The 72,089-nt window shown below is 42.3% G+C and overlaps 2 protein-coding genes and 3 long non-coding RNA genes across 7 annotated transcripts; 3 read left to right on the top strand and 2 right to left on the bottom strand.

Annotated features, from left to right (window-relative positions):
- Positions 1-8,579: 8,579 nt before the first annotated feature.
- On the bottom strand, positions 8,580-10,387 carry LOC145878562 (uncharacterized). Its single transcript, XR_014392002.1, has 2 exons — positions 10,258-10,387; positions 8,580-9,191 (listed from the first exon to the last, which is right to left on the bottom strand). It is a non-coding gene; the product is annotated as an uncharacterized LOC145878562 (long non-coding RNA).
- An 8,213-nt stretch (positions 10,388-18,600) lies between these two features.
- On the top strand, positions 18,601-21,340 carry LOC106598044 (uncharacterized). Its single transcript, XR_006767744.1, has 2 exons — positions 18,601-18,695; positions 20,726-21,340. It is a non-coding gene; the product is annotated as an uncharacterized LOC106598044 (long non-coding RNA).
- Positions 21,341-39,421: 18,081 nt separating this feature from the next.
- Positions 39,422-51,430, bottom strand: LOC106591845 (uncharacterized). 3 transcript variants are annotated; one of them, XM_082974798.1, is made up of 3 exons: positions 51,291-51,430; positions 47,436-47,540; positions 39,422-43,662 (listed from the first exon to the last, which is right to left on the bottom strand). In XM_082974798.1, the coding sequence occupies exons 2-3, from the start codon at positions 47,527-47,529 to the stop codon at positions 39,941-39,943; spliced, it is 3,816 nt and encodes a 1,271-aa protein (XP_082830924.1). In that variant the 5' UTR covers positions 47,530-47,540; positions 51,291-51,430; the 3' UTR covers positions 39,422-39,940. The 3 variants fall into 3 exon arrangements, 2 of the variants coding, with proteins under 2 accessions (XP_082830924.1, XP_082830923.1); XM_082974797.1 differs by lacking the exon at positions 51,291-51,430 and adding an exon at positions 47,714-47,793; XR_014392229.1 differs by lacking the exons at positions 39,422-43,662; positions 47,436-47,540 and adding an exon at positions 49,628-50,238.
- An 8,099-nt stretch (positions 51,431-59,529) lies between these two features.
- On the top strand, positions 59,530-61,334 carry LOC145878561 (uncharacterized). Its single transcript, XR_014392001.1, has 2 exons — positions 59,530-59,671; positions 60,724-61,334. It is a non-coding gene; the product is annotated as an uncharacterized LOC145878561 (long non-coding RNA).
- A 6,980-nt stretch (positions 61,335-68,314) lies between these two features.
- LOC145878679 (uncharacterized) lies at positions 68,315-71,553 on the top strand. Its single transcript, XM_082974796.1, has one exon. It carries the CDS (start codon positions 68,344-68,346, stop codon positions 70,879-70,881), a length of 2,538 nt encoding a protein of 845 aa, XP_082830922.1. The 5' UTR covers positions 68,315-68,343; the 3' UTR covers positions 70,882-71,553.
- Positions 71,554-72,089: the final 536 nt, after the last annotated feature.

The raw sequence follows: 72,089 nt of genomic DNA, 5'->3' as shown, positions 1-72,089 counted from the left end.
TTTGCAATCTTATCCAGAATCAAAGACTCTTTCTTCATTTTCTTCAACTCTACGATCCGATCCTCGAAGCCTGGCTTCCGTTCGTCCTCCTCTGTGCGAATGAGTATGTCAGTGTACTCCATAGTGGAGAGAGAGCTTGGCTTCAGTGCATCATCATTAAGTCTCTTGAGACAGTCAGAAGACTTCTTGATCAAATTCATCAGCGCATCCTTGATCCTATGAAACTCATCCTCAAGCTTATCCAGCATCTCCTTGGTTTCCATAGACTTGCCCCACGCCTTCATGAAGTTGTCCTTCATTCCTTGAATAGTCTTTTTCTCAGTCTTTGTTTCATATGTCAACAAGACTTTTTCCCTGTCGTGGTCAGTGAAAGAGCATTTTCCTGGACATATGGTACAGTTGCCATCATCATCCATCACGGCACAACTTTTGATTTCATCCTCGTTTGGGAGGAAGCAGCAGGTGTGACATGTGAAATTGCATATCTTGCAGTTTGTCGCAAAGTCTTGGGATAATTTGCTTCTCTTCACCTGCAGCACATTTATCTCAGTCTCAAAATCTTGGTTCTGTATCATGTTCTCTTCCTCGTTCTCCAGACACTGTTTGAAGTGTTTGATCTCACTTAGCTTTGACAGACCTGCTGTGATCTGAGGGGTCAGGCGTGTCATGGTCTTCTCCAGAAGCTCACGTTCTTCCAGAACTTTCTTTGTCAGGGTCAGATCTTTACTCTCAATGCTTTCCAGTGCTTGGAAAAATTTCTTCATCTCCTTGAAAGTTGACCTCCATTGCTCTGGACACTGGGCCTTATGATCATCATCAGTATCATCATCTTCAGAGCTGCTCTCCGTCTCTTTTGAGAACAGAAATGAACTGTTGAATTTGAAATGGGTTGGTAGCCCCTTCTTGTCTTTCTTACAGGGCAGATTTGCAGCTTTTATGGCTTCTAGCACCGGTATTTGCTTCCCATCAACAAATGTCACAAGCATCAGGATGTTTTCAGCAACATCCTTTCCAAAGATGGACAGAATGGAATCAAAGATGTATCTCTGGGGAGGACTGAGACGAACAAGTGATGCCTGCACTACAATGCAGACTGCATCAATGTGATCAATCCCTAAAGGATGACACAAGAAATCCTTCAACATCTGGGTGAGCAATTTATCTTGAGCCATTCCTCTGGTGTCTCCGAACCCTGGTGTGTCAATGATAGTCAGAGAATAAGGAATCTGAAAGCCTGGCTGGTTGTAGAGCTCGTATGATGTCACAACCACAGTCTGGCTCTCAGCCTGTGACCTGTTGGTCACCTCATGGATGAGCTTAAAGCGGTAACGTTCTTCCCATTTTACCCCGAGAATGTAGTTTATCATGACATTGACCAGAGTTGTTTTTCCTGCACCTGTGGCCCCCAGAAGCAATATCACCTTGTTATTACCATGCTCAACTTTCTTCCCAAATCTGTACTGGTCAAAACTGTCACTTACACACAACTCCGGTTCCAGATTCAGCCAGTGGATTGAGGGGTTGCCCTTTTCCACCTTCTGGGATTTTGTGAGGAACTCCTCACTTTTTGCTCTGGTTGATTTGCTTGTCTTCGGTTGGGGATCAGAGACCCTAAGGGTAGTCAGCACAGTCTCAGAACTGGGTAGACTATTCCCTGCTTCGCCACAGTTAGCAAAGACTCTGATGCTGTATGCAGTGTCAGCCTCAAGTCCTTCCAGTGTACTCTCTCTAGTGGTGGTTTTGATGGTGTGCCACATCTGATTGTCTATAGCCTTTACATTCTTTCTGTATTCAACCACATAACCAATGACTTCAACATCATCTCCCGCTATGGTAGGAATGTCCCAGTTCATTCTGATACTTCCCGATTCTATCCTCTTCTCTGTGGGTGGTCCAGGAGGGCTACATGGGCGGGTTCTGAAATATTTTGTCCAGTCACTGGGGAGGCTCACACCAGGTCTGCACACTGCCTTGCAGCTAAAGCGATACTTTTTGTAAGGGTCCAAATGACTGATGGTGACCTGGTTAGTTGTAGCATCCGATTTCACCTCGGTCCACTCAGAGTCAGCCTGCTCAGCCTGGTACAAAACCTGGTACGACTCCACAGAGGTAACACCAAGGTTGGGAGGGTTGACTTGCAAGTGGACACAGTCATGCTCCAGACTCTTGATGGTGGGAACACCTGGCTTTGATGGCAGCTCAAACTGTGGACTCAAAAGTGTACCTCTTTCATAGACATGGATGGAGGAAGCAGTGAGGTGTTTGTTTGGAATTGATGCAATGCAGAATGCAAGATATTCTCTGCCTTTGTTTGAATCTTTGAAGTCTAGGAACATATTTATGGTTTGCCTAGTTAGGGTCGTTACCTCCCCCGAGCGAAACCACTTTTCTGCTGTAGTCTTCCCAGCTGCGTTGGGGTTGTAAGGTATCAGTGAAAAATCACTTTTTGATTCTTCCAGCAAGTAGTTCTCCAAGTCTACCACATACTCTTCTTTCTCCTTCAAATAGGAAAATGCAAAACACACTACATAATCATTAGCTTTATCAAGCACTATTCCATCCAATTCACTGCTGGAATACACAACTTGTACCTCTTTCATTATGTCAAGGTAAGAGCGGACAACATTCATCTCTCTCTCTTTGTCGTCCAGGTACGTGATCATGAGGTCATTCTGGAATGGAGAACGTTCTTTGCTGTTGAGCATTTTTATCAGCTCTTCCTCCTCCATTCCTCCTCCTCTTATGTTGGGAAGAACCTTACAGAGACCTTTCTGGAACACCAGCTTGTACTCTGAGCACAAGTCCCTGAACTTGTTGAGCTTGGCTTTGAGTTCAGGGAACTTGATAGCCATGTCATCCTTCATCATGTCCTGGCATTGTATATCAGTATTGTCCAGTCCGTCCATGATTCGCTGTGCGCGACGCACCAGGCTAACACTGATCTGCCTGACTAGCTGGGTAGCTGCAGAGTCCAGCTTCTTGAGAGGATAAAGCCAGGCAGTCATGGGCACAGCATGTTCTCCGTTCTCCCCTAGCAGACATGGCAGGCCAACATACACCTTGATGGCATCTTCAAATGTGACAGGGTTGTTTTCTAGTGCCAAATCACCATGGAAAGTGCAGTTGAATTTATTGGTCTCTCTCTGCTCTTCCTCACTCATCTTCAAATTTGCCTGCCCTTCTATTGACATTTGAGGGATCTTTTTTATTGTGGCCTGCAGGTTTCCCTGGATGTCCTGGTGGTTCTCTCCTGAGGAAACCTCTTGGTCAAAAACGAAAAAGGCCTGCGCTCCAAACAGCAGGGCAGTCACCACATGGGTTGCAGAGCCCTCTTGTAAGACATTAGAGTATTTCAAATTTCCTGCCCCCAGGTGGTCCATGGTCAACTGCTCGAAGCATGTGGTGGTACGGTACTGCAGAGAAACCCTAGACTGATGCTTTGAGGTCTTTTTGTCATGTAGGAATTCAGCAGAACCCTTCACACTGACTAAGCCACCAAGGAAACTGGCCTCAAGAGATGCAGACACATTCAAAGCTTCTGACTTGGCTTCACTTGAGTCTGAAGCAATGATTTTGAAGTCAGTGTTCGGTTGTGGACGGACATTGATGCGTTTCTGCAGCATCTCAGAATCCCAGAGAGTGATACCTGCAGTTTAAAGAGAATGACCAAAGAACGTTTATTGTGAAAATTATACTCCAACGTGTACATGTGTAAATATTTCTATATGTAAACATAGTTTAATTCAAATAACTAATTGAAGGTAAATATTTAATTCAAAGTAAACATTCTAGGTGTCAACCCATAGTTAGAAAACCTACACCTCCTACACTCAGAAGTAAAGAATGCTCTGTAGCACCATTTGAACCAGTCTGGAAATGGGTTCTATCTGAAGCTTCTTTCAGGTCAAATAGAATCTGGGTACCAAATAAAGGTTGCTATTTGGAACCAGAAAGGTTCGAGATAGAACTCTATCTAGAATGTTCCCCTACAGGGACAAATAGTGCCACATTACACTCTCAGAAGGAAAAAAAAGGGTAATCTTTGTCATTGACAGCATTACTACAATATGAACACTTCAAAAACAACCTGCATGACATCACTCTTTTGTCCCAAGTGTGTCCTCTAGCTTTTCTTACTCTGTGGTAACCATAGAGATGCACCAGAAAGCTAATCTCTCTCTGCAATGGCCGATTCTGTGACAGCATCATAGAGGACTTTATTGCCCAAAAGCCTGTTTTAGCATGGGCAGCTCCATTCAGGACTTTCACCATTTGAAGTAGTCAACTGGGAGATACTTCCTTTGGGTTAAGGAAGGATTAGATAATTCAATCTGGGTCCTCTGGAGGGATCAGACAGAATATAATCGCTGCCAACTGGTGAGGATAGCATAGCGCTAACTTATGCCATGTTATCCTGTTAGGGCTAGGGGGCAGTATTGACACGGCTGGATAAAAAACATACCTGATTTAATCTGGTTACCACTCCTACCCAGTAACTAGAATATGCATATACTTATTACATATGGATAGAAAACACCCTAAAGTTTCTAAAACTGTTTGAATGGTGTCTGTGAGTATAACAGAACTCAAATGGCAGGTCAAAACCTGAGAGATTCCTTTACAGGAAGTGGCCTGTCTGACCATTTCTTGAACTTCTTTTCCATCTCTATCTTTTACTAAGGATCTCTGCTCTAACGTGACACTTCCCACGTCTTCCATAGGCGCTCAGAGCCCGGGAAAAAACAGAATGTCGTCATCCCAGCCCCAGGCTGAAACACATTATCGCCTTTCTCAAGTGGCCGATCAAGGGACTCTGGGCTTATGCGCATGACCTGACCGCCCCCGCCTTTGTGATTTTTTCCTCTGTTTGCCGAAAAGGAGATTCCCTGTCGGAATATTATCGCTTTTCTACGAGAAAAATTTTGTAAAAATTGATTTTAAACAGCGGTTGACATGCTTCGAAGTACGGTAATGGAATATTTAGAATTTTTTTGTCACGAATTGCGCCATGCGCACGACCCTTCTTTACCATTTCGGATAGTGTCTGGAACGCACGAACAAAACGCCGCTATTCGGATATAACGATGGATTATTTTGGACCAAACCAACATTTGTTATTGAAGTAGCAGTCCTGGGAGTGCATTCTGACGAAGACAAAAGGTAATCAAACTTTTATAATAGTAAATATGATTATGGTGAGTGCTAAACTTGCCGGGTGTCTAAATAGCTAGCCCGTGATGCCTGGGCTATGTACTTAGAATATTGCAAAATGTGCTTTCACCAAAAAGCTATTTTAAAATCGGACATATCGAGTGCATAGAGGAGGTCTGTATCTATAATTCTTAAAATAATTGTTATGCTTTTTGTGAACGTTTATCGTGAGTAATTTAGTAAAATGTTAGCGAATTCCCCGGAAGTTTGCGGGGGGTATGCTAGTTCTGAACGTCACATGCTAATGTAAAAAGCTGGTTTTTGATATAAATATGAACTTGATTGAACAAAACATGCATGTATTGTATAACATAATGTCCTAGGGTTGTCATCTGATGAAGATCAAAGGTGAGTGCTGCATTTAGCTGTCTTCTGGGTTTTGGTGACATTATATGCTGGCTTGAAAAATGGGTGTCTGATTATTTCTGGCTTGGTACTCTGCTGACATAATCTAATGTTTTGCTTTCGTTGTAAAGCCTTTTTGAAATCGGACAGTGTGGTTAGATTAACGAGAGTCTTGTCTTTAAATAGCTGTAAAATAGTCATATGTTTGAGAAATTGAAGTAATAGGATTTTTAAGGTTTTGAAAATCGCGCCACAGGCTTAAAGTGGCTGTTACGTAGGTGGGACGAATTCGTCCCGCCTAGCCCAGAGAGGATATTATCTGATGGGACCAGCTACAATTTAGCATTCTGTCACGCGCAAGTAAATCAACAATTTTAATTAGCTGAGACTCATTTTGAGCTGGAGAAACTGTTAAAATTTAAATGGTTGCTTATGTTCACAATTATGTCCCCAATGTCTTCAACTTCTATGAGTGTATTAGCAGTTTGTAAATAAACTGAAAAGGTGCATATCACCACCTACTGTGTGAAGTGTGTACAGTATAGTCTGAACAGGTATAAAGCCAAGATTGGTGATTTACTGACATCTGCAGTTATGGAATGTCTGTTCAGGAGTGCAATTCATTGGCTGACCCCTCCTGCTGATTCTTCCTAAATCCGTAGAAACTACTTTAAAATGGTGAAAGCCCTCAATGGTGTTCTCTGTGCTACAACAGTGTGCCCTCTATCCAACTCAGTGGTGGAAACACTGTCAATGAATTCAAGATGATGCACACTGATTACCTCCAAACCAAAGAGGAATAGTTTCCTGTACCTGGAATGAGGACATCTCTACGACAGTCATACAGCATCCCCAGCTGGAAGGGTCGGCCCAGAGCGGCTAGCTCGATGGTCTCCGAGTCAGACATGACTCAGTGTTCTGAAAACATATCAGAACTGGGGTTACTTCAGCAGCCCCGGTATTAGAAAATTGCAACAGATAATATGGCTGTCAACATAAAAATCATAGTTATTTTGCTCATTAACCAGACAATGCAGCGTGTGTAAATTATCACTGATACAGTATGTTATGCAAACATTTGAGTCACTCACATCTTTGTTCTCCAGTCTTGTTGTTCTTTCTGAACAGGAAGAGGACTCTGGAGCCCTAACGATTGGTGCTCTTATTTCTTTGGGGGAAAAAAACAAAGACACTGAACATGTTGATGGTTTTCTGGTGGACATAATACAGTCTTAATTAAAACAATCCACCTTAAGTTGACTTAAGTAATGTACCAAACTGAAAAAAATAGAGGACATATATTACAAATGTGAGTAGAAAATACAGAAGTTTCTCTACACTCTGGATTTGTTCTTCAGCAAAACAGCAGCCACACCTCTTGTTTTGGCATACAGCTTAGCTTTTTGATGAGGCTGGTAACCCTCAAATTCTAGAAGGACTGTCAGTCAGCGCTCTAGATGATATTCACAGGAGTTTTGAAAATGTATTTGGAAGCTATATATGGTTTACATGTTAACAGAATAACCTACAATATTTTTTCAGCTTTACTCACAGGACAATGGCATTCAACCCAGCGTAGGCATAGCCTATAGGCCTAGTGTTTTCATTTTTAGTTGAAATATTTTTTGTATTCATTCAGGTTCACAGTGCGGACCAAACCAAGGTCCCCGTGCCGAACGGTTTGGTAGGTATAGCTGTACCGTTACAGCCCTATCCTAGTATACAGACACAACCAGGTCAACTCAACTGTAAAGAAACATTTTAAATGTTCACATAACAACGCAACACAACTCCAAACACGACAGATAAGAAGCTACATAGCCCCCTAGGCTATATGAATATAAAAGAGACTTGAGCCAAAGAAAAATGGACTTGTGGATGGAATGAGTTATCAGACCTCGTCAATTCTACCATTACGTAACATTTGAGGACACAATTTAAAAGGCCTATGTATTTCATGTTTTGTTCACTGTACAATATAACCACAAGGCTGACCATCTTTCCCACCTCTTTCTGGCTGCCCTCCCCCTTCTTGCAAGTTCACCTCTCAAAAATGCAACAATAGAAAAAGTAGCTAAATGAATAAAGAGTAAAAATAAAAGCACAATTACATTATTTCACCAATTTAATAATGGGCAGTTCTTCACAAATAGTCACATAGACTATATGGAAATAACACGAGCCAAGCATGTTTACATGTAGAATGATATAGGTTATAAGACCTATGATTCATTTCATTAGTTCTACTACCTCAGCATTGCTCATTTTATAAAGGTTTAAATATGTTGTAGTGAAGTTCAGCTTCAGTCCACATGGGGGCGCTGTGTCACTGTCAGAAGATATGTGCTTCAGTCAGAAAAACATTTGCTCAGCTCTTCGTTCTCAGCTAGCTACAGAAGCTAGCTAGCTACAGAAACGAAACCCATCAAATACACTTGCTGGAAATAACTACTTTTCCTAATATCATGACTTCTATCAACATTCTTAGCTTGCCCATTCACTAAATATACTGCTAAATAACTCAGACTGACATCCAATACCTTTAGGATACTGAAACCTAACGCTCACTTATTAGCATTAGCCTACCCTTATGCTGAAGGGGACTAGTTAGCTACCGCCAAACCTGCAGCTAACTGCTGCTGCACTGCCTTTCTGGCTGTTCTACCCTCTCCACCTCATTCACTACTAACTCAACCTGATCACTTTTTTTTGCCTGTTTCAGAAGAAATTCTGAGTATCCATATTTGCTGTGTTATGCTGAGGTGTTTTACTGAGTGATGACATTGACATCTAACCGGTGGTCTAGGGGTGGGGGTTAAGGGACAGGAGTGGTCCACTGTGTTATAGCTCTACCAATCACAGTAGACTCTGAGTCACACCAGGGGCTTCTTGCAGTGTCTGCTACTGCCTAGCAAAGTATATTGGATAGTTTATTTTAGTCATTAAAATGTGCATAGCGCAAGTGATAAATCCTGAATAAAATGTGTGGATTTTTCTGTGTCAGAAGAGATCCGGCAACATGGCATCAATAGAATCTATTTATTGCAAAGCTACAGATTCTCAGATATTGACAGGCATTGGTTTTGAAAAGCATTTGATGGCAGCAGCCAGGTAAACAAAACCAAAGACTGCTAACAGGGCTATTAAATCATTGTCATTTGTGTGAACTATCCCTTTAAGCACATCATTTGAGGAAAATAAAACAGGCAGTGCAATTGTAGATATTAAAAGTATACAATGATTGTGTACTTTCTCCAATAATTCATTGTGGATAAATTAACTGTTTATGCCCTTGTCTCTTAATATTTGAATACATTTATACAGTTCTGTGATCTCCTTTTGCATTTACTTTTTCCTGCTTTATCCTGGTCCTTTCATCCTTCTCTCGCTGTCTATTGTGTTCTATTAATTTTAGTCTTTGGATCTCGATCTCCTGTCTTCGTTTTTCTTCCATCTTTTTTTCTGTTTCCATGCTCACTTTCTCAGCAAGGAGTTGCTTGTTTTCCTCTTCAGTCCTCCTCTTTTCCTCCTCCACTTTCTGTTTTTCAGTTTTGGCTTGATCGAGGTCTCTCTCTGCCTTATCCGCCCGATCTTTTGACCAGTCTCCACCCATTCGCTTGTTGGTCTCTGACTTTCTTAGAGATGATATGAAAATAACAACAAAAATAGACAGTGAATGCTTTCGCTCGCAAAGCAGTAATTTTGTACTGTCTGATTTGTGAGTTGACCTTCGTGCCTGCTCCCATACCCTACTATTGTGTATTTCTTTTGACTCATTTGAATACAGTCAGACCAGAAAAGCCACATCCCAGAAGGGCAGATAAGCGGAAACCCTGATTAGAAGCACCTGCTGCTCATCTGTTTCTTTACAGATGTTGTCACTACACACTGAAGGCTGTAAAGCCGACACATCTGTGTGCAGTGAAAATTACTAAAAACATAGAATAATGAAGAAAGCTTTATGCGACAACTTGAGTGCGAACCCATTACACCAGCGGGTTTTACGCACCAGCCAAGCCTCTGAGAGAGCGCGATGGTTCTCTTTTGTTCAATAAAGCATACACATTATTACAGCTATTGTCCGGGATTGGTACATACATATTTAACAAAAAATATATAATTACATTTAAATTAATGACACAGTATAACCAGCAATTTGAAGAATATAACTTATAAATACGTCATGAGCTTACGATTGTTTATTTTGGGTTCTAATGGGGAAAAATACACTTATTTTACTCCATTGTTTATAAATATAAAAAAGCTATGTATAGATTCAAAAGATGGTTAAAACTATAATGCAGATGTCATGGACTGTCAGTCCTGGCATCTGGAGCACTGTCTAGAATTTGAGAGGGGTTACATTTCCCTAGCCCCATCCCTCAGCTGCGGACCACAATAAGTGGTGGGACGGACAATGTTATTTCTCAACTATCAATTCAAGTTACAATTAAAGCTACAATTATAACTACATTTGGTGAAACAGCGCCTTTGATATTGTTTTAGTGATGAAACGCAGGAGACAGTTGTGTCAGATGGAAGAAAGGTGTTCTTCCTTTGAAGTAACTTCGTTGTTGTAATATCCCAAACGGACGTGCCAGTTTCACCAAATGCGGATTGTAGCTTTAATGATTGGACAGTAAAGGTTTTGCTTAGCAACCATTTAGGCTTATCGAAATGAAATAAGGGTTAGTAGCCTACCTTAAATCAACGAAGCTTTCCGATGGATGTCAACCAGACAGAAATCACAAGTAGATGTACAAAATAGAAGCCAAGTAGAGCCCATAGGTCGGGATGTATCTCTACCAAGATGTAGACCGGGAGTGACACCCTGTTTTAGAGACCAAATCACAGAGTTTCTAAACCCAGAGGTGCAACATCGCGAGACTTCCAGGAACGCTTGTGAAACAGACTGAACAGAACAGGCAGGGATTTGGTGCTTGAGAAGTCAATGAGAGAAGTGAAAATATCTTCCTTAGTTGTTCATTTTCACAAAATCAAAAGAAAAACCTAGATTCGAGACAATTTCTTAAGTAGTTGAACATGTTATTTCACCAATCCCGTGAAAGTAATAAACTGACACGTTTTAATTTTAGTCAAAAACAAGTTTATATCGAAGGACTACCTTTGATTTTCCTGCTTGCACATGCGCAATTCGGCGCAAGATGACCATTAGACCCGATGACTTGCTTCTACGCCTGAGCTTTGACAGCCAACGTCGCCATGACATCACCTACATGTGTAGTCGCGGATTTGAATAGGATAATCATTTTTAACTTATCTTCATACTGTATTGTCTTTGACCAAATCTCTCTTTCTTGTAATACATGTGACCACCCCACCCCAACACTCTTCTTGTAAATCACATGACTAAAGGTAAGCCTCTGACTGCAGTCCGAATTCAAAGGGTGCATTCCAAACATGTAAAAAACACCCTCTCCCCTCAAATTAAGTGGACACTTCAAATCAAATCAATTGTATTTGTCACATACACGTGTTTAGCATGTGTTATTGCTGGTGTAGCGAAATGGGTTGTTTTTACAGGGTCAGCCATAGTAGTACGGTGCCCCTGGAGCAAATAAAGGTTAAGTGCCTTGCTCAAGGGCACATCGACCGATTTTTCACCTGGTCGGCTTGATTATTCAAACCATCAACCGCTCGGTTACTGGCCCAACGGTCTAACCGCTAGGCTACCTGCCGCCCTGATGACATATCATGATGTATGATGAGTTGACACTTGCAGGGCAAGGGGCGAGGGAAGAATTAATACATTTTAAATGGACCCCGCCCTTGCCCAGAAATGTGTCACTAGTTCGTCCCACGGTTGTGTTTTCTGTCATCATGGAACCACCGGTAGCTGTTGTGTGTGCCTTATATGCGACACAGTGAATGATGACTGCATTTCATGTTTTGGCTAGAAGACAACACATCCGCAGACATCGAATGCTAGCCATCGGAGGATATCAGGTAAATCGAAAACTACAATGTATAACTGTGATGCCAGGACAAGTTGTATGCTCTAGCTAACGTTTCCAAAAGCTAACCAAACAAAAACATCATTACTTTTCCGATATGTGCTTGTGCTGTCGTGAATTAGTAGCACAATTTCTAACTTATTTACATTCATTTTTACTTATACTTGTATGTTGACCTCTCCATTTTGATGTTGGTTTCACGTTTTGGCTGCCTTTTCTTAGCGGATGATTAATCATCGCAAATTTAATAGTGGCTACTCCATCACTCGAGGTGCTAAGTGGTTTTTGAGGGCGTATACCTCTCCACGTGCATATTGTCACTTCTCCGCACGTTCCTGCTGTGTCAGAGGTGAACTGGACTGCTGTACCTAATTATTCTATATCGACATTATCGAAAATGAATCTAAACGTTTTTATATCGTTATTGAGGGATATTGATTTATCGCCCAGCCCTAGCCTACATCATATCAAATTCAAAAATCAAGAAAAATTACAGAAACAGAGCATCACTTAAAAGGGGAATGGAAACACTTCAGGAAGTACAGTTGAAGTTGTAAGTTTACATCCACTTATGTTGGAGTCATTAAAACTAGTTTAACCTCTTATGGACAGACGTTCTGCTAGTTGAACCCCGTTCCGCCTGCGGAACCCCTAGCCAACTGCATCGCACCGCGCGAAATACAAAACCAACTAAAATACCACTAAAATACCACAATTCAGTTTTCTCAAACATATGACTATTTTACACCATTTGAAAGATAAGATTCTCGTTAATCCAATCACATTGTCCGATTTCAAAAAGGCTTTACAGAGAAAGCAAAACATTAGATTATGTCAGGAGAGTACCCAGCCAGAAATAATCACACAGCCATTTTCAAAGCAAGCATATATGTCACAAAAAAACAAAACCACAGCTAAATGCAGCACTAACCTTTGATGATGTTCATCAGATGACACTCCTAGGACATTATGTCATACAATACATGCATGTTTTGTTCAATCAAGTTCATATTTATATCAAAAACCAGCTTTTTACATTAGCATGTGATGTTCAGAACTAGCATACACACCGAAAACTTCCGGTGAATTTACTAAATTACTCAGCATAAACCTGCACGAAATACATAACAATTATTTTAAGAATTATAGATACAGAACTCCTTTATGCAATCGCGGTGTAAGATTTTAAAATAGCTTTACGGCAAAAGCACATTTTGCAATATTCTGACTTCATAGCTCGGCCATCACGGCTAGCTATTTAGACACTCGCCAAGTCGAGGCTCACTAAACTCAGAATTACTATTAGAAAAATTGGATTACCGTTGGTGTTCTTCGTCAGAATGCACTCCCAGTACTTCTACTTCAACAACAAATGTTGTTTTGGTCCCAAATAATCCATAGTTATATTCAAATAGCTCCGTTTTGTTCGTGCGTTCAGGTAACTATCCGAACGGTGACACGCAGGCGCATTTCGTGAGAATTTTTTTCGAAAACGTTCCTTTACCGTACTTAGAAGCATGTCAAACACTGTTTAAAATCAATTTTTATACGATTTTCCTCGTAAAATAGCGATAATATTCCAACCGGACGATGTTGTATTCATTCAAACAGGTGAAGAAAAACATGGAGTACTCTCGTGACCACGCATCTCCAGTCTCTGAGCCACTAGGCTGACCACTCACAAACAGAGCTGCTGGTCCCTGCCCAGAGACAGCAGAGATCCCATTCCACTTTCTGGCGCCTTCAGAGAGCCTATGCAAGCCTTAGAAATTGTCACGTTACAGCAGAGATACTGTATTTTCGATAAAGAGGCAAAAGAAGCACCAGAAATTGTCAGACAGACCACTTCCTCTATGGAATCTTCTCAGGTTTTGGCCTGCCATACGAGTTCTGTTATACTCACAGACACCATTCAAACAGTTTTAGAAACTTTAGAGTGTTTTCTATCCAAATATACTAATTCTATGAATATTCTAGTTTCTGGGCAAGAGTAGTAACCAGATTAAATCGGGTACGTTATTTTCACCCGGTCGTGAAAATAGTGCCCCCTAGCCATAACAGGTTAACCACTCCACACATTTCTTGTTAACAAACTATAGTTTTGGCAAGTCGGTTAGGACATCTACTTTGTGCATGACACAAGTCATTTTTCAAACAATTGTTAACAGACAGATTATTTCACATATAATTCACTGTATCACAATTCCAGTGGGTCAGAATTTACATACACTAAGTTGACAGTGCCTTTAGTCGGCTTGGAAAATTCCAGAAAATGATGTCATGGCTTTAGAAGCTTCTGATAGGCTAATTGACATCATCTGAGCCAACTGGAGGTGTACCTGTGGATGTATTTCAAGGCCTACCTTCAAACTCAGTGCCTCTTTGCTTGACATCATGGGAAAAATCTAAAGAAATCAGCCAAGACCTCAGACAAATATTGTAGACCTCCACAAGTCTGGTTCATCCTTTGGAGCAATTTCCAAACACCTGAAGGTACCACGTCCATCTGTACAAACAATAGTACGCAAGTATAAACACCATGGGACCATGCAGCCGTCATACCGCTCAGGAAGGAGACGCGTTCTGTCTCCTAGAGATGAATGTACTTTGGCGCGAAAAGTGCGAATCAATCCCAGAACAACAGCAAAGGACCTTGTGAAGATGCTGGAGGAAACAGGTACAAAAGTATCTCTATCAACAGTTAAACGAGTCCTATATCGACATAACCTGAAAGGCCGCTCAGCAAGGAAGAAGCCACTGCTCCAAAACCGCCATAAAAAAGCCAGACTATGGTTTGCGACTGCACATGGGGACAAAGATCATACTTTTTGGAGAAATGTCCCCTGGTCTGACGAAACAAAAATAGAACTGTTTGGCCATAATGACCATCGTTATGTTTGGAGGAAAAAGGGGGAGGCTTGCAAGCCGAAGAACACCATCCCAACCGTGAAGCATGGGGGTGGTAGCATCATGTTGTGGGGGTGCTTTGCTGCGGGAGGGACTGGTGCACTTCACAAAATAGATGGCATCATGAGGGTGGAAAATTATGTGGATATATTGAAGCAACATCTCAAGACATCAGTCAGGAAGTTAAAGCTTGGTCACAAATGGGTCTTCCAAATGGACAATAACCCCAAGCATACTTCCAAAGTTATGGTAAAATTGCTTAAGGACAACAAAGTCAAGGTATTGGAGTGGCCATCACAAAGCCCTGACCTCAATCCTATAGAAAATTTGTGGGCAGAACTGAAAAAGTGTGTGCGAGCAAGGAGGCCTACAAACCTGACTCAGATACACCAGCTCTGTCAGGAGGAATTCACCCAACTTATTGTGGGAAGCTTGTGGAAGGCTACACAAAACGTTTGACCCAAGTTAAACATTTAAAGGCAATGCTACCAAATATTAATTGAGTGTATGTTGTCATTGTCACCGACCGATGCCCCCAATTCACATCACGAGTATGGAGGACCTTTGTGGAGAATTTCGGGGTCACGGTCAGCCTCACTTCCGGGTACCGGCCTCAGTCAAACAGGCAGGTGGAGAGTTTGAACCAGGAGCTCGTGAGTTTCCTGAGGAGTCACTGTCAGGACCGGCAGGATGAGTGGGCACGATTTCTTCCATGGGCAGAGTACGCCCAGAACTCACTACGTCACTTCTCCACTGGGTTGACCCCCTTCCAGTGGGTTTTAGGATTTCAGCCGGCTCTGGCTCCGTGGATCCCGGGCCAGACCGAAGCTCCTGCAAAAGATGAGTGGTTTCGGCGCGCAGAAGAAGTGTGGAGCGATGCTCACGTAAGACTCCATCATCCCGCTCCAGAGTACAGGCCTCGGTGTAACGCTCATTCCTTTGACGATAAATGATGCAGAAAAATGTATCCACGCTTTTGTCACTTCTAGATTAGTCGACTGCAATGCTCTACTTTCCGGCTACCCAGATGAAGCACTAAATAAACTTCAGTTAGTGCTAAACACGGCTGCTAGAATCTTGACTAGAACAAAAAAAAAAGTATCATATTACTCCAGTGCTAGCCTCTACACTGGCTTCCTGATTAGGCTAGGGATGATTTCAAGGTTTTACTGCTAACCTACAAAGCATGACATGGTCTTGCTCCTATCTATCTTTCTGATTTGGTCCTGCCGTACATACATAAACGTATGCTACGGTCACAAGATGCAGGCCTCCTTATTGTCCCTAGAATTTCTAAGCAAACAGCAGGAGGCAGGTTTTTCTCCTATAAGCTCTATTTTTATGGAATGGTCTGACTATCCATGTGAGAGATGCAGACTCGGTCTTGACCGTAAGTCTTTATTGAAGACTCATCTCTTCAGTAGGTCCTATGATTGAGTGTAATCTGGCCCAGGGGTGTGAGGTGAACGGAAAGGCACTGGAGCGACGAACCACCCTTGCTGTCTCTGCCTGACCCGTTCCCCTCTCTCTGCCTCTAACCCTATTACGGGGGCTGAGTCACTGGCTTACTGGTGCTCTTCCATGTCGTCCCTAGGAGGGGTGCATCACTTGAGTGGGTTGAGTCACTGACGTGATCTTCCTGTCCGGGTTGGCACCCACCTCGGGTTCGTGCCGTGGGGGAGATCTTCATGGGCTATACTTGGCCTTGTCTCAGGGTAGTAAGTTGGTGGTTTGAAGATATCCCTCTAGTGGTGTGGGGGCTGTGCATTGGCAAAGTGGGTGGGGTTATATCCTGCCTGGTTGGCCCAGTCTGGGGGTATAGTCGGATGGGGCCACAGTGTCTCCGGACCCCTCCTGTCTCAGCCTGCAGTAATTATGCTGCAATAGTTTGTGTCGGGGGCTAGGGTCAGTCTGTTATATCTGGAGTTTTTCTCCTGTTTTATCCGGTGTTCTGTGTGAATTTAAGGATGCTCCCTCTAATTCTCTCTCTCTCTTTCTATTTCTCTTCTCTCAGAGGACCTGAGCCCTAGGACCATTCCTCATGACTACCTGGCCTGATGACTCCTTGCTGTCCACAGTCCATCTGGTCGTGCTGCTGCTCCAGTTTCAACTGTTCTGTCTTCGGCTATGGAACCCTGACCTGTTCACCAGACGTGCTACCATGTCCTGGAACTGCTGTTTCAGCTCTGTCTCTCTACCGCACCTGCTGTCTCTAACTCTGAATGATCGGCTATGAAAAGCCAACTGACATTTACTCCTGAGGTGCCGACCTGTTACACCCTCTACAACCACTGTGATTATTATTATTTGACCCTGCTGGTCATCTATGAACGTTTGAACATCTGGGCCATGTACTGTTATAAACTCCACCCGTCACAGCCAGAAGAGGACTGGCCACCCCTCATAGCCTGGTTCCTCTCCAGGTTTCTTCCTAGGTTCCTGCCTTTCTAGGGAATTTGTCCAAGTCACCGTGCTTCTACATCTGCATTGCTTGCTGTTTGGTGTTTTAGGCTGGGTTTCTGTATAGCACTTTGTGACATCGGCTGATGTAAAAAGCGCTTCATAAATACATTGGATTGATTGGAAAACAAAAGACTTACCCTCGAGGGAATCCCTGCAGCCATCTTTGCCGTCGGTCCAAACAATTAGCCAAGCAAGGCAAGTTGGCAACGTAAGCCCTTCAGCCCTTGTTTGTGATCGAGTTTGCGAGTGTACAATTCTATTCACTCCGGGGCCTGAAACGCCCCATAATTCAATTTGTGATGATTATACATCCGCTAAGAAAAGTCTGCCAAAACATGAAACTAACATCAATATGGAGAGGTCAACATACAAGTATAAGTAAAAATGAATGTAAATAAGTTAGAAATTGTGCTACTAATTCACGACAGCACAAGCACATATCGGAAAAGTAATGATGTTTTTGTTTGGTTAGCTTTTGGAAACGTTAGCTAGAGCATACAACTTGTCCTGGCATCACATTTATACATTGTAGTTTTCGATTTACCTGATATCCTCCGATGGCTAGCATTCGATATCTGCGGATGTGTTGTCTTCTAGCCAAAACATGAAATGCAATCATCATTCACTGTGTCGCATATAAGGCACACACAACAGCTACCGGTGGTTCCATGATGACAGAAAACACAACAGTGGGACGAACTAGTGACACATTTCTGGGCAAGGGCGGGGTCCATTTAAAATGTATTCATTCTTCCCTCGCCCCTTGCCCTGCAAGTGTCAACTCATCATTCGTCATGATATGTCATCAGGGCGGCAGGTAGCCTAGCGGTTAGACCGTTGGGCCAGTAACCGAGCGGTTGATGGTTTGAATAATCAAGCCGACCAGGTGAAAAATCGGTCGATGTGCCCTTGAGCAAGGAACTTAACCTTTATTTGCTCCAGGGGCACCGTACTACTATGGCTGACCCTGTAAAAACAACCCATTTCGCTACACCAGCAATAACATATGCTAAACACGTGTATTTGATTTGATTTGAAGTGTCCACTGATTTGAGGGGAGAGGGTGTTTTTTACATGTTTGGAATGCACCCTTTGAATTCGGACTGCAGTCAGAGGCTTACATTTAGTCATGTGATTTACAAGAAGAGTGTTGGGGTGGGGTGGTCACATGTATTACAAGAGAGATTTTGTCAAAGACAATACAGTATGAAGATAAGCAAAAAATGATTGTCCAATTCAAATCCGCGACTACACTTGTAGGTGATGTCATGGCGACGTTGGCTGGCAAAGATCAGGCGTAGAAGCAAATCATCGGGTCTAATGGTCATCTTGCGCCGAATTGCGCATGTGCAAGCAGTCAAATCAAAGGTAGTCCTTCGATATAAACTTGTTTTTGACTCAAATTAAAACGTGTCAGTTTATCACTTTAACGAGATTGGCGTAATAACATGTTCAATTACTTAAGAAATTGTCTCGAATCTAGGTTTTGCCTTTTGATTTTGAGAAAATGAACAACTAATGAAGATATTTTCACTTCTCTCATTGACTTCTCAAGCACCAAATCCCGGCCTGTTCTGTTCAGTCTGTTTCACAAGCGTTCCTGGAAGTCTCGCGATGTTGCGCCTCTGGGTTTAGAAACTCTGTGATTTGGTCTATAAAACAGGGTGTCACACGCCAGTCTACATCTTGGTAGAGATACATCCCGACCTATGTGCTCTACTTGGCTTCTATTTTGTACATCTACTTGTGATTGTTGTCTGGTTGACATCCATCGGCAAGCTTCGTTGACTTAAGGTAGGCTACTAACCCTAATTTAATTTTGATAAGCAAAACCTTTACTGTCCAATCATTAAAGCTACATTCCGCATTTGGTGAAACTGGCACATCCGTTTGGGATATTACAACAACGAAGTTACTTCAAAGGAAGAACACCTTTCTTCCATCTGACACAACTGTCTCCTGCGTTTCATCACTAAAACAATATCAAAGGCGCTGTTTCACCAAATGTAGTTTTAATTGTAGCTTTAATTGTAGCTATAATTGTAACTTTAATTCATAGTTGAGAAATAACATTGTCCGTCCCTCCACTTATTGGGGTCCACAGCTGAGGGATGGGGCTAGGGAAATGTAACCCCACTCAAATTCTAGACAGTGCTCCAGATGCCAGGACTGACAGTCCATGACATCTGCATTATAGTTTTAACCATCTTTTTGAATCTATACATAGCTTTTAATATTTATAAACAATGGAGTAAAATAAGTGTCTTTTTCCCCATTAGAACCCAAAATAAACAATCGTAGTAATAAGCTCATGATGTATTTTTAAGTTATATTCTTCAAATTTCTGCTTATACTGTGTAATTAATTTAAATGTAATTATTTTTTATTTTTTTTAAATATGTATGTACCAATCTCGAACAATAGCTGTAATAATGTGGATGCTTTATTGAACAAAAGAGAACCATCGCGCTCTCCCAGAGGCTTGGCTGGTGCGTAAAACCCGCTGGTGTAAGTTGTCGCATAAATCTTTCTTCATTATTCTATGTTTTTAGTAATTTTCACTGCATCAGGGATAGCGCACACAGATGTGGCGGCTTTACAGCCTTCAGTGTGTAGTGACAACATCTGTAAAGAAACAGATGAGCAGCAGGTGCTTCTAATCAGGGTTTCCGCTTATCTGCCCTTCTGGGATGTGGCTTTTCTGGTCTGACTGTATTCAAATGAGTCAAAAGAAATACAGAATAGTAGGGGATGGGTGCAGGCACGAAGGTCAACTCACAAATCAATCGACCCAAGGTGTCCGCTAAATGCATCATAATACATGAGATGGCCCACCACAAAGGACATCAGGCAAAGCCATTCATAAACAGGTGGGGCCAACTCATAAACGATATGCAAAATCCCGATCCCGACGCAATGAATGAATAGAAAGTTTGTGTTATATAAAGTGTCTCAACTGGCGAGGTGGTGTCTAATAGTGGATGTATGTTATCCAAGACTTTCACGGCGGATAAACAAATCAAAATATATTTGATTCTTCAAAGTAGCTACAGTTTGTTCTGTTTTTGTTGATGTATTAACTGGCTTCTGTTCAAGCTTTTAACTTGTTTTGCAGCTTTATCAAGCCATGTATTGGGGTATGCTAAAACGCTCAAGGAGAGATTTTGATTGTCTATCTGCTCTATCATATTATTCCCGTCTGTGTACGCTATCCCTGATGCAGTGAAAATAAGCTTCATGCGATAATTTACTGAAGCCTAACTGGTTTGAGTGTACTGAATTATTGGCACTTCAAAATAAAATTGTCGAATTTACACCTTCAACTTGGAAAGCGACTCAGTGGAAGACAGCATGATTAACAATTTACACTTCCAACACCATTTAATTTCAACGGCCAGATGAGAAAATATATATATTTTTACAAACTATATATATATATATATATATATATATATATATATATATATATATATATATATATATATATATTTTTTTGTTAAACATTATTTAACCAGGCAAGTCAATTAAGAACACATTTACACATGTTTGTAGATTAGAAAAATAGGTGGTTGTTATATTGTCTCAAGTTATTAAAGAAACAATGCCTTGTTTGACCATCCTGTTTAGTCATGCTGGTGGGTCAGTTGAGATTCATATTTGATCACAAATACCTTAATAGCTTCTATTGAGCCTAAGGACACACATTAATAACAATTTAGTCGAAGCAGGCACACTTTCTTCAGGAGACTGTACAAAATTACTGCTTTGCGAGCAAAAGTATTCACTGTCTGTTTTTTTGTTGTTATTTTCATATCATCTCTAAGAAAGTCAGAGACCAACAAGCGAATGGGTGGAGACTGGTCAAAAGATCGAGCGGATAAGGCAGAGAGAGACCTCGATCAAGCCAAAACTGAAAAACAGAAAGTGGAGGAGGAAAAGAGGCGGACTGAAGAGGAAAACAAGCAACTCCTTGCTGAGAAAGTGAGAATGGAAACAGAAATAAAGATGGAAGAAAAACGAAGACAGGAGCTTGAGAACCAAAGACAAAAATTAATAGAACACAATAGACAGCGAGAGAAGGATGAAAGGACCAGGATTAAGCAGGAAAAAGTAAATGCAAAAGGAGATCACAGAGCTGTATAAATGTATTCAAATATTGAGAGACAAGGGCATAAACAGTTAATTTATCCACAATGAATTATTGGAGAAAGTACACAATCATTGTATACTTTTAATATCTACAATTGCACTGCCTGTTTTATTTTCCTCAAATTATGTGTTTAAAGGGATAGTTCACACAAATGACAGTGGTTTAATAACCCTGTTAGCAGTCTTTGGTTTTGTTTACCTGGCTGCTGCCATCAAATGCTTTTTTCAAAACCAATGCCTGTCAATATCTGAGAATCCTCTGTTGCTTTGCAATAAATAGATTCTATTGATGCCTTGTTGTCCGATCTCTTCTGACACAGAAAAATCCACACATTTTATTCAGGATTCATCACTTGCGCTATGCACATTTTAATGACTAAAATAAACTATCCAATATACTTTGCTAGGCAGTAGCAGACACTGCAAGAAGCCCCTGGTGTGACTCAGTGTCTGCTGTGTTTGGTAGAGATACAACACAGTGGACCACTCCTGTCCCTTAACCCCCACCTCTACAGCACCGGTTAGATGTCAATGTCATCACTCAGTAAAACACCTCAGCATAAAACAGCAAATATGGATACTCCAGAAATTCTTCTGAAAGAGGCAAAAAAAAGTGATCAGTTTGAGTTAGTAGTGAATGAGGTGGAGAGGGTAGAACAGCCAGAAAGGCAGTGCAGCAGCAGTTAGCTGCAGTTAGCTGCAGTTCTGGGTGACTTTAACCTCCCCACGTCTACCTTCGACTCATTCCTCTCTGCCTCCTTCTTTCCACTCCTCTCCTCTTTCGACCTCACCCTCTCACCTTCCCCCCCTACTCACAAGGCAGGCAATACGCTTGACCTCATCTTTACTAGATGCTGTTCTTCCACTAATCTCATTGCAACTCCCCTCCAAGTCTCCGACCACTACCTTGTATCCTTTTCCCTCTCGCTCTCATCCAACACTTCTCACTCTCCCCCTACTCGGATGGTATTGCGCCGTCCCAACCTTCGCTCTCTCTCTCCCGCTACTCTCTCCTCTTCCATCCTATCATCTCTTCCCTCTGCTCAAACCTTCTCCAACCTATCTCCTGATTCTGCCTCCTCAACCCTCCTCTCCTCCCTCTCTGCATCCTTTGATTTCCTCTGTCCCCTATCCTCCAGGCCGGCTCGGTACTCCCCTCCTGCTCCGTGGCTCGACGACTCACTGCGAGCTCACAGAACAGGGCTCCGGGCAGCCGAGCGGAAATGGAGGAAAACTCGCCTCCCTGCGGACCTGGCATCCTTTCACTCCCTCCTCTCTACATTTTCCTCTTCTGTCTCTGCTGCTAAAGCCACTTTCTACCACTCTAAACTCCAAGCATCTGCCTCTAACCCTAGGAAGCTCTTTGCTACCTTCTCCTCCCTCCTGAATCCTCCTCCCCCTCCCCCCCCCCCCTCCTCCCTCTCTGCGGATGACTTCGTCAACCATTTTGAAAAGAAGGTTGACGACATCCGATCCTCGTTTGCTAAGTCAAACGACACTGCTGGTCCTGCTCACACTGCCCTACCCTGTGCTTTGACCTCTTTCTCCCCTCTCTCTCCAGATGAAATCTCGCGTCTTGTGACGGCCGGCCGCCCAACAACCTGCCCACTTGACCCTATCCCCTCCTCTCTTCTCCAGACCATTTCCGGAGACCTTCTCCCCTACCTCACCTCGCTCATCAACGCATCCTTGACCGCTGGCTACGTCCCTTCCGTCTTCAAGAGAGCGAGAGTTGCACCCCTTCTGAAAAAACCTACACTCGATCCCTCCGATGTCAACAACTACAGGCCAGTATCCCTTCTTTCCTTTCTCTCCAAAACTCTTGAACGGGCCGTGCTTGGCCAGCTCTCTTGCTATCTCTATCAGAATGACCTTCTTGATCCTAATCAGTCAGGTTTCAAGACTGGGCATTCAACTGAGACTGCTCTTCTCTGTGTCACGGAGGCTCTCCGCACTGCTAAAGCTAACTCTCTCTCCTCTGCTCTCATCCTTCTAGACCTATCTGCTGCCTTTGATACCGTGAACCATCAGATCCTCCTCTCCACCCTCTCCGAGCTGGGCATCTCCGGCACCGCGCACGCTTGGATTGCGTCCTACCTGACAGGTCGCTCCTACCAGGTGGTGTGGCGAGAATCTGTCTCCGCACCACGTGCTCTCACCACTGGTGTCCCCCAGGGCTCTGTTCTTGGCCCACTCCTATTCTCGCTATACACCAAGTCACTTGGCTCTGTCATATCCTCACATGGTCTCTCATATCATTGCTATGCAGATGACACACAATTAATCTTCTCCTTTCCCCCTTCTGACAACCAGGTGGCGAATCGCATCTCTGCATGTCTGGCTGACATATCAGTGTGGATGACGGATCACCACCTCAAGCTGAACCTCGGCAAGACGGAGCTGCTCTTCCTCCCGGGGAAGGACTGCCCGTTCCATGATCTCGCCATCACGGTTGACAACTCCCTTGTGTCCTCCTCCCAGAGTGCTAAGAGCCTTGGCGTGACCCTGGACAACACCCTGTCGTTCTCCACCAACATCAAGGCGGTGACCCGATCCTGTAGGTTCATGCTCTACAACATTCGCAGAGTACGACCCTGCCTCACACAGGAAGCGGCGCAGGTCCTAATCCAGGCACTTGTCATCTCCCGTCTGGATTACTGCAACTCGCTGTTGGCTGGGCTCCCTGCCTGTGCCATTAAACCCCTACAACTCATCCAGAACGCCGCAGCCCGTCTGGTGTTCAACCTTCCCAAGTTCTCTCACGTCACCCCGCTCCTCCGCTCTCTCCACTGGCTTCCAGTCGAAGCTCGCATCCGCTACAAGACCATGGTGCTTGCCTACGGAGCTGTGAAGGGAACGGCACCTCCGTACCTTCAGGCTCTGATCAGGCCCTACACCCAAACAAGGGCACTCCGTTCATCCACCTCTGGCCTGCTCGCCTCCCTACCTCTGAGGAAGCACAGTTCCCGCTCAGCCCAGTCAAAACTGTTCGCTGCTCTGGCACCCCAATGGTGGAACAAGCTCCCTCACGACGCCAGGACAGCGGAGTCAATCACCACCTTCCGGAGACACCTGAAACCCCACCTCTTCAAGGAATACCTGGGATAGGATAAAGTAATCCTTCTAACCCCCCCCCTTAAAAGATTTAGATGCACTATTGTAAAGTGGTTGTTCCACTGGATATTATAGGTGAATGCACCAATTTGTAAGTCGCTCTGGATAAGAGCGTCTGCTAAATGACTAAAATGTAAATGTAAAATGTTTGGCGGTAGCTAACTAGTCCCCATCAGCATAAGGGTAGGCTAATGCTAATAAGTTAGCGTTCAGTATCCTAAAGGTATTGGATGTCAGTCTGAGTTATTTAACAGTATATTTAGTGAATGGGCAAACTAAGAATGTTGATAGAAGTCATGATATTAGGAAAAGTAGTTATTTCCAGCAAGTGTATTTGATGGGTTTCGTTTCTGTAGCTAGCTAGCTTCTGTAGCTAGCTGAGAACAACGAGATGAGCAAATGTTTTTCTGACTGAAGCACATATCTTCTGACAGTGACACAGCGCCCCCCTGTGGACTGAAGCTGAACTTCACTACAACATATTTAAACCTTTATAAAATGAGCAATGCTGAGGTGGTAGAACTGATTAAATGAATCATAGGTCTTATAACCTATATCATTCTACATGTAAACATGCTTGGCTCGTGTTATTTCCATATAGTCTATGTGACTATTTGTGAAGAACTGCCCATTATTAAATTGGTGAAATAATGTAATTGTGCTTTTATTTTTACTCTTTATTCATTTAGCTACTTATTTTTTCTATTGTTGCATTTTTGAGAGGTGAACCTGCAAGAAGGGGGAGGGCAGCCAGAAAGAGGGAGGGAAAGATGGTCAGCCTTGTGGTTATATTGTACAGTGAACAAAACATGAATACATAGGCCTTTAAATTGTGTCCTCAAATGTTATGTCATGGTAGAACTGAGGAGGTCTGATAACTCATTCCATTCCACAAGTCCATTTTTCTTTGGCTCAAGTCTCTTTATATTCATATAGCCTAGGGGGCTATGTAGCTTCTTATCTGTCGTGTTTGGAGTTGTGTTGCGTTGTTATGTGAACATTTAAAATGTTTCTTTACAGTTGACTTGCCCTTGTTGTGTCTGTATACTAGGATAGGGCTATAACGGTACAGGTATACCTGCTAAACCGTTCGGCATGGGGACCTTGGTTTGGTCCGCACTGTGAACCTGAATGAATACAAAACATATTTCAACTAAAAATTAAAACACTAGGCCTATAGGCTATAACTACCCTGGGTTGTATGCCATTGTCCTGTGAGTAAAGCTGAAAAAACATTGTAGGTTATTCTGTTAACATGTAAACCATATATAGCTTCCAAATATATTTTCAAAACTATCCTGTGAATATCATCTAGAGCGCTGACTGACAGTCCTTCTAGAATTTGAGGGTTACCAGCCTCATCAAAAAGCTAAGCTGTATGCCAAAACAAGAGGTGTGGCTGCTGTTTTGCTGAAAAACAAATCCAGAGTGTAGAGAAACTTCTGTATTTTCTACTCACATTTGTAATATATGTCCTCTATTTTTTTCAGTTTGGTACATTACTTAAGTCAACTTAAGGTGGATTGTTTTAATTAAGACTGTATTATGTCGACCAGAAAACCATCAACATGTTCAGTGTCTTTGTTTTTTCCCCCCAAAGAAATAAGAGCACCAATCGTTAGGGCTCCAGAGTCCTCTTCCTGTTCAGAAAGAACAACAAGACTGGAGAACAAAGATGTGAGTGACTCAAATGTTTGCATCACATACTGTATCAGTGATAATTTACACACGCTGCATTGTCTGGGCAATGAGCAAAAGAACTATGATTTTTATGTTGACAGCCATATTATCTGTTGCAATTTTCTAATACCGTGGCTGCTGAAGTAACCCCAGTTCTGATATGTTTTCAGAACACTGAGTCATGTCCGACTCGGAGACCATCGAGCTAGCTGCTCTGGGCCGACCCTTCCAGCTGGGGATGCTGTATGACTGTCGTAGCGATGTCCTCATTCCAGGTACAGGAAACTATTCCTCTTTGGTTTGGAGGTAATCAATATGCAGTATATACGACCCTAACTAGGCAAACAATAAATCTGTTCCTAGACTTCAAAGATTCAAACAAAGGCAGAGAAAATCTTGCATTCTGCATTGCATCAATTCCAAACAAACACTTCACTGCTTCCTCCATCCATGTCTATGAAAGAGGGACACTTTTGAGTGCACGGTTTGAGCTGCCATCAAAGCCAGGTGTTCCCACCATCAAGAGTCTGGAGCATGACTGTGTCCACTTGCAAGTCAAACCTCCCAACCTTGGTGTTACCTCTGTGGAGTCGTACCAGGTTTTGTACCAGGGTGAGCAGGCTGACTCTGAGTGGACCGAGGTAAAATCGGATACTACAACTAACCAGGTCACCATCAGTCATTTGGACCCTTACAAAAAGTACCGCTTTAGCTGCAAGGCGGTGTGTAGACCTGGTGTGAGCCTCTCCAGTGACTGGACAGAATACTTCAGGACCCGCCCATGTAGCCCCCCTGGATCACCCACAGAGAAGAGGATAGAATCGGGAAGTATCAGAGTGAACTGGGACATTCCTACCATAGCGGGAGATGATGTTGAAGTCATTGGTTATGTGGTTGAATACAGAAAGAATGTAAAGGCTATAGACAATCAGATGTGGCACACCATCAAAACCACCACTAGAGAGAGTACACTGGAAGGACTTGAGGCTGACACTGCATACAGCATCAGAGTCTTTGCTAACTGTGGCGAAGCAGGGAATTGTCTACCCAGTCCTGAGACTGTGATGACTACCCTTAGGGTCTCTGATCCCCAACCGAAGACAAGCAAATCAACCAGAGCAAAAAGTGAGGAATTCCTCACAAAATCCCAGAAGGTGGAAAAGGGCAACCCCTCAATCCACTGGCTGAATCTGGAACCGAAGTTGGATGTAAGTGACAGTTTTGACCAGTACAGATTTGGGAAGAAAGTTGAGCAAGGGAATAACAAGGTGATATTGCTTCTGGGGGCCACAGGTGGAGGAAAAACAACTCTGGTCAATGCCATGATAAACTACATTCTTGGGGTAAAGTGGGAAGACTGTTACCGCTTTAAGCTCATCCATGAGGTGACCAACAGGTCACAGGCTGAGAGCCAGACTGTGGTTGTGACATCATACGAGCTCTACAACCAGCCAGGCTTTCAGATTCCTTATTCTCTGACTATCATTGACACACCAGGGTTCGGAGACACCAGAGGAATGGCTCAAGATAAATTGCTCACCCAGATGTTGAAGGATTTCTTGTGTCATCCTTTAGGGATTGATCACATTGATGCAGTCTGCTTTGTAGTGCAGGCAACACTTGTTCGTCTCAGTCCTTCCCAGAGATACATCTTTGATTCCATCCTGTCCATCTTTGGAAAGGATGTTGCTGAAAACATCCTGATGCTTGTGACATTTGTTGATGGGAAGCAAATACCAGTGCTAGAGGCCATCAATGCTGCAAATCTACCTTGTAAGAAAGACAAGAAGGGGCGACCAACCCATTTCAAATTCAACAGTTCAATTCTGTTCTTAAAGGAGACGGAGAGCAGCTCTGAAGATGATGATACTGATGATGATCATAAGGCCCAGTGTCCAGAGCAATGGAGGTCAACTTTCAAGGAGATTAAGAAATTTTTCCAAGCACTGGAAAGCATTGAGAGTAAAGATCTGACCCTGACAAAGAAAGTTCTGGAAGAACGTGAGCTTCTGGAGAAGACCATGACACGCCTGACCCCTCAGATCACAGCAGGTCTGTCAAAGCTAAGTGAGATCAAACACTTCAAACAGTGTCTGGAGAACGAGGAAGAGAACATGATACAGAACCAAGATTTTGAGACTGAGATAGATGTGCTGCAGGTGAAGAGAAGCAAATTACCCCAAGACTTTGCGACAAACTGCAAGATATGCAATTTCACATGTCACACCTGCTGCTTCCTCCCAAACGAGGATGAAATCAAAAGTTGTGCCGTGATGGATGATGATGGCAACTGTACCATATGTCCAGGAAAATGCTCTTCCACTGACCACGACAGGGAAAAAGTCTTGTTGACATATGAAACAAAGACTGAGAAAAAGACTATTCAAGGAATGAAGGACAACTTCATGAAGGCGTGGGGCAAGTCTATGGAAACCAAGGAGATGCTGGATAAGCTTGAGGATGAGTTTCATAGGATCAAGGATGCGCTGATGAATTTGATCAAGAAGTCTTCTGACTGTCTCAAGAGACTTAATGATGATGCACTGAAGCCAAGCTCTCTCTCCACTATGGAGTACACTGACATACTCATTCGCACAGAGGAGGATGAACGGAAGCCAGGCTTCGAGGATCGGATCGAAGAGTTGAAGAAAATGAAGAAAGAGTCTTTGATTCTGGATAAGATTGCAAAAGGAGAAGATGTACTCCCAAATAAGCGAGAATTCCTGAAGGAAAAATAGCATAGACTGCAGGGGGTTCCAACAAATCAAGCATGGAATGTTGTCCTGCTAACATTATCTGGAAACCAAAATTGGGTCTCTGTCACATCCTGACCAGTAAAGGGGTTATTTGTGATTGTAGTTTGGTGTGGGTGTGGCTGGGTGTGTTTGTTTTGTGTATGTTACGATTTTGGGTATAGTTTTATGTCATGTATTTCTATGTTTGTATTTCTAGAATTTCAATTTCTATGTTTGGGTGTTTGGTTTGGCCTTCAGTTGGAGGCAGATGTTCTTCGTTGCCTCTAATTGGAGGCCATATTTAAGTAGGGGTTTTCAGCTTGTGTTTTGTGGGTGGTTGTTTCCGTGTATAGTCAGAGTACCTTACAGGACTGTTTTTCGTCGTTCTTTTGTTCAGTGTTCATTTTTCTTCAAATCTACAAGAAGATGATTCATATACCCGCTGCATATTGGTCCGATTTCTCCTCTTCAGACGACGAAGTTTATGACAGTCTCCATTAGAACATTAAGCTTCCCAATGTTGTAGGAGTGTTTGCTGCATAGATCCAACTGAGATGTGGGGCTGATTTGGATTTGTATTAGAACTCTTAGCCTCGTGTAAAGCCTTATGTTAATTTGTCCACCCCAAGGTAACTTAACAAAAATTAGGGCTTAGATTAAAACAGAACTGCATAGAAAATCATTGTCTTTGTTCAGGCAATGTCAGAGGTGTAACTGCATCAATTCTCTGAGTGGCTCCTCTTGTGGTCATTGTCACTAAGCCACACCCATCCTACCGGTGTTAGAAGTTCAGAAGGAGAAAGTGTTGGCTATATAGAAATAATGACACTCACATTGAAAATCATTAAATTCAAGAATAATGATTGATATCAGCCTAATGGAGGTGTATAGTCGTGGCCAAAAGTTGAGAATGACACAAATATACATTTTCACAAAGTTTGCTGCTTCAGTGTCTTTAGATATTTTTGTCAGATGTTACTATGGAATACTGACGTATAATTACAAGCATTTCATAAGTGTCAAAGGCTTTTATTGACAATTACATGAAGTTGATGCAAAGAGTCAATATATGCAGTGTTTACCCTTCTTTTTCAAGACCTCTGCAATCTGCCCTGGCATGCTGTCAATTAACTTCTGGGCCACATCCTGACTGATGGCAGCCCATTCTTGCATAATCAATGCTTGGAGTTTGTCAGAATTTTGGGGTTTTTGTTTGTCCACCCGCCTCTTGAGGATTGACCACCAGTTCTCAATGGGATTAAGGTCTGGGGAGTTTCCTGGCCATGGACCCAAAATATCAATGTTTTCTTCCCCGAGCCACTTAGTTATCACTTTTGCCTTATGGTAAGGTGCTCCATCATGCTGGAAAAGGCATTGTTCATCACCAAACTGTTCCTGGATGGTTGGGAGAAGTTGCTCTCGGAGGATGTGTTGGTACCATTCTTTATTCATGGCTATGTTCTTAGGCAAAATTGTGAGTGAGCCCACTCCCTTGGCTGAGAAGCAACCCCACAGATGAATGGTCTCAGGATGCTTTACTGTTGGCATGACACAGGACTGATGGTAGCGCTCACCTTGTCTTCTCCGGACAAGCTTTTTTCCGGATGACCCAAACAATCGGAAAGGGGATTCATCAGAGAAAATGACTTTACCCCAGTCCTCAGCAGTCCAATCCCTGTACCTTTTGCAGAATATCAGTCTGTCCCTGATGTTTTTCCTGGAGAGAAGTGGCTTCTTTGCTGCCCTTCTTGACACCAGGCCGTCCTCCAAAAGTCTTCGCCTCACTGTGCGTGCAGATGCACTCACACCTGCCTGCTGCCATTGATGAGCAAGCTCTTTACTGGTGGTGCCCCGATCCCGCAGCTGAATCAACTTTAGGAGACGGTCCTGGCGCTTGCTGGACTTTCTTGGGCGCCCTGAAGCCTCCTTTTGTGGCAGGGCTGAAATGCAGTGGCAATGTTTTTTTTTTTAGGATTCAGTTCATTTGCGTGGCAAAGAGGGACTTTGCAATTCATCAGATCACTCTTCATAATATTATGGAGTATTTGCAAATTGCCATCATACAAACTGAGGCAGCAGACTTTGTGAAAATTAATATTTGTGTCATTCTCAACTTTTGGCCACAACTGTACTGTGTACTACAACACACACATTCCTATGTTCAAACTTGTGAAACGGATGCATGAGATTTCTACTAATGTTACTCAGTGTATCGAATGTCCATGATAGGTATAACGCTGGGAAACACAGTAACACCTCTGACATCGCCTAAGGGTATTTCTATAAGCTAGAGTACCAGTGAGGATTTCCTGCGGTGGACAACTCACAGATACAGCTGTTGATAAGTAGTAATTGATATAAGGAACATTCAATAAAATTCACAAGTTAATTTAATAAACTATGTTTAACACTTTTTCATGGTTGGTGTCTTGACAGATTTGTCCAGAATCGTGAGACATAAAACACTACATTTCTTACCTTGCATTCATGGCAGTGTTTGTTGTTCTATCATATATTAAGCATTTATCAGTTAAATGAGACATTGAACTTGAACCCGGTAAGAATCCTGGATCTTGCTCGGACAGTTCTTTGTATGGCAATTTTGGAAATGCACTGTAACTAGGCTTATGTAACATTTAGTGTTTCCTTATGTTACGGTGTGAATATAGTTTTCATGTGCACACAAATCCAAAATGTACAGTACCAGTAAAAATTTTGGACACACCTACTCATTCCAGTGTTTTTCTTTATTTTTACTATCGTCTACATTGTATAATAGTGAAGACATCAAAACTATGGAATCATGTTGTATCCAAAAAAGTGTTAAACAAATCAAAATAGATTTTATATTCTTCAGTGATACAGCACTCGATGCAACAGCCAAAGTGCAGGGAAAATATTGTTAGGAATGTCCATAATGTTTTGTCTCCTTCGTTAACCTGATGAAGACCATTGTGCCGTGGTCCATATTAGATCTAACATCCCTAGCAGATAATTGATGTTGATCATCTGTCTGCTTGATTTACAGCAGGGTCACGTTAGATTGAACAGAGAACGAGTCAAGGTAATGAGTTAAAGTTTTATTGGGCAGAGTCGACTGGGCGCAATTGTGTAGTTGCTGGATTTTGGCGGGAACTGGAACATGTCGATCCAGAGCATCCCAAACATGCTCATTGTCTGACATGTTTGGTGAGTATGCAGGCTATGGAAGAACTGGAACATTTTCGGCTTCCAGGAATTGTTTACAGATCCTCGCGACATAGGGCTGTGCATTATCATGCTTAAACATGAAGTGATGGCGTCGGATGAATGGCACGATAATAGGCCTCACGATTTCGCCACGGTATCTCCTGTGCATTCAAATTGCCATTGTTAAAAAGCAATTGTGTTCGTTGTCCGTAGCTTATGCCTGCCCATACCATAAACCCACCAGCACCATGGGGCGCTCCGTTCACAATGTCGACATCAGCAAACCACTCGCCCACACAACGCCATACACGCTGTCTGCAATCTGCCAGGTACAGTTGAATCTGGGATTAATCTGTGAAGCGCATACTTCTCTAGCGTGCCAGTGGCCATTGAATGTGAGCATTTTCCCACTGAAGTCGGTTACAATGCCGAACTGCAGTCAGGTTAAGACCCTGGTGAGGATGACGAGCATGCTGATGAGCTTCCCTGAGACGTTTCTGAAAGTTTGTGCAGAAATTCTTCTGTTGTGCACAGCCTCAGTTTCATCAGCTGTCTGGGTGGCTGGTCTCAGATGATCCCGCAGGTGAAGAAGATGGATGTGGTGGTCCTAGACGGGCATGGTTACACGTGGTCTGCGGTTGTGAAGCCGGTTAGACGTACTGCCAAATTCTCTAAAATGACAATCGAAGCAGCTTATGGTAGAGAAATGGACATTCAATTATCTGGCAATAGCATTTGTGGACATTCCTGAGGTCAGCATGCCAATTGCACACTCCCTCAACTTGAGACATCTGTGGCTTGTGTTGTGTGACAAAATTGCACATTTTAGATTGGCCTTTTTATTGTCCCCAGCACAAGGTGCACCTGTGTAATGATCATACTGTTTAATCAGCTTCTTGATATGCCACACCTGTCAGGTGGATGGATTTTCTTGGCAAAGGAGAAATGCTCATGAACAGGGATGTAAACAAATGAGCTTTTTGTGCATATGGAAAATGTATTGGATATTTTATTTCAGCTCTTAAAACATGGGACAAAGACTTTATATTTTTGTTCAGTGTACAATCCATAGATGGCCGTTCCCAAGTCAGGACTGGCTTCCATTGCTAGTGTACCCATGAGTTTAACAGTCGAATTTCCAGGGTTAGAGATTCCAAAACCATTCTATGGATTATATAAAAACTTCTTGGGGACACCCCTTCCCGTTCGGATCCCGGTAACGGGATTGCTTGACAAGATACATGGGCGAAATTCAAAACAGCAAAAAATCTAATTTCAATTTCTCAAACAATCAACTTTTTTACACCATTTGAAAGATAAACATCTCCTTAATCTAACCACATTGTCCGATTTCAAAGAGGCTTTCCGGCAAAACCATAAAGTTAGATTGTTAGGACAGTACATAGACAAAAATGACACAGCCATTTTCAATGCAAGGTCAGGCGTCACCAAAAGCAGAAAACTAGCTAAAATTATGCGCTAACCTTTGACAATCTTCATCAGATGACACTCCTAGGACATTATGTTAGACAATACATGCATTTTTTTGTTCTATGAAGTTCATATTTATATATAAAAACAGCATTTTATAGTGGCGCGTGACGTTCAGAAAATGTATTTCCACCAAAACTTCCGGTGAATCAGCACAACAATCTACAAAAATACTATTCATAAACCTTGATAAAATATTAAACTGTTATTCAAAGAATTATAGATTAACATCTCCTGAATGCAATCACGCTGACAGATTTCAAAATAACTTTACTGGGAGAGCACACTTTGCAATAATCTGAGTACTGTGCTCAGAAAAAAACAGCAGGCAATTATAGACACCGGCCATCTTGGAGTCATCTAAACACATAAATAGCCTTATAAAAATTAACTTACCTTTAAGGTGAAGTTTAAGTTTAGGCATTAACTCTGAATTGTATGTTAGGGTTTAGTTTGGGCATTAACTACAAAAGGTTTAAGGTAAGGAATAAGGTTTGGATAAGGCATAAAACAAAAATCTCAAAAACAACTTTCAATCACTGGATTTTAACTTGCAACCGTTGGATTCAGAGACAGAAGCCTACGCCCATCCACAATCTCGGTCCACAGTGTCCTAGCAAAATCAAAACCTACTTGAAGGTTACAGCGCTCACTTTACTTTGCTCCTTTCATCTTTCCCTCGATCCTGACTAGTCTCCCAGTCCCTGCTGCTAAAAAACATCCCCACAGCATGATGCTGCCACCACCATGCTTCACCGTAGGGATTGTGCCAGGTTTCCTCCAGACGTGACGCTTGGAATTCAGGCCAAAGAGTTCAATCTTGATTTTATCTGAGATTACTCTACCATAAAGGCCTGATTGGTGGAGTGCAGCAGAGATGGATGTCCCATTGATTCAGACCCCTTGACTTTTTCCACATTTTGTTAGGTTAATTTTAGAATAAGGCTGTAATGTAACAAAATGTGGAAAAAGTGAAGGGGTCTGAATACTGTCCGAATGCACTGTAGTGTCCTAAGGGTGTTTGGCCACCACAAACTGCCAGAACAGCTTCAATGTTCCTTGGCATAGATTCTACTTGTGGACCTAAACCATGGCAGGAAAATGCACCGTACACCATGACATTATTTGTAGCCCTCATTTACTCAAGTGTTTCCTTTATTTTGGCAGTTACCGGTTGCCTACAGTTGGGAAGGCTGCAATTTGGTCAGAATGCATGTCAAATATACAGATTGTTGCATTGTGGCCATAGGTATATAATCCACAGAAGGGATTTGGAATCTCTTACCCTGGCAATTTGACTGTTAAACTCATGTGTGGATGCCAGTCCTGGCTTGAATGGGAACGGCCATCTATGGATTGTACACTGAATAAAAATATACAGTCTTGGTCCCATGTTTTATGAGCTGAAATAAAATATCCCATCAATTCTCCATATGCAGAAAAAGCTAATTTCTTTACATCCCTGTTAGTGAGCATTCCTCCTTTGCCAAGATAATCCATCCACCTGACAGGTGTGGCATATCAAGAAGCTGATTAAACAGTATGACGATTACACAGGTGCACCTTGTGCTGGGGACAATAAAAAGGCCAATCTAAAATGTGCAATTTTGTCACAACACAAGCAACAGATGTCTCAAGTTGAGGGAGTGTGCAATTTGCATGCAGCTGATGAAACTGAGGCTGTGCACAACCAAAGAATTTCTGCACTTTCACTTTCAGAAACCACCTCAGGGAAGCTCATCAGCGTGCTCGTCATCCTCACCAGGGTCTTAACCTGACTGCAGTTCAGCGTTCTAACCAACTTCAATGGGAAAATGCTCACCTTTAATGGTCACTGGCAGGCTAGTATGCTGGCAGGCTAGTATGCCTGGCAGGCTAGTATGCTGGCAGGCTAGTATGCTGGCAGGCTAGTATTTGAATGCATAATCACCAGACAATACAGCCATTGAGTATGTTTGGGATGCTCTGGATCGACGTGTTCCAGTTCCCGTCTCACACCCTGATCTGTTTCACCTGTCTTTGTGATTGTCTCCATCCCTCTCCAGGTGTCGCCCATCTTCCCCATTATCCCCTGTGTATTTCTACCTGTGTTCTCTGTTGCCAGTTCATCTTGTTTGTCAAGTCAACCAGCATTTTTTGTCTCGGCTCCTGCTTTCCCAGTCTCTCTTTTTCTCGCTCTCCTGGTTTTGACCCTTGCCCATCCTGACTCTGACCCCGCCTTCCTGAACACTCTGCCTGAACCTGAGCCTGCCTGCCGACCTGTACCTTTGCACCAACTCTGGACTATTGACCTCTGCCTACCCTGAGCCTGCCTGCCGTCCAGTACTTCTGCCCCACCTCTGGTTTACTGACACCTGCCTGCCTTGACCGGTCTATTGCCTGCCCCTGTTGGATTATTAAGCCATTGTTTATTCGATGTAGTCTGCATCTGTGTCTTACCTTCATATCTGATATCCAGCAACTTCGCACAGCCTTTGAAAAGGAGTGGTACCACAGGCCACAGGCCACAGTCAACAGCCTGATCCACTCTATGGGAAGGCGATGTGTCGCGCTGCAAAGGTGCATATCTGTATTCCCAGTCATGTGAAATCCATAGATTAGAGCCTAATTTATTTATTTCAGTTGACTGGTTTCCTTATATGAACTGTAACTCAGTAAAGTCTGAAATTGTTGCATGTTGCGTTTATATTTTTGTTCAGTATACTGCTATGGCTGGTTGCAACTGTCGGTTTGCCTTTTGCAGATTTCCAAATACAATCCTGGGAAAAATGTATAATTTGGAAAGCAAATTCCTACTTCTGAAAATAGATTACTAATCTGTATGTAGAAACAATATTTAAAAAAAATCTCAACTCTCAATTTCTAGCAGTAGCACTGTTTTTCAAAGTCGCTCATCTTGAGACGGACTATTGCCACAGCAAGCACAATGGCCATCACCGTGGGTAGCCTATGGCTTCATCTCCATCGTTATGTAAGTCAGTGTGCATTATTTTAAAAAACAAAGCCCCGGGGTCTATGATTTCTAAATCCGGCACTATTTTCACGGCTTGAACTAGAACCTACAATTATAAAAACACAATAATCAAATCATTATTTAATATTTCCTTTTGACAAAAACAAAAAAGTTCTAGAATTGTTTGATTTCAGATTAAAATAAAATAAACGAGTTTTCAACCCTTTTCTATTTTTTTTAATCTTGTCATGCAATAAAATATATGAATTGGCCAAAAAATACACAGACCTCTGTGTTCTCATATGTAGTTAAGGCCATGCTTCCATATGCGATAGCTACACAATTGCGCCCAGTCGACTCTGTGTCCAATTAAACTTTAACTCATTACCTTGACTCGTTCTCTGTTCAATCTAACGTGACCCTGCTGTAAATCAAGCAGACAGATGATCAACATCAATTATCTGCTAGGGATGTTAGATCTAATATGGACCACGGCACAATGGTCTTCATCGGGTTAATGAAGGAGACAACAAAACATTATGGACATTCCTAACAATATTTTCCCTGCACTTTGGCTGTTGCATCGAGTGCTGTATCACAACAGCTGTTTGTCACTTGACTGTCATTCAGAAAATACATTTGATGTGTGAAAATATCACAATGTAATTAAAACAGCTGGACAAATGCGCACCAAACAAGTATTATGCAGAATTATTGAAGAACCACATTAATTTTTATTTCTTTTTATTTTAATTCACCTCTATTTAACCAGGTAGGCAAGTTGAGAACAAGTTCTCATTTACAATTGCGACCTGGCCAAGATAAAGCAAAGCAGTTCGACAACATACAACAACACAGAGTTACACATGGAGTAAAACAAACATAGTCAATAATACAGTAGAAAAATAAGTCTATATACAATGTGAGCAAATGAGGTGAGATAAGGGAAGTAAAGGCAAAAAAGGCCATGGTGGCAAAGTAAATACAATATAGCAAGTAAAACACTGGAATGGTAGAATTGTAGTAGAAGAAAGTGCAAAGTAGAAATAATGGGGTGCAAAGGAGCAAAATAAAATAAATAAATACAGTAGGGGAAGAGGTAGTTGTTTGGGCTAAATTATAGATGGGCTATGTACAGGTGCAGTGATCTGTGAGCTGCTCTGACAGCTGGTGCTTAAAGCTAGTGAGGGAGATAAGTGTTTCCAGTTTCAGAGATTTTTGTAGTTCGTTCCAGTCATTGGCAGCAGAGAACTGGAAGGAGAGACGACCAAAGGAGGAATTGGCTTTGGGGGTGACCAGAGAGATATACCTGCTGGAGCGCGTGCTACAGGTGGGTGCTGCTATGGTGACCAGTGAGCGTAGATAAGGGGGGACTTTACCTAGCAGGGTCTTGTAGATGACCTGGAGCCAGTGGGTTTGGTGACGAGTATGAAGCGAAGGCCAGCCAACGAGAGCGTACAGGTCGTAGTGGTGGGTAGTATATGGGGCTTTGGTGACAAAACGGATGGCACTGTGATAGGCTGCATCCAGTTTGTTGAGTAGGGTATTGGAGGCTATTTTGGAAATGACATCGCCGAAGTCGAGGATCGGTAGGACTGTCAGTTTTACGAGGGTATGTTTGGCAGCATGAGTGAAGGATGCTTTGTTGCGAAATAGGAAGTGAATATCGATTATGGTTTTAAATATCAAGTTAAGAATATATCAGTTAGAAGCATTCGATTTTGTAATCACATACATTTTGGATTTGTGTGCCCATAAAAACTATACTCACACCGTGACATAAGGAAACACTAAATGTTACATAAGCCTAGTTACAGTGCATTTCCAAAACCGCCAAACAAAGAACTGTCCGAGCAAGATCCAGGATTCTTACCGGGTTCAAGTTCAATGTCTCATTTAACTGATAAATGCTTAATATATGATATAACAAAAAACACAGCCATAAATGCAAGGTAAGAAATGTAATGTTTTATGTCACATGATTTTGGCCAAATTTGTCAAGACACCAACCATGAGAAAGGGTTAAACTGAGTTTGTTAAATTAACTCGTGAATTGTATTGAATGTTCCTTATATCAATTACATACCAACAGCTGTATCTGTGTTTTGTCCACCGCAGGAAATCCTCAATGGTACTCTAGCTTATAGGAAGACCCGTAGGCGATGTCAGAGGTGTTACTGTGTTGTAGCTGTCAAATCAACAAGCGTTTCCCAGCGTTACACCTATCGCTATCGCGGACATTGCCATTTGATACACTGAGTCTCATTATTAGAAATCTCATTGAGCCGTTTGACAAGGTTGAACATAGGAATGTGTGTTGTAATACACAGTACACCTCCATTAGGATGAGATCAATCCTTATTCTTTCATTTAATCATTTTCAACGTGTCATTATTTCTATATAGCCTACACTTTCTCCTTCTGAACTTCTAACATGGGTAGGATGGGTGTGGCTTTGTGACAATGACCACAAGAACAGCCACTCAGAGATTTGATGCAGTTACACCTCTGACATTGCCTGAACAAAAACAATGATTTTCTATGCAGTTCTGATTTAATGTAGGCCCTAATTTTTGTTAAATTACCTTGGGGTGGACAAATTAACATAAGGCTTTAGACAAGGCTAAGAGTTTTAATACAAATCCAATGAACCCCACATCTCAGTTGGCTCTACTCTACTCAGTAAACGCAAACGTATAGGCTCCAATTGTACATGTAATCCTATGATTATGCCCATAAAAATGTTTGGTGCACGCGGGCACATATAGGAAGTCCCTTACCAGGCAGAAGGGAATTTCACTTTAACCCCTGCATCGGAGAGTTACAATGTTGCTATCACTATGCAGCCAACTACCTGTAGTAGGAAACCGAGTTTCTTATTAATAATATGCCACCTGTTATCATACATGGCACGACTACATAATTGTTACAATTACAATAACACTTATATAAGATATTTATTTATTTATTTTTGTCATTCTCCACACAGGCTTCCTGGTAGTTGTCGTCTCTTAGACATGGTAGCAAATTGTTTCAAATCTCTATAGATTACTTTTAGCTAAAATTAAATCCACTAGTAGTAGCTAGCTAAGGTTAACAGGCTAGGTTAGGCTACTGCCTTAATCGCTAATCATCTTTGTCACTCACAAAATACAAAACAATACAATAATTTCATTGGCAGATTCCTTTTTATTATTGTTTCACAATTGGATAATCCCACATAAAACACACACGTCAACATAGCTACCAAGGATAGTGGGACTGCACTTCAGGAGAAGCGGGAATGGGGTGGGGGCGGGAACTGCAGCAACGCTAATGAGCTGGTGGCTGGGGTGCCGCTGGTGATGTAGTAGCCGATCAGGGGCGCTGGAGGGCAGCAGCCAATTGTCAAAATGCCACCCCAAAATCAAGTGCTGCCTAATCTTGCCTAATGGGAGGGCCAGCCCTGCACCTCTGACATTGCCTAAACAAAACCAATGATTTTCTATGCAGTTCTGATTTAATCTAGATCTAAATTAGGCCCTCATTTTTGTTCAGTTACTTTGAGGTGGACAAATTAACATACGGCTTTACACAAGGCTGAGTTTTATTTACAAATCCAATTAACCCCACATCTCAGTTGGATCTTCCCAACAAACGCAAACGTTCCTACAATATTGGGAAGCTTGATGTTCAAATAGAGACCCAATTTTGTTTCCGGATAATGTTAGCAGGACAACATCCCTGACTTATGTTGGAACCTCCTGCCGACTATCCTTTTTATCCTTCATGAATTTTCGCTCATTTGGGAGTAAATCTTCTCCTTTTGCAATCTTATCCAGAATCTCAGGCTCTCCCTTCATTTTCTTCAACTCTACGATCCGATCCTCAAAGCCTGGCTTGCGTTCGTCCTCCTCTGTGCGAATGAGTATCTCAATGTACTCCACAGTGGACTGAGAGCTTGGTTTCAGGGCAACATCATTAAGTCTCTTGAGACAGTCAGAAGACTGCTTGATCAAATTCATCAGCGCGTCCTCAATCATATGAAACTCATCCTCACGTTTATCCAGCATCTCCTTGGTTTCATTAGACTTGTCCCATGCCTTCATGAAGTTGTCCTTCAGTTCTTGAATAGTCCTTTTCTCAGTCTTTGTTTCATATGTCAACAAGACTTTTTCCCTGTCGTGGTCAGTGGAAGAGCATTTTCCTGGACATTCGGTACAGTTGCCATCATCATCCATCACGGCACAACTTTTGATTTCATCCTCATTTGGGAGGAAACAGCAGGTGTGACATGTGAAATTGCATATCTTGCAGTTTGTTGCAAAGTCTTGGGATAATTTGCTTCTCTTCACCTGCAGCACATTTACCTCAGATTCAAAATCTTTGTTCTGTTTCATGTTCTCGTCCTCGTTCTCCAGACACTGTTTGAAGCTTTTGATCTCACTTAGCTTTGACAGACCTGCTGTGATCTGAGGGGTCAGGTGTGTCAATGTCTTCTCCAGAAGCTCACGTTCTTCCAGAACTTTCTTTGTCAGGGTCAGATCTTTACTCTCAATGCTTTCCAGTGCTTGGAAAAATTTCTTCATCTCCTTGAAAGTTGAACTCCATTGATCTGGACACTGGGCCTTATGATCATCATTGGAATCATCCTCTTCAGAGCTGCTCTCCGTCTCCTTTGAGAACACAAATGAACTGTTGAATTTGAAATGGGTTGGTAGCCCCTTCTTGTTTTTCTTACAAGGCAGATTTGCAGCTTTGATGGCCTCTAGCACCGGTATTTGCTTCCCATCTACAAATGTCACAAGCATCAGGATGTTTTCAGCAACATCCTTTCCAAAGATGGACAGGATGGAATCAAAGATGTATCTCTGGGAAGGACTGAGACGAACAAGTGTTGCCTGCACTACAAAGCAGAGTACATCAATGTGATCAATCCCTAAAGGATTACACAAGAAATCCTTCAACATCTGGGTGAGCAATTTATCTTGAGCCATTCCTCTGGTGTCTCCGAACCCTGGTGTGTCAATGATGGTCAGAGAATAAGGAATCTGAAAGCCTGGCTGGTTGTAGAGCTCGTATGATGTCACAACCACAGTCTGGCTCTCAGCCTGTGACCTGTTGGTCACCTCATGGATGAGCTTAAAGCGGTAACGTTCTTCCCACTTTACCCCGAGAATGTAGTTTATCATGACATTGACCAGAGTTGTTTTTCCTGCACCTGTGGCCCCCAGAAGCAATATCACCTTGTTATTACCTTGCTCAACTTTCTTCCCAAATCTGTACTGGTCAAAACTGTCACTTACACCCAACTTCTGTTCCAGATTCAGCCAGTGGATTGAGGGGTTGCCCTTTTCCACCTTCTGGGATTTTGTGAGGAACTCCTCACTTTTTGCTCTGGTTGATTTGCTCATCTTCGGTTGGGGATCAGAGACCCTAAGGGTAGTCAGCACAGTCTCAGAACTGGGTAGACTATTCCCTGCTTCGCCACAGTTAGCAAAGACTCTGATGCTGTATGCAGTGTCAGCCTCAAGTCCTTCCAGTGTACTCTCTCTAGTGGTGGTTTTCATGGTGTGCCACATCTGATTGTCTATAGCCTTTACATTCTTTCTGTATTCAACCACATAACCAATGACTTCAACATCATCTCCCACCATGGTAGGAATGTCCCAGTTCACTCTGATACTTCCCGATTCTATCCTCTTCTTTGTGGGTGGTCCAGGGGGGCTACATGGGCGGGTCCTGAAATATTCTGTCCAGTCACTGGAGAGGCTCACACCAGGTCTGCACACTGCCTTGCAGCTAAAGCGGTACTTTTTGTAAGGGTCCAAACGACTGATGGTGACCTGGTTAGTTGTAGCATCCGATTTCACCTCTGTCCACTCAGAGTCAGCCTGCTCAGCCTGGTACACAACCTGGTACGACTCCACACAGGTAACACCAAGGTTGGGAGGGTTGACTTGCAAGTGGACACAGTCATGCTCCAGACTCTTGATGGTGGGAACACCTGGCTTTGATGGCAGCTCAAACTGTTGACTCAAAAGTGTCCCTCTTTCATAGACATGGATGGAGGAAGCAGTGAGGTGTTTGTTTGGAATTGATGCAATGCAGAATGCAAGATTTTCTCTGCCTTTGTTTGAATCTTTGAAGTCTAGGAACAGATTTATGGTTTGCCTAGTTAGGGTCGTTACCTCCCCCGAGCGAAACCACTTTTCTGCTGTAGTCTTCCCGGCTGCGTTGGGATTGTAAGGTATCAGTGAAAAATCACTTTTTGATTCTTCCAGCAAGTAGTTCTCCACGTCTAACACATACTCTTCTTTCTCCTTCAAATAGGAAAATGCAAAACACACTACAAAATCATTAGCTTTATCAAGCACTATTCCATCCAATTCACTGCTTGAGTACACAACTTGTACCTCTTTCATTATGTCAAGGTAAGAGCGAACAACATTCATCTCTCTCTCTCTGTCGTCCAGGTACGTGATCATGAGGTTATTCTGGAATGGAGAACGTTCTTTGCTGTTGAGCATTTTTATCAGCTCTTCCTCCTCCATTCCTCCTCCTCTTATGTTGGGAAGAACCTTGCAGAGACCTTTCTGGAACACCAGCTTGTACTCTGAGCACAAGTCCCTGAACTTGTTGATTTTGGCTTTGAGTTCAGGGAACTTGATAGCCATGTCTTCCTTCATCATGTCCTGGCATTGTACATCAGTATTGTCGAGTCCGTCCAAGAGTCGCTGTGCGCGACGCACCAGGCAAACACTGATCTGCCTGACTAGCTGGGCAGCTGCAGAGTCCAGGTTCTTGAGAGGATAGAGCCAGGCGGTCATGGGCACAGCATGTTCTCCGTTCTCCCCTAGCAGAAATGGCAGGCCAGCATACACCTTGATGGCATCTTCAAATGTGACAGGGTTGTTTTCTAGTGCCAAATCACCATGAAAAGTGCAGTTGAATTTATTGGTCTCTCTCTGCTCTTCCTCACTCATCTTCAAATTTGCCTGCCCTTCTATTGACATTTGAGGGATCTTTTTTATTGTGGCCTGCAGGTTTCCCTGGATGTCCTGGTGGTTCTCTCCTGAGGAAACCTCTTGGTCAAAAACGAAAAAGGCCTGCGCTCCAAACAGCAGGGCAGTCACCACATGGGTTGCAGAGCCCTCTTGTAAGACATTAGAGTATTTCACATTTCCTACCCCCAGGTGGTCCATGGTCAACTGCTCGAAGCGAGTGGTGGTACGGTACTGCAGAGAAACCCTAGACTGACGCTTTGAGGTCTTTTTGTCATGTAGGAATTCAGCAGAACCCTTCACACTGACTAAGCCACCAAGGAAACTGGCGTCAAGAGATGCAGACACATTCAAAGCCTCTGACTTGGCTTCACTTGAGTCTGAAGCAATGATTTTGAAGTCAGTGTTTGGTTGTGGACGGACATTGATGTGTTTCTGCAGCATCTCAGAATCCCAGAGAGTGATACCTGCAGTTTAAAGAGAATGACCAAAGAACGTTTATTGTGAAAATTATACTCCAACGTGTACATGTGTAAATATTTCTATATGTAAACATGGTTAAATTCAAATAACTAATTGAAGGTAAATATTTAATTCAAAGTAAATATTCTAGGTGTCAACCCATAGTTAGAAAACCTACACCTCCTACACTCACAAGTAAAAAATGCTCTGTAGCACCATTTGAACCAGTCTGGAAATGGGTTCTATCTGAAGCTTCTTTCAGGTCAAATAGAATCTGGGTACCAAATAAAGGGTGCTATTTGGAACCAGAAAGATTCGAGATAGAACTCTATCTAGAATGTTCCCCTACAGCAGTCCTTCTCAAATAGTGGGGCGCGCCCCCCTGGGGGGGCTCGGAGCGATGCCAGGGGGGCGCGTGACCCCGGGGAACATGCTTTTTCTTGCCGCGGGGAGTATTTTTTTTTAACCGAACAAGAGCACACAGCACAGAGCAGGAGATATGAAGTGCAGATAACAAACCCTTAAGAGACACCATGGAAAAATATTTAACAGGGATGAAAAGAAAGATGGAGAGAGACGGAGATAATGAGACAAACGTAAGTCTCCCGAAAGCTAAGACGAGGAAATATGACGAAGCGTATGTAGCGCTTGGCTTCACTGTGACTACGGTGGGAGACGAGGAAAGACCGGTATGTTTACTGTGTCTAAAAATGTTGGCAGCGGACAGCATGAAGCCAAATAAATTAAGGCGTCACTTATAGACATTACACCCCAATCACGCTGATAAGCCGCTTGAGTTTTTTCAGCGAAAACGTGCCGAATATTGTCAACAATCGTCCCGCTTTGTGAATGCTTCTTCAGTAAACCAGCGAGCACTGTTAGCATCATATAAGGTGGCGTACCAAATTGCTCAGTGCAAAAAACCCCACTCCATAGCAGAGGAGCTGATACTGCCTGCAGCATTAGACATGGTCTCTGTCATGCTGGATGACGCAAGTGCTGCAAACGACCAGTCCAATGACACTGTCGCCAGACGTATAAATGACATTGCTAACAATCTTAAAGAACAGCTGGTAGATAAACTCAAAGACAAACGTTTTGCCTTACAGTTCGATGAAGCAACTGACAGCAACAAAGACTGTTTGTTTATCACTTATGTACGTTTTGACATGACAAACTCCCTGTGTGAGGATCGACTTTTTTGTAAATATGTCAGAGACAGAGCCACAGCTGAACAGCTGAAGAGCTATTCAAAATGCTGGACTGCTTTCTGACTGAGAATGGGCTAAAGTGGGAGAACTGCATTGGTGTTTGCAGTGATGGTGCACAGACCATGGCAGGGATGAGAAAAGGACTTCGGGCACTCATCAAGAAGGCCTCACCTAATGCTGAGTGGACACACTGTTATACACAGAGAAGCACTGGCATCAAGGCACCTTTCCTCTGAATTAAGTGAGGTTATGACTGACATTGTAGGTGTAGTCAATTGTATAAAGACCAGACCACTAAAAACAAGAGTCTTCTCTGCCATCTGTGAGGAGATGGGAGCTGAACATCAAGCTGTGCTGTTTCACAGTGAAGCAAGGTGGCTGTCACGAGGAAAAGTCTTGTCCCGAGATTTTGAGCTCAGAGAGCAGATAAGAATGTTTTTGGAGCAGGAGCACAAGTATGACATCACAGAAACCTTTAGTGATGAGAACTTCCTGGCAAAACTGGCCTACCTGAGTGACATATTTGGAAAGCTAAATTAACTAAATCTACAGCTTCAAGGGAAAGATAAACACCTCCCTCAGGTCACAGACAAGATCAGCTCTTTCACTCGAAAGCTTGCAATGTGGGGCAGGCGACTTGATGAAGGAAATACTGATTCATTCCAGAACCTGCATGAATTTGTTGACACTACTGACTATGATGCCACCTCAGTGATTCCATATATTAAGGAGCATATTTCATCACTGATGGGATTCTTTAAAAAGTACTTCCCTGAAAACAGTTCCCAATATGACTGGGTGAGAGATCCTTTCAATGCACCAGCTCCAACTGGTTTCAGCTCTGCAGAGGAGGACCAGTTCATTGATATGACGTCTGACTCCACATTCAGACTGAGGTTCACATCACAGACACTGAGTGAATTCTGGCTGAGTGTAGAGAGGTAGTATCCACTCTTAGGGCAGAGGGCCATGGGCATTCTTCTTCCTTTTGCAACATCTTATCTTTGTGAGACTGGCTTCTCTGCTGTTGCTGCACTGAAGACCAAGTACAGGTCCCAGCTAAACATTGAGCAGGAGCTGAGAGTTGCAGTATCATGCTTCAAACCCCGCTTGGAAAAGCTAAGCTCTGCAAAACGTGCTCATTGTAGCCATTAATCCTGACTTCCTCATTTTGATTTAAAAAAAAAAATCAGCACAAATTGTTTTATTCATTTTTGTTTTATAGGTCAAAATGTTTCATATATTGTGCTCCTGAGTTAATGTTGCTGATCAATTTGAATTTATTATTATTTATTGATTATATTTAATTTTATTTTTCAGTATCAAATGGTCAAAAATGTTTACAGTTTAAATAAGGGCTGAATTTTTTTTTTAAATTTCAGGCAAATTGATGCACTTGAAGTCTTTTCTGTTACAAACTAAAAAAAACAATGTTAATAAAGTTATTCTTTGTTGTAAGTTGATCTATATATATTTTTTTTTTCTTTAATGTTAATAAGGATACAATGTTATGCAGAGGTGTACTTATAACAATTTTATAGACAAATGATACTATTTAGAGTCGCGGCGGAGAGTTGGGGGGCGCGAAATGTTTACTTCTTCCTAGGGGGGGGGGCGTAACAGAAAATAATTGAGAAGCACTGCCCTACAGGGACAAATAGTGCCACATTACACTCTCAGAAGGAAAAAAAAGGGTAATCTTTGTCATTGACAGCATTACTACAATATGAACACTTCAAAAACAACCTGCATGACATCACTCTTTTGTCCCAAGTGTGTCCTCTAGCTTTTCTTACTCTGTGGTAACCATAGAGATGCACCAGAAAGCTCATCTCTCTCTGCAATGGCCGATTCTGTGACAGCATCATAGAGGACTTTATTGCCCAAAAGCCTGTTTTAGCATGGGCAGCTCCATTCAGGACTTTCCCCATTTTGAAGTATTCAACTGGGAGATACTTCCTTTGGGTTAAGGAAGGATTACATAATTCAATCTGGGTCCTCTGGAGGGATCAGACAGAATATAATCGCTGCCAACTGGTGAGGTTAGCATAGCGCTAACTTATGCCATGTTATCTGATGGGACCAGCTACAATTTAGCATTCTGTCACGTGCAAGTAAATCAACAATTTTAATTAGCTGAGACTCATTTTGACCTGGAGAAACTGTTTAAATTTAAATGGTTGCTTATGTTCACAAGTATGTCCCCAATGTCTTCAACTTCTATGAGTGTATTAGCAGTTTGTAAATAAACTGAAAAGGTGCATATCACCACCTACTGTGTGAAGTGTGTACAGTATAGTCTGAACAGGTATAAAGCCAAGGTTGGTGATTTACTGACATCTGCAGTTATGGAATGTCTGTTCAGGAGTGCAATTCATTGGCTGACCCCTCCTGCTCATTCTTCCTAAATCCGTAGAAACTACTTTAAAATGGTGAAAGCCCTCAATGGTGTTCTCTGTGCTAGAACAGTGTGCCCTCTATCCAACTCAGTGGTGGAAACACTGTCAATGAATTCAAGATGATGCACACTGATTACCTCCAAACCAAAGAGGAATAGTTTCCTGTACCTGGAATGAGGACATCTCTACGACAGTCATACAGCATCCCCAGCTGGAAGGGTCGGCCCAGAGCGGCTAGCTCGATGGTCTCCGAGTCAGACATGACTCAGTGTTCTGAAAACATATCAGAACTGGGGTTACTTCAGCAGCCCCGGTATTAGAAAATTGCAACAGATAATATGGCTGTTAACATAAAAATCATAGTTCTTTTGCTCATTGCCCAGACAATGCAGCGTGTGTAAATTATCACTGATACAGTATGTTATGCAAACATTTGAGTCACTCACATCTTTGTTCTCCAGTCTTGTTGTTCTTTCTGAACAGGAAGAGGACTCTGGAGCCCTAACGATTGGTGCTCTTATTTCTTTGGGGGAAAAAAACAAAGACACTGAACATGTCGATGGTTTTCTGGTGGACATAATACAGTCTTAATTAAAACAATCCACCTTAAGTTGACTTAAGTAATGTACCAAACTGAAAAAAATAGAGGACATATATTACAAATGTGAGTAGAAAATACAGAAGTTTCTCTACACTCTGGATTTGTTTTTCAGCAAAACAGCAGCCACACCTCTTGTTTTGGCATACAGCTTAGCTTTTTGATGAGGCTGGTAACCCTAAAATTCTAGAAGGACTGTCAGTCAGCGCTCTAGATGATATTCACAGGATAGTTTTGAAAATGTATTTGGAAGCTATATATGGTTTACATGTTAACAGAATAACCTACAATGTTTTTTCAGCTTTACTCACAGGACAATGGCATACAACCCAGCGTAGGCATGGCGTATAGGCCTAGTGTTTTCATTTTTTGTTGAAATGTTTTTTTGTATTCATTCAGGTTCACAGTGCGGACCAAACCAAGGTTTGGTAGGTATACCTGTACCGTTACAGCCCTATCCTAGTATACAGACACAACCAGGTCAACTCAACTGTAAAGAAACATTTTAAATGTTCACATAACAACGCAACACAACTCCAAACACGACAGATAAGAAGCTACATAGCCCCCTAGGCTATATGAATATAAAGAGACTTGAGCCAAAGAAAAATGGACTTGTGGAATGGAATGAGTTATCAGACCTCGTCAATTCTACCATTACGTAACATTTGAGGACACAATTTAAAGGCCTATGTATTTCATGTTTTGTTCACTGTACAATATAACCACAAGGCTGACCATCTTTCCCCCCTCTTTCTGGCTGCCCTCCCCCTTCTTGCAGGTTCACCTCTCAAAAATGCAACAATAGAAAAAGTAGCTAAATGAATAAAGAGTAAAAATAAAAGCACAATTACATTATTTCACAAATTTAATAATGGGCAGTTCTTCACAAATAGTCACATAGACTATATGGAAATAACACGAGCCAAGCATGTTTACATGTAGAATGATATAGGTTATAAGACCTATGATTCATTTCATTAGTTCTACTACCTCAGCATTGCTCATTTTATAAAGGGTTAAATATGTTGTAGTGAAGTTCAGCTTCAGTCCACAGGGTGGCGCTGTGTCACTGTCAGAAGATATGTGCTTCAGTCAGAAAAACATTCGCTCAGCTCTTCGTTCTCAGCTAGCTACAGAAGCTAGCTAGCTACAGAAACGAAACCCATCAAATACACTTGCTGGAAATAACTACTTTTCCTAATATCATGACTTCTATCAACATTCTTAGCTTGCCCATTCACTAAATATACTGTTAAATAACTCAGACTGACATCCAATACCTTTAGGATACTGAACGCTAACTTATTAGCATTAGCCTACCCTTATGCTGATGGGGACTAGTTAGCTACCGCCAAACATGCAGCCAACTCTGCTGCACTGCCTTTCTGGCTGTTCTACCCTCTCCACCTCATTCACTACTAACTCAACCTGATCACTTTTTTTTGCCTCTTTAAGAAGAATTTCTGGAGTATCCATATTTGCTGTTTTATGCTGAGGTGTTTTACTGAGTGATGACATTGACATCTAACCGGTGCTGTAGAGGTGGGGGTTAAGGGACAGGAGTGGTCCACTGTGTTATATCTCTACCAAACACAGCAGACACTGAGTCACACCAGGGGCTTCTTGCAGTGCCTGCTACTGCCTAGCAAAGTATATTGGATAGTTTATTTTTGTCATTAAAATGTGCATAGCGCAAGTGATGAATCCTGAATAAAATGTGTGGATTTTTCTGTGTCAGAAGAGATCCGGCAACAAGGCATCAATAGAATCTATTTATTGCAAAGCTACAGATTCTCAGATATTGACAGGCATTGGTTTTGAAAAGCATTTGATGGCAGCAGCCAGGTAAACAAAACCAAAGACTGCTAACAGGGCTATTAAAATCATTGTCATTTGTGTGAACTATCCCTTTAAGCACATCATTTGAGGAAAATAAAACAGGCAGTGCAATTGTAGATATTAAAAGTACACAATGATTGTGTACTTTCTCCAATAATTCATTGTGGATAAATTAACTGTTTATGCCCTTGTCTCTTAATATTTGAATACATTTATACAGTTCTGTGATCTCCTTTTGCATTTTCTTTTTCCTGCTTTATCCTGGTCCTTTCATCCTTCTCTCGCTGTCTACTGTGTTCTATTAATTTTAGTCTTTGGATCTCGATCTCCCGTCTTCGTTTTTCTTCCATCTTTTTTTCTGTTTCCATTCTCACTTTCTCAGCAAGGAGTTGCTTGTTTTCCTCTTCAGTCCTCCTCTTTTCCTCCTCCACTTTCTGTTTTTCAGTTTTGGCTTGATCGAGGTCTCTCTCTGCCTTATCCGCTCGATCTTTTGACCAGTCTCCACCCATTCGCTTGTTGGTCTCTGACTTTCTTAGAGATGATATGAAAATAACAACAAAAATAGACAGTGAATGCTTTTGCTCGCAAAGCAGTAATTTTGTACTGTCTGATTTGTGAGTTGACCTTCGTGCCTGCTCCCATACCCTAATATTCTGTATTTCTTTTGACTCATTTGAATACAGTCAGACCAGAAAAGCCACATCCCAGAAGGGCAGATAAGCGGAAACCCTGATTAGAAGCACCTGCTGCTCATCTGTTTCTTTACAGATGTTGTCACTACACACTGAAGGCTGTAAAGCCGACACATCTGTGTGCAGTGAAAATTACTAAAAACATAGAATAATGAAGAAAGATTTATGCGACAACTTACACCAGCGGGTTTTACGCACCAGCCAAGCCTCTGGGAGAGCGCGATGGTTCTCTTTTGTTCAATAAAGCATACACATTATTACAGCTATTGTCCGGGATTGGTACATACATATTTAACCAAAAATATATAATTACATTTAAATTAATGACACAGTATAACCAGCAATTTGAAGAATATAACTTATAAATACGTCATGAGCTTACGATTGTTTATTTTGGGTTCTAATGGGGAAAAAGACACTTATTTTACTACATTGTTTATAAATATAAAAAACCTATGTATAGATTCAAAAGATGGTTAAAACTATAATGCAGATGTCATGGACTGTCAGTCCTGGCATCTGGAGCACATTCTTGAATTTGAGAGGGGTTACATTTCCCTAGCCCCATCCCTCAGCTGCGGACCACAATAAGTGGTGGGACGGACAATGTTATTTCTCAACTATCAATTCAAGTAACAATTAAAGCTACAATTAAAACTACATTTGGTGAAACAGCGCCTTTGATATTGTTTTAGTGATGAAACGCAGGAGACAAGTTGTGTCAGATGGAAGAAAGGTGTTCTTCCTTTGAAGTAACTTCGTTGTTGTAATATTCCAAACGGACGTGCCAGTTTCACCAAATGCGGATTGTAGCTTTAATGATTGGACAGTAAAGGTTTTGCTTAGCAACCATTTAGGCTTATCGAAATGAAATAAGGGTTAGTAGCCTACCTTAAATCAACGAAGCTTTCCGATGGATGTCAACCAGACAGAAATCACAAGTAGATGTACAAAATAGAAGCCAAGTAGAGCCCATAGGTCGGGATGTATCTCTACCAAGATGTAGACCGGGAGTGACACCCTGTTTTATAGACCAAATCCCAGAGTTTCTAAACCCAGAGGTGCAACATCACGAGACTTCCAGGAACGCTTGTGAAACAGACTGAACAGAACATGCCGGGATTTGGTGCTTGAGAAGTCAATGAGAGAAGTGAAAATATCTTCCTTAGTTGTTCATTTTCACAAAATCAAAAGGAAAAATCTAGATTCGAGACAATTTCTTAAGTAGTTGAACATGTTATTTCACCAATCTCGTGAAAGTAATAAACTGACACGTTTTAATTTTAGTCAAAAACAAGTTTATATCGAAGGACTACCTTTGATTTTCCTGCTTGCACATGCGCAATTCGGCGCAAGATGACCATTAGACCCGATGACTTGCTTCTACGCCTGAGCTTTGACAGCCAACGTCGCCATGACATCACCTACAAGTGTAGTCGCGGATTTGAATAGGATAATCATTTTTAGCTTATCTTCATACTGTATTGTCTTTGACCAAATCTCTCTTTCTTGTAATATATGTGACCACCCCACCCAAACACTCTTCTTGTAAATCACATGACAAAAGGTAAACATCTGACTGCAGTCCGAATTCAAAGGGTGCATTCCAAACATGTAAAAAACACCCTCTCCCCTCAAATTAAGTGGACACTTCAAATCAAATCAAATGTATTTGTCACATACACGTGTTTAGCATATGTTATTGCTGGTGTAGCGAAATGGGTTGTTTTTACAGGGTCAGCCATAGTAGTACGGTGCCCCTGGAGCAAATAAAGGTTAAGTTCCTTGCTCAAGGGCACATCGACCGATTTTTCACCTGGTCGGCTTGATTATTCAAACCATCAACCGCTCGGTTACTGGCCCAACGGTCTAACCGCTAGGCTACCTGCCGCCCTGATGACATATCATGACGAATGATGAGTTGACACTTGCAGGGCAAGGGGCGAGGGAAGAATGAATACATTTTAAATGGACCCCGCCCTTGCCCAGAAATGTGTCACTAGTTCGTCCCACGGTTGTGTTTTCTGTCATCATGGAACCACCGGTAGCTGTTGTGTGTGCCTTATATGCGACACAGTGAATGATGATTGTATTTCATATTTTGGCTAGAAGACAACACATCCGCAGACATCGAATGCTAGCCATCAGAGGACATCAGGTAAATCGAAAACTACAATGTATAAATGTGATGCCAGGACAAGTTGTATGCTCTAGCTAACGTTTCCAAAAGCTAACCAAACAAAAACATCATTACTTTTCCGATATGTGCTTGTGCTGTCGTGAATTAGTAGCACCATTTCTAACTTATTTACATTCATTTTTACTTGTATGTTGACCTCTCCATATTGATGTTAGTTTCATGTTTTGGCAGACTTTTCTTAGCGGATGTATAATCATCACAAATTGAATTATGGGGCGTTTACGTTGTCAACTTCCCTTGCTTGGCTAATTGTTTGGACCGAAGGCAAAGATGGCTGCAGGGATTCCCCCGAGGGTAAGTGGAGGAGGGTGTGTCTTTTGTGTTTCAATCAATCAAATGTATTTAAGAAGCGCTTTTTACATCAGCCGATGTCACAAAGTGCTATACAGAAACCCAGCCTAAAACACCAAACAGCAAGCAATGCAGATGTAGAAGCACGGTGACTTGGACAAATTCCCTAGAAAGGCAGGAACCTAGGAAGAAACCTGGAGAGGAACCAGGCTCTGAGGGGTGGCCAGTCCTGGCTGTGACGGGTGGAGTTTATAACAGTACATGGCCCAGATGTTCAAACGTTCATAGATGACCAGCAGGGTCAAATAATAATAATCACAGCGGTTGTAGAGGATGTAACAGGTCGGCACCTCAGGAGTAAATGTCAGTTGGCTTGTCATAGCCGATCATTCAGAGGTAGAGACAGCAGGTGCGGTAGAGAGACAGAGCTGAAACAGCAGTTCCAGGACATGGTAGCACGTCTGGTGAACAGGTCAGGGTTCCATAGCCGCAGGCAGAAAAGTTGAAACTGGAGCAGCAGCACGACCAGATGGACTGGGGACAGCAAGGAGTCATCAGGCCAGATAGTCCTGAGGAATGGTCCTAGGGCTCAGGTCCTCCAAGAGAAGAGAAAGAGAAAGAGAGAGATAGAATTAGAGGGAGCATACTTAAATTCACACAGAACACCGGATAAAACAGGAGAAATACTCCAGATATAACAGACTGACCCTAGCCCCCGACACAAACTATTGCAGCATAATTACTGGAGGCTGAGACAGGAGGGGTCGGGAGACACTGTGGCCCCATCTGACTATACCCCCGGACTGGGCCAACCAGGCAGGATATAACCCCACCCACTTTGCCAATGCACAGCCCCCACACCACTAGAGGGATATCTTCAAACCACCAACTTACTACCCTGAGACAAGGCCGAGTATAGCCCATGAAGATCTCCCCCACGGCACGAACCCGAGGTGGGTGCCAACCAGGACAGGAAGATCACGTCAGTGACTCAACCCACTCAAGTGATGCACCCCTCCTAGGGACGACATGAAAGAGCACCAGTAAGCCAGCGACTCAGTCCCCGTAATAGGGTTAGAGGCAGAGAGCGGGGAACCGGCCAGGCAGAGACAGCAAGGGTGGTTCGTCGCTCCAGTGCCTTTCCGTTCACCTCACACCCCTGGGCCAGACTACACTCAATCATAGGACCTACTGAAGAGATGAGTCTTCAATAAAGACTTAAAGGTTGAGACCGAGTCTGCATCTCTCACATGGGTAGGCAGACCATTCCTTAAAAATAGAGCTCTATAGGAGAAAGCCCTGCCTCCTGCTGTTTGCTTAGAAATTCTAGGGACAATAAGGAGGCCTGCATCTTGTGACCGTAGCATATGTGTAGGTATGTATGGCAGGACCAAATCAGAAAGATAGATAGGAGCAAGCCCATGTCATGCTTTGTAGGTTAGCAGTAAAACCTTGAAATCATCCCTAGCCTAATCAGGAAGCCAGTGTAGAGGCTAGCACTGGAGTAATATGATACATTTTTTTTTGTTCTAGTCAAGATTCTAGCAGCCGTGTTTAGCACTAACTGAAGTTTATTTAGTGCTTCATCCGGGTAGCCGGAAAGTAGAGCATTGCAGTCGACTAATCTAGAAGTGACAAAAGCGTGGATACATTATTCTGCATCATTTATCGTCAAAGGAATGAGCGTTACACCGAGGCCTGTACTCTGGAGCGGGATGATGGAGTCTTACGTGAGCATCGCTCCACACTTCTTCTGCGTGCCGAAACCACTCATCTTTCGCAGGAGCTTTAGTCTGGCCCGGGATCCACGGAGCCAGAGCCGGCTGAAATCCCAAAACCCACTGGAAGGGGGTCAACCCAGTGGAGAAGTGACGTAGTGAGTTCTGGGCGTACTCTGCCCATGGAAGAAATCGTGCCCACTCATCCTGCCGGTCCTGACAGTGAATCCTCAGGAACCTCACGAGCTCCTGGTTCAAACTCTCCACCTGCCCGTTTGACTGAGGCCGGTACCCGGAAGTGAGGCTGACCGTGACCCCGAGCTTCTCCACAAAGGTCCTCCATACTCGTGATGTGAATTGGGGGCCACGGTCGGAGACAATGACAACATACACTCAATTAATATTTGGTAGCATTGCCTTTAAATGTTTAACTTGGGTCAAACGTTTTGTGTAGCCTTCCACAAGCTTCCCACAATAAGTTGGGTGAATTCCTCCTGACAGAGCTGGTGTATCTGAGTCAGGTTTGTAGGCCTCCTTGCTCGCACACGCTTTTTCAGTTCTGCCCACAAATTTTCTATCGGATTGAGGTCAGGGCTTTGTGATGGCCACTCCAATACCTTGACTTTGTTGTCCTTAAGCAATTTTACCATAACTTTGGAAGTATGCTTGTGGTTATTGTCCATTTGGAAGACCCATTTGTGACCAAGCTTTAACTTCCTGACTGATGTCTTGAGATGTTGCTTCAATATATCCACATAATTTTCCATCCTCAAGATGCCATCTATTTTGTGAAGTGCACCAGTCCCTCCCGCAGCAAAGCACCCCCACAACATGATGCTACCACCTCCATGCTTCACGGTTGGGATGGTGTTCTTCGGCTTGCAAGCCTCCCCCTTTTTCCTCCAAACATAACGATGGTCATTATGGCCAAACAGTTCTATTTTTGTTTTGTCAGACCAGGGGACATTTCTCCAAAAAGTACAATCTTTGTCCCCATGTGCAGTCGCAAACCATAGTCTGGCTTTTTATGGCGGTTTTGGAACAGTGGCTTCTTCCTTGCAGAGCGGCCTTTCAGGTTATGTCGATATAGGACTCGTTTAACTGTGGATAGAAATACTTTTGTACCTGTTTCCTCCAGCATCTTCACAAGGTCCTTTGCTGTTGTTCTGGGATTGATTCGCACTTTTCGCACCAAAGTACATTCATCTCTAGGAGACAGAACGCGTCTCCTTCCTGAGCGGTATGACGGCTGCATGGTCCCATGGTGTTTATACTTGCGTACTATTGTTTGTACAGATGGACGTGGTACCTTCAGGTGTTTGGAAATTGCTCCAAAGGATGAACCAGACTTGTGGAGGTCTACAATATTTGTCTGAGGTCTTGGCTGATTTCTTTAGATTTTTCCCATGATGTCAAGCAAAGAGGCACTGCATTTGAAGGTAGGCCTTGAAATACATCCACAGGTACACCTCCAATTGGCTCAAATGATGTCAATTAGCCTATCAGAAGCTTCTAAAGCCATGACATCATTTTCTGGAATTTTCCAAGCCGACTAAAGGCACAGTCAACTTAGTGTATGTAATCTTCTGACCCACTGGAATTGTGATACAGTGAATTATAAGTGAAATAATCTGTCTGTTAACAATTGTTGGAAAGATTACTTGTGTCATGCACAAAGTAGATGTCCTAAACGACTTGCCAAAACTATAGTTTGATAACAAGAAATGTGTGGAGTGGTTGAAAAACTAGTTTTAATGACTCCAACATAAGTGTATGTAAACTTCCAACTTCAACTGTACTTCCTGAAGTGTTTCCATTCCCCTTTTAACCTCTCTAGGGGAGGTGGGACGAAATCGTCCCAGACTATTCAACAGCCAGTGACAAATCAGAGCGCCAAATTTAAAACCACAAAATGTCATAATTCAAAGTTCTCAAACATAGGACTATTTTACACCATTTTATAGATACACTTCTCCTGAATCGAACAACGTTGTCCTATTTCCAAAAGGCTTTACAGCGAAAGCGAAACATTAGATTATGTTAGGAGAGTACATAGACACAAATAATCACACAGCCATTTTCCAAGCAAGCATATACTGTATGTCACATAAACCCAAACCACAGCTAAATGCAGCACTAACTTTTGATGATCTTCATCAGATGACACTCCTAGGACATTATGTTATACAATACATGCATGTTTTGTTCAATCAAGTTCATATTTATATCAAAAAACAGCTTTTTACATTAGCATGTGATGTTCAGAACTAGCATACCCACTGAAAACTTCCGGTGAATTTACTACATTACTCACGATAAACGTTCACAAAATACATAACAATTATTTTAAGAATTATAGACACAGAACTCCTTTATGCAATCGCTATGTCCGATTTTAAAATAGCTTTTCGGCGAAAGCACATTTTGCAATATTCTGAGTAGATAGCTTGGCCATCACGGCTAGCTAATTTCACACCCACCAAGTTTGGGACAACCTAAACTCAGAATTACTATTAGAAAAATTGGATTACCTTTGCTGTTCTTCATCAGAATGCACTCCCAGGACTTCTACTTCAACAACAAATGTTGTTTTGGTTCCAAATAATTCATAGTTATATCCAAATACCGCCGTTTTGTTCGTGCGTTCAGGTAACTATCCAAACAGTGACGCGCGAGCGCATTTCGTGACAAAAAAAATTCAAGATATTCCATTAAAAGCGTGTCAAACGCTGTTTAAAATCAATTTTTATGCAACTTTTCTCGTAAAATAGCGATAATATTCCAACCGGGCAACGTTGTATTCATTCAAAGGCTGAAAGAAAAAAATTGAGAAAAAAATGGAGTAGTCTCGTGAATGCGCATCTCAGTCTCACTGTCCCCAGGCTGACCACTCACAAACAGAGCTGCTGTACTTTGCCCAGAGACAGCAGACACACCATTCCACTTTCTGGCGGCTTCAGAGAGCCAATGGAAGCCTTAGAAAGTGTCACGTTACAGCACAGATGCTGTATTTTCGATAGAGATGCAACAGAAGGACAACAAATTGTCAGACAGGGCACTTCCTGTATGGAATCTTCTCAGGTTTTGGCCTACAATATGAGTTCTGTTATACTCACAGACACCATTCAAACAGTTTTAGAAACTTTAGAGTGTTTTCTATCAAAATCTACTAATTATATGCATATTCTAGTTTCTGGGCAGGAGTAGTAACCAGATTAAATTGGGTACGTTTTTTATCCGGCCGTGAAAATACTGCCCCCTATACCACAACAGGTTAAGTGATGCTCTGTTTCTGTAATTTTTCTTCATTTTTGAATTTGATATGATGTAGGCTAGGGCTGGGCGATAAATCAATATCCCTCAATAACGATATAAAAACGTTTAGATTCATGTTCGATAATTTCGATATAGAATAATTAGGTACAGCAGTCCAGTTCACCTCTGACACAGCAGGAACGTGCGGAGAAGTGACAATATGCACGTGGAGAGGTATACGCCCTCTAAAAACCACTTAGCACCTCGAGTGATGGAGTAGCCACTATTAAATTTGTGATGATTAATCATCCGCTAAGAAAAGGCAGCCAAAACGTGAAACCAACATCAAAATGGAGAGGTCAAAATACAAGTATAAGTAAAAATGAATGTAAATAAGTTAGAAATTGTGCTACTAATTCACGACAGCACAAGCACATATCGGAAAAGTAATGATGTTTTTGTCTGGTTAGCTTTTGGAAACGTTAGCTAGAGCATACAACTTGTCCTGGCATCACATTTATACATTGTAGTTTTCGATTTACCTGATATCCTCCGATGGCTAGCATTCGATATCTGCGGATGTGTTGTCTTCTAGCCAAAACATGAAATGCAATCATCATTCACTGTGTCGCATATAAGGCACACACAACAGCTACCGGTGGTTCCATGATGACAGAAAACACAACCGTGGGACGAACTAGTGACACATTTCTGGGCAAGGGCACGTCCATTTAAAATGTATTCATTCTTCCCTCGCCCCTTGCCCTGCAAGTGTCAACTCATCATTCGTCATGATATGTCATCAGGGCGGCAGGTAGCCTAGCGGTTAGACCGTTGGGCCAGTAACCGAGCGGTTGATGGTTTGAATAATCAAGCCGACCAGGTGAAAAATCGGTCGATGTGCCCTTGAGCAAGGAACTTAACCTTTATTTGCTCCAGGGGCACCGTACTACTATGGCTGACCCTGTAAAAACAACCCATTTCGCTACACCAGCAATAACATATGCTAAACACGTGTATGTGACAAATACATTTGATTTGATTTGAAGTGTCCACTTAATTTGAGGGGAGAGGGTGTTTTTTACATGTTTGGAATGCACCCTTTGAATTCGGACTGCAGTCAGAGGCTTACCTTTAGTCATGTGATTTACAAGAAGAGTGTTTGGGTGGGGTGGTCACATATATTACAAGAAAGAGAGATTTGGTCAAAGACAATACAGTATGAAGATAAGCTAAAAATGATTATCCTATTAAAATCCGCGACTACACTTGTAGGTGATGTCATGGCGACGTTGGCTGTCAAAGCTCAGGCGTAGAAGCAAGTCATCGGGTCTAATGGTCATCTTGCGCCGAATTGCGCATGTGCAAGCAGGAAAATCAAAGGTAGTCCTTCGATATAAACTTGTTTTTGACTAAAATTAAAACGTGTCAGTTTATTACTTTCACGAGATTGGTGAAATAACATGTTCAACTACTTAAGAAATTGTCTCGAATCTAGGTTTTTCCTTTTGATTTTGTGAAAATGAACAACTAAGGAAGATATTTTCACTTCTCTCATTGACTTCTCAAGCACCAAATCCCGGCATGTTCTGTTCAGTCTGTTTCACAAGCGTTCCTGGAAGTCTCGCGATGTTGCACCTCTGGGTTTAGAAACTCTGTGATTTGGTCTATAAAACAGGGTGTCACTCCCGGTCTACATCTTGGTAGAGATACATCCCGACCTATGGGCTCTACTTGGCTTCTATTTTGTACATCTACTTGTGATTTCTGTCTGGTTGACATCCATCGGAAAGCTTCGTTGATTTAAGGTAGGCTACTAACCCTTATTTCATTTCGATAAGCCTAAATGGTTGCTAAGCAAAACCTTTACTGTCCAATCATTAAAGCTACAATCCGCATTTGGTGAAACTGGCACGTCCGTTTGGAATATTACAACAACGAAGTTACTTCAAAGGAAGAACACCTTTCTTCCATCTGACACAACTTGTCTCCTGCGTTTCATCACTAAAACAATATCAAAGGCGCTGTTTCACCAAATGTAGTTATAATTGTAGCTTTAATTGTAACTTGAATTGATAGTTGAGAAATAACATTGTCCGTCCCACCACTTATTGTGGTCCGCAGCTGAGGGATGGGGCTAGGGAAATGTAACCCCTCTCAAATTCAAGAATGTGCTTCAGATGCCAGGACTGACAGTCCATGACATCTGCATTATAGTTTTAACCATCTTTTGAATCTATACATAGGTTTTTTATATTTATAAACAATGGAGTAAAATAAGTGTCTTTTTCCCCATTAGAACCCAAAATAAACAATCGTAAGCTCATGACGTATTTATAAGTTATATTCTTCAAATTGCTGGTTATACTGTGTCATTAATTTAAATGTAATTATATATTTTTTGTTAAATATGTATGTACCAATCCCGGACAATAGCTGTAATAATGTGTATGCTTTATTGAACAAAAGAGAACCATCGCGCTCTCCCAGAGGCTTGGCTGGTGCGTAAAACCCGCTGGTGTAAGTTGTCGCATAAATCTTTCTTCATTATTCTATGTTTTTAGTAATTTTCACTGCACACAGATGTGTCGGCTTTACAGCCTTCAGTGTGTAGTGACAACATCTGTAAAGAAACAGATGAGCAGCAGGTGCTTCTAATCAGGGTTTCCGCTTATCTGCCCTTCTGGGATGTGGCTTTTCTGGTCTGACTGTATTCAAATGAGTCAAAAGAAATACAGAATATTAGGGTATGGGAGCAGGCACGAAGGTCAACTCACAAATCAGACAGTACAAAATTACTGCTTTGCTAGCAAGAGCATTCACTGTCTATTTTTGTTGTTATTTTCACATCATCTCTAAGAAAGTCAGAGACCAACAAGCGAATGGGTGGAGACTGGTCAAAAGATCGAGCGGATAAGGCAGAGAGAGACCTCGATCAAGCCAAAACTGAAAAACAGAAAGTGGAGGAGGAAAAGAGGAGGACTGAAGAGGAAAACAAGCAACTCCTTGCTGAGAAAGTGAGAATGGAAACAGAAAAAAAGATGGAAGAAAAACGAAGACAGGAGCTTGAGAACCAAAGACTAAAATTAATAGAACACAATAGACAGCGAGAGAAGGATGAAAGGACCAGGATAAAGCAGGAAAAAGTAAATGCAAATGGAGATCACAGAGCTGTATAAATGTATTCAAATATTAAGAGACAAGGGCATAAACAGTTAATTTATCCACAATGAATTATTGGAGAAAGTACACAATCATTGTGTACTTTTAATATCTACAATTGCACTGCCTGTTTTATTTTCCTCAAATGATGTGCTTAAAGGGATAGTTCACACAAATGACAATGATTTTAATAGCCCTGTTAGCAGTCTTTGGTTTTGTTTACCTGGCTGCTGCCATCAAATGCTTTTCAAAACCAATGCCTGTCAATATCTGAGAATCTGTAGCTTTGCAATAAATAGATTCTATTGATGCCTTGTTGCCGGATCTCTTCTGACACAGAAAAATCCACACATTTTATTCAGGATTCATCACTTGCGCTATGCACATTTTAATGACAAAAATAAACTATCCAATATACTTTGCTAGGCAGTAGCAGGCACTGCAAGAAGCCCCTGGTGTGACTCAGTGTCTGCTGTGTTTGGTAGAGATATAACACAGTGGACCACTCCTGTCCCTTAACCCCCACCTCTACAGCACCGGTTAGATGTCAATGTCATCACTCAGTAAAACACCTCAGCATAAAACAGCAAATATGGATACTCCAGAATTTCTTCTTAAAGAGGCAAAAAAAAGTGATCAGGTTGAGTTAGTAGTGAATGAGGTGGAGAGGGTAAAACAGCCAGAAAGGCAGTGCAGCAGAGTTGGCTGCATGTTTGGCGGTAGCTAACTAGTCCCCATCAGCATAAGGGTAGGCTAATGCTAATAAGTTAGCGTTCAGTATCCTAAAGGTATTGGATGTCAGTCTGAGTTATTTAACAGTATATTTAGTGAATGGGCAAGCTAAGAATGTTGATAGAAGTCATGATATTAGGAAAAGTAGTTATTTCCAGCAAGTGTATTTGATGGGTTTCGTTTCTGTAGCTAGCTAGCTTCTGTAGCTAGCTGAGAACGAAGAGCTGAGTAAATGTTTTTCTGACTGAAGCACATATCTTCTGACAGTGACACAGCGCCCCCAGTGGACTGAAGCTGAACTTCACTACAACATATTTAAACCTTTATAAAATGAGCAATGCTGAGGTAGTAGAACTAATGAAATGAATCATAGGTCTTATAACCTATATCATTCTACATGTCAACATGCTTGGCTCGTGTTATTTCCATATAGTCTATGTGACTATTTGTGAAGAACTGCCCATTATTAAATTTGTGAAATAATGTAATTGTGCTTTTATTTTTACTCTTTATTCATTTAGCTACTTTTTCTATTGTTGCATTTTTGAGAGGTGAACCTGCAAGAAGGGGGAGGGCAGCCAGAAAGAGGGGGGAAAGATGGTCAGCCTTGTGGTTATATTGTACAGTGAACAAAACATGAAATACATAGGCCTTTAAATTGTGTCCTCAAATGTTACGTAATGGTAGAATTGACGAGGTCTGATAACTCATTCCATTCCACAAGTCCATTTTTCTTTGGCTCAAGTCTCTTTATATTCATATAGCCTAGGGGGCTATGTAGCTTCTTATCTGTCGTGTTTGGAGTTGTGTTGCGTTGTTATGTGAACATTTAAAATGTTTCTTTACAGTTGAGTTGACCTGGTTGTGTCTGTATACTAGGATAGGGCTGTAACGGTACAGGTATACCTACCAAACCTTGGTTTGGTCCGCACTGTGAACCTGAATGAATACAAAAAAACATTTCAACAAAAAATGAAAACACTAGGCCTATACGCCATGCCTACGCTGGGTTGTATGCCATTGTCCTGTGAGTAAAGCTGAAAAAAAATTGTAGGTTATTCTGTTAACATGTAAACCATATATAGCTTCCAAATACATTTTCAAAACTATCCTGTGAATATCATCTAGAGCGCTGACTGACAGTCCTTCTAGAATTTGAGGGTTACCAGCCTCATCAAAAAGCTAAGCTGTATGCCAAAACAAGAGGTGTGGCTGCTGTTTTGCTGAAAAACAAATCCAGAGTGTAGAGAAACTTCTGTATTTTCTACTCACATTTGTAATATATGTCCTCTATTTTTTTCAGTTTGGTACATTACTTAAGTCAACTTAAGGTGGATTGTTTTAATTAAGACTGTATTATGTCCACCAGAAAACCATCAACATGTTCAGTGTCTTTGTTTTTTTCCCCCAAAGAAATAAGAGCACCAATCGTTAGGGCTCCAGAGTCCTCTTCCTGTTCAGAAAGAACAACAAGACTGGAGAACAAAGATGTGAGTGACTCAAATGTTTGCATAACATACTGTATCAGTGATAATTTACACACGCTGCATTGTCTGGGCAATGAGCAAAAGAACTATGATTTTTATGTTGACAGCCATATTATCTGTTGCAATTTTCTAATACCGGGGCTGCTGAAGTAACCCCAGTTCTGATATGTTTTCAGAACACTGAGTCATGTCTGACTCGGAGACCATCGAGCTAGCCGCTCTGGGCCGACCCTTCCAGCTGGGGATGCTGTATGACTGTCGTAGAGATGTCCTCATTCCAGGTACAGGAAACTATTCCTCTTTGGTTTGGAGGTAATCAGTGTGCATCATCTTGAATTCATTGACAGTGTTTCCACCACTGAGTTGGATAGAGGGCACACTGTTGTAGCACAGAGAACACCATTGAGGGCTTTCACCATTTTAAAGTAGTTTCTACGGATTTAGGAAGAATGAGCAGGAGGGGTCAGCCAATGAATTGCACTCCTGAACAGACATTCCATAACTGCAGATGTCAGTAAATCACCAACCTTGGCTTTATACCTGTTCAGACTATACTGTACACACTTCACACAGTAGGTGGTGATATGCACCTTTTCAGTTTATTTACAAACTGCTAATACACTCATAGAAGTTGAAGACATTGGGGACATACTTGTGAACATAAGCAACCATTTAAATTTAAACAGTTTCTCCAGGTCAAAATGAGTCTCAGCTAATTAAAATTGTTGATTTACTTGCACGTGACAGAATGCTAAATTGTAGCTGGTCCCATCAGATAACATGGCATAAGTTAGCGCTATGCTAACCTCACCAGTTGGCAGCGATTATATTCTGTCTGATCCCTCCAGAGGACCCAGATTGAATTATGTAATCCTTCCTTAACCCAAAGGAAGTATCTCCCAGTTGACTACTTCAAATGGTGAAAGTCCTGAATGGAGCTGCCCATGCTAAAACAGGCTTTTGGGCAATAAAGTCCTCTATGATGCTGTCACAGAATCGGCCATTGCAGAGAGAGATGAGCTTTCTGGTGCATCTCTATGGTTACCACAGAGTAAGAAAAGCTAGAGGACACACTTGGGACAAAAGAGTGATGTCATGCAGGTTGTTTTTGAAGTGTTCATATTGTAGTAATGCTGTCAATGACAAAGATTACCCTTTTTTTTCCTTCTGAGAGTGTAATGTGGCACTATTTGTCCCTGTAGGGCAGTGCTTCTCAATTATTTTCTGTTACGCCCCCCCCCTAGGAAGAAGTAAACATTTCGCGCCCCCCAACTCTCCGCCGCGACTCTAAATAGTATCATTTGTCTATAAAATTGTTATAAGTACACCTCTGCATAACATTGTATCCTTATTAACATTAAAGAAAAAAAAAATATATATAGATCAACTTACAACAAAGAATAACTTTATTAACATTGTTTTTTTTAGTTTGTAACAGAAAAGACTTCAAGTGCATCAATTTGCCTGAAATTTAAAAAAAAATTCAGCCCTTATTTAAACTGTAAACATTTTTGACCATTTGATACTGAAAAATAAAATTAAATATAATCAATAAATAATAATAAATTCAAATTGATCAGCAACATTAACTCAGGAGCACAATATATGAAACATTTTGACCTATAAAACAAAAATGAATAAAACAATTTGTGCAGATTTTTTTTTTTAAATCAAAATGAGGAAGTCAGGATTAATGGCTACAATGAGCACGTTTTGCAGAGCTTAGCTTTTCCAAGCGGGGTTTGAAGCATGATACTGCAACTCTCAGCTCCTGCTCAATGTTTAGCTGGGACCTGTACTTGGTCTTCAGTGCAGCAACAGCAGAGAAGCCAGTCTCACAAAGATAAGATGTTGCAAAAGGAAGAAGAATGCCCATGGCCCTCTGCCCTAAGAGTGGATACTACCTCTCTACACTCAGCCAGAATTCACTCAGTGTCTGTGATGTGAACCTCAGTCTGAATGTGGAGTCAGACGTCATATCAATGAACTGGTCCTCCTCTGCAGAGCTGAAACCAGTTGGAGCTGGTGCATTGAAAGGATCTCTCACCCAGTCATATTGGGAACTGTTTTCAGGGAAGTACTTTTTAAAGAATCCCATCAGTGATGAAATATGCTCCTTAATATATGGAATCACTGAGGTGGCATCATAGTCAGTAGTGTCAACAAATTCATGCAGGTTCTGGAATGAATCAGTATTTCCTTCATCAAGTCGCCTGCCCCACATTGCAAGCTTTCGAGTGAAAGAGCTGATCTTGTCTGTGACCTGAGGGAGGTGTTTATCTTTCCCTTGAAGCTGTAGATTTAGTTAATTTAGCTTTCCAAATATGTCACTCAGGTAGGCCAGTTTTGCCAGGAAGTTCTCATCACTAAAGGTTTCTGTGATGTCATACTTGTGCTCCTGCTCCAAAAACATTCTTATCTGCTCTCTGAGCTCAAAATCTCGGGACAAGACTTTTCCTCGTGACAGCCACCTTGCTTCACTGTGAAACAGCACAGCTTGATGTTCAGCTCCCATCTCCTCACAGATGGCAGAGAAGACTCTTGTTTTTAGTGGTCTGGTCTTTATACAATTGACTACACCTACAATGTCAGTCATAACCTCACTTAATTCAGAGGAAAGGTGCCTTGATGCCAGTGCTTCTCTGTGTATAACAGTGTGTCCACTCAGCATTAGGTGAGGCCTTCTTGATGAGTGCCCGAAGTCCTTTTCTCATCCCTGCCATGGTCTGTGCACCATCACTGCAAACACCAATGCAGTTCTCCCACTTTAGCCCATTCTCAGTCAGAAAGCAGTCCAGCATTTTGAATAGCTCTTCAGCTGTTCAGCTGTGGCTCTGTCTCTGACATATTTACAAAAAAGTCGATCCTCACACAGGGAGTTTGTCATGTCAAAACGTACATAAGTGATAAACAAACAGTCTTTGTTGCTGTCAGTTGCTTCATCGAACTGTAAGGCAAAACGTTTGTCTTTGAGTTTATCTACCAGCTGTTCTTTAAGATTGTTAGCAATGTCATTTATACGTCTGGCGACAGTGTCATTGGACTGGTCGTTTGCAGCACTTGCGTCATCCAGCATGACAGAGACCATGTCTAATGCTGCAGGCAGTATCAGCTCCTCTGCTATGGAGTGGGGTTTTTTGCACTGAGCAATTTGGTACGCCACCTTATATGATGCTAACAGTGCTCGCTGGTTTACTGAAGAAGCATTCACAAAGCGGGACGATTGTTGACAATATTCGGCACGTTTTCGCTGAATAAACTCAAGCGGCTTATCAGCGTGATTGGGGTGTAATATCTATAAGTGACGCCTTAATTTATTTGGCTTCATGCTGTCCGCTGCCAACATTTTTAGACACAGTAAACATACCGGTCTTTCCTCGTCTCCCACCGTAGTCACAGTGAAGCCAAGCGCTACATACGCTTCGTCATATTTCCTCGTCTTAGCTTTCGGGAGACTTACGTTTGTCTCATTATCTCCGTCTCTCTCCATCTTTCTTTTCATCCCTGTTAAATATTTTTCCATGGTGTCTCTTAAGGGTTTGTTATCTGCACTTCATATCTCCTGCTCTGTGCTGTGTGCTCTTGTTCGGTTAAAAAAAAATACTCCCCGCGGCAAGAAAAAGCATGTTCCCCGGGGTCACGCGCCCCCCTGGCATCGCTCCGAGCCCCCCCAGGGGGGCGCGCCCCACTATTTGAGAAGGACTGCTGTAGGGGAACATTCTAGATAGAGTTCTATCTCGAACCTTTCTGGTTCCAAATAGCACCCTTTATTTGGTACCCAGATTCTATTTGACCTGAAAGAAGCTTCAGATAGAACCCATATCCAGACTGGTTCAAATGGTGCTACAGAGCATTCTTTACTTCTGAGTGTAGGAGGTGTAGGTTTTCTAACTATGGGTTGACACCTAGAATATTTACTTTGAATTAAATATTTACCTTCAATTAGTTATTTGAATTAAACCATGTTTACATATAGAAATATTTACACATGTACACGTTGGAGTATAATTTTCACAATAAACGTTCTTTGGTCAGTCTCTTTAAACTGCAGGTATCACTCTCTGGGATTCTGAGATGCTGCAGAAACACATCAATGTTCGTCCACAACCAAACACTGACTTCAAAATCATTGCTTCAGACTCAAGTGAAGCCAAGTCAGAAGCTTTGAATGTGTCTGCATCTCTTGAGGCCAGTTTTCTTGGTAGCTTAGTCAGTGTGAAGGGTTCTGCTGAATTCCTACATGACAAAAAGACCTCAAAGCGTCAGTCTAGGGTTTCTCTGCAGTACCGTACCACCACTCGCTTCGAGCAGTTGACCATGGACCACCTGGGGGCAGGAAATGTGAAATACTCTAATGTCTTACAAGAGGGCTCTGCAACCCATGTGGTGACTGCCCTGCAGTTTGGAACGCAGGCCTTTTTCGGTTTTGACCAAGAGGTTTCCTCAGGAGAGAACCACCAGGACATCCAGGGAAACTTGCAGGCCACAATAAAAAAGATCCCTCAAATGTCAATAGAAGGGCAGGCAAATTTGAAGATGAGTGAGGAAGAGCAGAGAGAGACCAATAAATTCAACTGCACTTTCCATGGTGATTTGGCACTAGAAAACAACCCTGTCACATTTGAAGATGCCATCAAGGTGTATGCTGGCCTGCCATGTCTGCTAGGGGAGAACGGAGAACATGCTGTGCCCATGACCGCCTGGCTCTATCCTCTCAAGAACCTGGACTCTGCAGCTGCCCAGCTAGTCAGGCAGATCAGTGTTTGCCTGGTGCGTCGCGCACAGCGACTCTTGGACGGACTCGACAATACTGATGTACAATGCCAGGACATGATGAAGGAAGACATGGCTATCAAGTTCCCTGAACTCAAAGCCAAGCTCAACAAGTTCAGGGACTTGTGCTCAGAGTACAAGCTGGTGTTCCAGAAAGGTCTCTGCAAGGTTCTTCCCAACATAAGAGGAGGAGGAATGGAGGAGGAAGAGCTGATAAAAATGCTCAACAGCAAAGAACGTTCTCCATTCCAGAATAACCTCATGATCACGTACCTGGACGACAGAGAGAGAGAGAGATGAATGTTGTTCGCTCTTACCTTGACATAATGAAAGAGGTACAAGTTGTGTGCTCAAGCAGTGAATTGGATGGAATAGTGCTTGATAAAGCTAATGATTTTGTAGTGTGTTTTGCATTTTCCTATTTGAAGGAGAAAGAAGAGTATGTGTTAGACTTGGAGAACTACTTGCTGGAAGAATCAAAAAGTGATTTTTCACTGATACCTTACAATCCCAACGCAGCCGGGAAGACTACAGCAGAAAAGTGGTTTCGCTCGGGGGAGGTAACGACCCTAACTAGGCAAACCATAAATCTGTTCCTAGACTTCAAAGATTCAAACAAAGGCAGAGAAAATCTTGCATTCTGCATTGCATCAATTCCAAACAAACACCTCACTGCTTCCTCCATCCATGTCTATGAAAGAGGGACACTTTTGAGTCAACAGTTTGAGCTGCCATCAAAGCCAGGTGTTCCCACCATCAAGAGTCTGGAGCATGACTGTGTCCACTTGCAAGTCAACCCTCCCAACCTTGGTGTTACCTGTGTGGAGTCGTACCAGGTTTTGTACCAGGCTGAGCAGGCTGACTCTGAGTGGACAGAGGTGAAATCGGATGCTACAACTAACCAGGTCACCATCAGTCGTTTGGACCCTTACAAAAAGTACCGCTTTAGCTGCAAGGCAGTGTGCAGACCTGGTGTGAGCCTCTCCAGTGACTGGACAGAATATTTCAGGACCCGCCCATGTAGCCCCCCTGGACCACCCACAGAGAAGAGGATAGAATCGGGAAGTATCAGAGTGAACTGGGACATTCCTACCATAGCGGGAGATGATGTTGAAGTCATTGGTTATGTGGTTGAATACAGAAAGAATGTAAAGGCTATAGACAATCAGATGTGGCACACCATGAAAACCACCACTAGAGAGAGTACACTGGAAGGACTTGAGGCTGACACTGCATACAGCATCAGAGTCTTTGCTAACTGTGGCGAAGCAGGGAATAGTCTACCCAGTTCTGAGACTGTGCTGACTACCCTTAGGGTCTCTGATCACCAACCGAAGACGAGCAAATCAACCAGAGCAAAAAGTGAGGAGTTCCTCACAAAATCCCAGAAGGTGGAAAAGGGCAACCCCTCAATCCACTGGCTGAATCTGGAACAGAAGTTGGGTGTAAGTGACAGTTTTGACCAGTACAGATTTGGGAAGAAAGTTGAGCAAGGTAATAACAAGGTGATATTGCTTCTGGGGGCCACAGGTGCAGGAAAAACAACTCTGGTCAATGTCATGATAAACTACATTCTCGGGGTAAAGTGGGAAGAACGTTACCGCTTTAAGCTCATCCATGAGGTGACCAACAGGTCACAGGCTGAGAGCCAGACTGTGGTTGTGACATCATACGAGCTCTACAACCAGCCAGGCTTTCAGATTCCTTATTCTCTGACCATCATTGACACACCAGGGTTCGGAGACACCAGAGGAATGGCTCAAGATAAATTGCTCACCCAGATGTTGAAGGATTTCTTGTGTCATCCTTTAGGGATTGATCACATTGATGCACTCTGCTTTGTAGTGCAGGCAACACTTGTTCGTCTCAGTCCTTCCCAGAGATACATCTTTGATTCCATCCTGTCCATCTTTGGAAAGGATGTTGCTGAAAACATCCTGATGCTTGTGACATTTGTAGATGGGAAGCAAATACCGGTGCTAGAAGCCATAAAAGCTGCAAATCTGCCCTGTAAGAAAAACAAGAAGGGGCTACCAACCCATTTCAAATTCAACAGTTCATTTGTGTTCTCAAAGGAGACGGAGAGCAGCTCTGAAGAGGATGATTCCAATGATGATCATAAGGCCCAGTGTCCAGATCAATGGAGTTCAACTTTCAAGGAGATGAAGAAATTTTTCCAAGCACTGGAAAGCATTGAGAGTAAAGATCTGACCCTGACAAAGAAAGTTCTGGAAGAACGTGAGCTTCTGGAGAAGACATTGACACACCTGACCCCTCAGATCACAGCAGGTCTGTCAAAGCTAAGTGAGATCAAAAGCTTCAAACAGTGTCTGGAGAACGAGGACGAGAACATGAAACAGAACAAAGATTTTGAATCTGAGGTAAATGTGCTGCAGGTGAAGAGAAGCAAATTATCCCAAGACTTTGCAACAAACTGCAAGATATGCAATTTCACATGTCACACCTGCTGTTTCCTCCCAAATGAGGATGAAATCAAAAGTTGTGCCGTGATGGATGATGATGGCAACTGTACCGAATGTCCAGGAAAATGCTCTTCCACTGACCACGACAGGGAAAAAGTCTTGTTGACATATGAAACAAAGACTGAGAAAAGGACTATTCAAGAACTGAAGGACAACTTCATGAAGGCATGGGACAAGTCTAATGAAACCAAGGAGATGCTGGATAAACGTGAGGATGAGTTTCATATGATTGAGGACGCGCTGATGAATTTGATCAAGCAGTCTTCTGACTGTCTCAAGAGACTTAATGATGTTGCCCTGAAACCAAGCTCTCAGTCCACTGTGGAGTACATTGAGATACTCATTCGCACAGAGGAGGACGAACGCAAGCCAGGATCGTAGAGTTGAAGAAAATGAAGGGAGAGCCTGAGATTCTGGATAAGATTGCAAAAGGAGAAGATTTACTCCCAAATGAGCGAAAATTCATGAAGGATAAAAAGGATAGTCGGCAGGAGGTTCCAACATAAGTCAGGGATGTTGTCCTGCTAACATTATCCGGAAACAAAATTGGGTCTCTATTTGAACATCAAGCTTCCCAATATTGTAGGAACGTTTGCGTTTGTTGGGAAGATCCAACTGAGATGTGGGGTTAATTGGATTTGTAAATAAAACTCAGCCTTGTGTAAAGCCGTATGTTAATTTGTCCACCTCAAAGTAACTGAACAAAAATGAGGGCCTAATTTAGATCTAGATTAAATCAGAACTGCATAGAAAATCATTGGTTTTGTTTAGGCAATGTCAGAGGTGCAGGGCTGGCCCTCCCATTAGGCAAGATTAGGCGGCACTTGATTTTGGGGTGGCATTTTGACAATTGGCTGCTGCCCTCCAGCGCCCCTGATCGGCTACTACATCACCAGCGGCACCCCAGCCACCAGCTCATTAGCGTTGCTGCAGTTCCCGCCCCCACCCCATTCCCGCTTCTCCTGAAGTGCATTCCCACTATCCTTGGTAGCTATGTTGACGTGTGTGTTTTATGTGGGATTATCCAATTGTGAAACAATAATAAAAAGGAATCTGCCAATGAAATTATTGTATTGTTTTGTATTTTGTGAGTGACAAAGATGATTAGCGATTAAGGCAGTAGCCTAACCTAGCCTGTTAACCTTAGCTAGCTACTACTAGTGGATTTAATTTTAGCTAAAAGTAATCTATAGAGATTTGAAACAATTTGCTACCATGTCTAAGAGACGACAACTACCAGGAAGCCTGTGTGGAGAATGACAAAAATAAATAAATAAATATCTTATATAAGTGTTATTGTAATTGTAACAATTATGTAGTCGTGCCATGTATGATAACAGGTGGCATATTATTAATAAGAAACTCGGTTTCCTACTACAGGTAGTTGGCTGCATAGTGATAGCAACATTGTAACTCTCCGATGCAGGGGTTAAAGTGAAATTCCCTTCTGCCTGGTAAGGGACTTCCTATATGTGCCCGCGTGCACCAAACATTTTTATGGGCATAATCATAGGATTACATGTACAATTGGAGCCTATACGTTTGCGTTTACTGAGTAGAGTAGAGCCAACTGAGATGTGGGGTTCATT

The sequence above is a fragment of the Salmo salar genome, chromosome 04 (assembly GCF_965601325.2).
Source record: "Salmo salar chromosome 04, fSalSal1, whole genome shotgun sequence".
NCBI classification, from domain to species: domain Eukaryota; kingdom Metazoa; phylum Chordata; class Actinopteri; order Salmoniformes; family Salmonidae; genus Salmo; species Salmo salar.
This window is presented reverse-complemented; position numbering and strand designations above follow the sequence as displayed.

Excerpts from the sequence above, each read along its gene's own strand:
- LOC106591845 (XM_082974798.1), bottom strand. The coding sequence starts at position 47,529 with ATGTCTGACTCGGAGACCATCGAGCTAGCCGCTCTGGGCCGACCCTTC. Across the intron at positions 43,663-47,435 it reads TAGAGATGTCCTCATTCCAG|GTATCACTCTCTGGGATTCT; the intron begins GTACAGGAAACT and ends TTTAAACTGCAG.
- LOC145878679 (XM_082974796.1), top strand. The coding sequence starts at position 68,344 with ATGAAAGAGGTACAAGTTGTGTGCTCAAGCAGTGAATTGGATGGAATA.